Here is a 71,381-nt window from a genome sequence, read left to right on the forward strand (position 1 = left end):
GTTCATAATTATTTTGAAACCTGAAGTTTCTATAAACATGCCTTGTTTGAAAACCTGAAGTTTTCATTACAACCATCACCCATGAAAACTCGAAGGTTTTTCAAGCGAATTTTAACCAATACATGTCTATTAGAACCTGAATGTTCTACTCCTATGTGAATGGATTGATTCTTTTTCTCCATTGCACTAATCACATCTTGTCCTTTATTTTGTTATAGGAACATGTCAAATTTAAACAACTCGACTTCACCGCTTTAGAGGTCTCTAGAAGGAACTACCTCAAGTGGGTCCAAGATGTGAAGATCCACCTCACTGCAAAGAATTTGTGTCGCACCATTAAAGATGAGACGGACAACCCTGATGGCGAAGCTGAGAAAGCCACCGCTATGATCTTCATCTGAAGACATATTCATCTAAGGTTCACTAAGTTCTCAGATTTTATCTCTGTTTTACTTCTCGTTAAAAAATAAAATCAGCTATTGATGAAAAATCATTAAGCTCGACCTACTGGGGCGACTGTTGTGCCTGAAGCACACTATAACACGAACTAACGCCCGAAATGCCAAAAAAGGCGTGGTAAGGGCGGCGAGAAGCCACCCTGTCAAGGTCAACAGAGCCAAGGCCCATCCAAGGGAGGAAACAAAGCCTTGAAGCTCCCTAACCTTGCTCCCAAGGCTAAAAAACCTGAAACCATGGATGTGAACATGTGTTATCGTTGTTGTTCAAATGACCATTGGTCCTATGTTTGCTGAGCTCCTCAGAAGGTTGTAGCTGAATATCATTCTCGTCGTAGGAAGTTTGAATCAAACTTTATGCAAGTGGACGAACTGGAGAGTTCGAAGATGTAGATTTCTGACTTTCAAGAGGCCGTTACCCCTATGGAAGATTAGAATCTTCGACATAAACTATTTTTAGTTGAAATAGGACATTGGGGCCAAATTCCACAGTAGTGGCAGAACCTCCTCCTTGTTTTTTTTGTTAATTTTGAACAATTCTCCTTTATGTTTGGATTATTTGTTGGTGATTTGTTTTTGGATATTAAGTTTTGAATTAATTTCCGTCCTTGAATGCTCAAAATTATTTTGAATGGATATTTGTTTTTCAGAACTTTTATGCATGTGACTTATTCAAATTAATTTTTCATTCTAGGTATGCCTAGTGGGGAAGTTAGTTGTCTGACAAATAGTGAAACCATGCACACCGTTTTGCATGAACGCATATTTTTCACTAACTTCATACCTAAGAATGCACCTCTGACAATCCTCTCAAGCCCATCCAACCTAATCAAAGGATACGGTAAGGCACATATAATGTTGTCCAATGATACAATCTTGACCATTGATGAGGCTCTTTATTCTCCACATTCCGAAAGAACATTGTTGAGCTTTAAGGGCATTAGAGATAACAATTACCATGCTGAAACCCACGTAGAAAATGGAGTTAAATTTCTGCGCATAACTTCCTACGAATATGGCCAAAAGCGTTTTCTAGAGAAGATGGAGCGTATCCCGAGTGATCTGTATAATACGACCATACACCCCATAGAAAGCCACTATGTGGCCGGCCCTACCTCTGGGACCACGCACAAAATTACACTTTGGCATGAACGTTTGGGACATCCTAGACGAATAGCGATGCGTCGTATCCTCAAATCATCACACAAGTATCCACTAAGTTTAGGTTCAATTCAAGGAATTGCATGTCAAACATGTTCTATAGGAAAGCTTATTACTAAGCCTTCTTATGACAAGATTCATTTGAATCCTCCCATTTTTCTGCAACAGATTCAGGGGGACATTTGTGGACCAATTCACCTGTTATGTGGACCATTTAGATATTTTATGGTTTTGGTTGACGCTTCCACACGTTGGTCACACGTGTGCTTGTTGTCCACAAGGAATGCTGCATTCTCCAAACTGTTGGCTCAGGTTATCAAGCTCTAGGCTCACCACCCTGATTATCAAATCAAATATATTCTATTGGATAGTGCTGGAGAATTCACATCTAAAACTTTTGATAACTATTGCATGTCAATTAGGGTTGAAGTTGAACATCCAGTACCCCATGTTCACACCTAGAACGGCCTGCCAGATGCATTCATTAAACGTTTACAAATGATTGCTCGATCGTTAGTCATATGTACCAAGCTCTCAATCACTGTTTGGGGTCATGTAATATTGCACGTAGCCATGTTGGTCCGCTTGAGGCTTGTTGTGACCCAACCATATAGTGCCCTTCAGTTGGTTACCAGATATGACCCTAACATATCGCATCTGCACATTTTTGGTTATGCAGTCTATGTGCTGATTTCATCGCCCTTACGTACAAAAATGGGGCCTTAGCCAATGATGGGAATCTATGTCAGATATGATTCTCCTTCGATTATTCATTACTTTGAACCTATGACAGGCAATTTGTTTACCATTCATTTCGCGGACTCGCACTTCTATGAGACAGTCTTCCCGTCGTTAGGGGGATATAAGAACGTCAACGTTCCTGATGAACAACGCGAATTATTGTGGATGACCCCCACTTTGTCTCATTTAGATCCTTATACTGCTCAGTCTGAAACTGAATTGCAGCACATATTAGATCTTCAAAGCATGCCATATGCTTTCACCGATCTAGCATGAGTGACAATATCACATATTCCAGCTACAAATGTGCCTACAAAGATGGATGTATCAAATGTACGACAGACTTCCCTCTTGGAGGCCCAAGACGCTAACTTTGGTGATCCACGTATATTAGCGGTTAGCCAATCATTTGCCCTTACACAAAAGAATGGCATACCTCTTGGTTTAAAGGATTCACACCTTCGTAAGAGGAAACCCACGGCTCAGGCCCCTGAAGAGTCTACCGTGAATCTGATTGTCGCGTACTCGTTCTATCCAACTCATGAGGAAATTCTAGATTACGGAAACGTCCTTGAAGATATGAATCCACCTCCCGAGAATTATGAGATTTCGGTTTATTACGCTAGCTTAGATAATGTGTAGAGTAGAAATGAGATGATCGTCAACGATGCATTAGCATATGTAGTAGCTACTATGATCATGTTGAGCGATAACATTGAATCCCATTCCGTTGATGACTATCAACGTAAAACCGATTGGTCAAACTAGAAACAAGGAATCCAAGTTGAACTTGATTCGCTTGCGAAACGTAAGGTGTTTGGACCTGTAGCTCATACTCATCTACTTGTGAAGCCCGTTAGCTACAAGTGGGTTTTCGTTCGAAATCATAGTGAGAAGAATGAAATTGTGCATTACAAAGCTCGCCTTGTTGCACAAGGCTTCTCACAACGCTCTGGGATTGATTATGTCGAAACTTATTCAGCCGTTATGGATGTGATTACTTTTTGCCTACTTTTCGCTACTTGATTAGTTTGGTAGTTTCCGAAAAACTAAGTAAATAGCTGATGAACATAGTAACTGCATATCTCTATGGGGATCTTGATACATAAATCTATATGAAAGTTCCCAAATAACTTGCAATTATTGGATCAAGTATTTCCAAACCCCAAAACAAGCTCTCAATTCGGCTGAGGCGTTCACTTTACGGTTTGAAGCAATCCGAAAGAATGTGGTATAACCGTCTGAGTGAGTATTTGACTAGTCAGGGATATATGAACAACGAACTATACCCTTGTGTGTTCATTAAGAAGTCACATTCCGGTTTTGTGATAGTTCAATATATGTCGATAACATGAACCTTAGCGAAACTCCTGAAGAGCTCCCAAGAGCTAATGTGCATCTGAAGTTGGAATTTGAGATGAAAGATCTAGGAAAAACTCTATGCTATCTCGGTCTCAAGATAGAGCACCGTTCAGATGGAATCTTAGTACATCAAACGAACTACACCTAGAAATGTTGCATCGCTTTAACGAAGCCTTCGAGTACTCATATGGTCGTTAGATCGCTAGATGCAAAACGAGATCCATTCCGTTCAAATGAGGATGATGAAGAGATTTTGGAGCCTGAAGTTCCTTATCTAAATGCGATAGGTGCTTTATTGTACTTAGCTTAATGCACTAGACCCGATATCTCCTTCGCTGTTAACCTTTTAGCAAGATACAGTAATGCACCAACACGCAGACACTGGACTGATGTTAAAGACATCTTCCATTACCTTAAGGGTACTACTAATTTAGGCTTGTTTGATCCCTACGGATCCTTAAGTAAAGCCGCACCCCCTGTTTCTCTAGTCGATTCTCGCCTTATTGGTTATGTTGACACAAGATACTTATCTGATCCGCACAAGGTGCATTCTCAAACAAGTTATGTCTTTACCGTTGGAGGCACCGCAATCTCTTAGAGGTTAACTAAACAGACCTTAGTTACCATTTCATCTAACCATGCTAAAATTCTTGCCTTACATGAAGCAACTCAGGAATGCTTTTGGTTGAACGCAGTTGTGGGCCATATTCGAAGCTCCTGTGATCTTTACCCCTTTGATAATGTTCTGATGATGATTTATGAAGACAACGCAGCATGCATCGAACAGCTCAAGATCAAAGGAGACAACACCAAGCACATTGCGCCGAAGTTCTTCTTCTCACATCAACAACAAGAGCTTCAGAGGATAAAAGTCATGTAAATCCATTCACAAGGAAATTTGGCTGACCTCTTCACCAAATCATTACTGAAGGCGACGTTTTAGAAGCTTGTTCAAGGAATTGGTATGCGTAAAAGTTCTGAGTTGTAACATTGCTAGTTCTCTTTGGAATTGTGTCAAACTCAGAGAGAGTATCTTGAAGAATACTTGTAGACATTTCTTTTGACTTTGCATTACTCACACATTTTTCCTTAGACTGGATTTTGTCCCTACTTGGGTTTTTGCAATAGCCTTAGGTTTTTTTTAGTGAGACTTACTTACTTATGCAAGTTCCTACCTTATTGAGAATAGCATTGTTCCCATAACCAGTGCCAACAAGTCAACTTCCTCAACTTTTGCATGATTCTAAATCTACCTTGAGTATTTACACACTTAAGGGGGAGTGTTGTAAACATTCCTAGTTTAAGTGTGATTGTGTAAATCCTATATAAGATTTTATTCTTGTTATTATTTCCTATATACATATGTATTCCTTAGGGATGAAGGATTTCTTCTCCCTCTTATTACTATAAATAAAGGTACTACGTAGGAGGGAATAACACACATACATTCCCCTATGATTTTACAAACACATGTCTCCTCTAATTTCCCTTGCCACCGGCCCTCTCCCCTTAGTCAAATAAAATAGGCTACAACAACCTTATGGCTTCGGTTTTTTTTTTTTTTTTTTTTATCACAAAGTCAACTTTCATTAATATAAAAACTAATAGAAGGCCCAAAAAAGACTAGGTAAACAACTACAGGAAAAGTAAAAAGCCCAAGCAAAATAAGAGTAACAACTCAAGATACGACGGGAGGTCCACATAAGCTTAGGCCTGAAGGCAACAAAAAACAGACAATAAAAACCTCTAATCTCTAGTAGCAAATACCATGTCACTATTGCCATCACATCCTCGGAGGAAGCCAAACTCCAAACCGAGAAAGTAGACATTAGATCTAATTCTCCTTCATGAGCCCCTGCAAATATACACAAACAAAGTATCATACGGGTAGAGGGTGATGTTAAAGGGCTATGTAAAATATCCAACACTAGGCCTCGATGGGGATACGACATATGTATGCAGTTTGGGGGGTGGGGAATAAATGAGGAAAGTATATTTATATTTGGTATCCCATTCTTGATTGAAACCCGCCGTTCCGAGCACATAGAGGGATGAGAATGTAGTATCATGGCTAAGGAGGAGGGAAGACAGAAAGTTAAAAGATAGAAAGCAGTAAAAGTTGGCAAAAGATGCCGAATAAGGGGCATGAAGTCCAGATCTAAGACAAGCTCAAGGGATAGTTGAGACCCAACTCATGGAAAACTGAGATAAACTTAGAAAGAATTGGGAATAAAACAAAAGAAAGAGACTAGAAAAAGGAAAGGAAGAGATAGATGTAGGGGGGGGGGATGGAGTAGAGGAAGAAATGGAGAAGCAAAAGAAGAAAAAGGCAAAGGAAGGAAGGAGAGAATAAGGGGAGGACGAGGGAAGAATGAGACTAGAAAAAGGAGGAAGTAGCAGGTTGTCACCTACCCTGAGCAAGAGCAAAGGGTGGCAACTAAAAGTTGAAGTTGGATGAGCGGTTTAGATCTAGATTTCTAGAGAGAGAAACTATTAGAGAGGGAGAAAATGCGTTTTTTGCTCTTATGGCTTTGTTTGTTTAACGGGAGAGTTGGCATTCATTTCTTTCTTCAAAATGTCTTCAATATGGTAAATAGTCATACTCAAGACAATTTTCTCTAACAAACGAGGCTTATATGTACTACCTCAAAAACAATATCACTGAACATCAAGGCTAGGTCAAAAACTTTGCCTCTAGTTAAAATGATCCTTTTATGAGATTGTTGTAAGAATAACTTTACAAGGATAAAGATTCAATCAATTGAATCACAATTCTCCAAAGCCAAGATAAGAAAATTGTAAATTTATAAGCATGAAACTGACCTGCAGAACTTGCTCTAGATGATGATACCATTGCAACAAGATGAACTTGAAACCTTCTACCCTTTAACAAGACACAATAGCTCTCTCAATCAATAGGACTTGAAATCTTAATGAACGTCTTCTTGTAAGGGCAGTGGCTCAAGATTTATATAGTACTCCCTTAACCATTCCCTATCAGAATAGGTTTAGGATTCAGACTTAACTACTAATACCGAAACACCAGTCCCAAACTAATTCTGGTACTGAGTTCCAATCCCACAAGGTTTATGCAGAACCTCAATGTACTTTTCCTGCAGAAATACTAATACATAATAGCTTATAGATTAGGACTTTTCATATCAATCTTAAACACCGTAGTTAGTTCCATATTCATGCTCATAATCTTACAATTGCTAGACCCCTCAACAGGTTAAAGTATATAACTCAAGGATAGGATCGATCCGTATAACCAAAAATGTGGAGAAACATCTAATTCAATTAGATGTTTTACATTAATGGATTGGACAAATTAGGGGTTTGGTAATTTACCTCTTCAGTCTCTAATGAGGATTCCTCAAATAAGATTATTAATTTATTAGACAGTTGGGTTGTTGAAATAGGTTATTTGAAAACTGTTCAAGTTGCAAAACTTTATGTTATGCGCAATTTCCATTCCTTTACATCATTGGAGATTTCAAATCAAATTTGCAACTAATACTACCATCAGGTGGTATATATTCTTTTTTTACTTGTAATGAAAATGTATTAAATTCGATTCACACAATTGACTTGCGGTAGCACATTGTAGAAGAGAGAATCATTAACAAAGGGGGAAGGGGGGAAGGAGGGAGGGGAGAGGGGGGTGGGATTGTGGTGATGGTGGTAGTAATGTTACTTATTAGTAGTGCTTTAAAAAAAAAGTACTAGTGAAATTTAACCGTGTAAATGGAAAAGTGTACTTTGGTGCCAAGAATTGTACCCATTGTGTTCTTTTTTATTCATTTATATTTTCTGAATATGAAAATTACTAATGCAGCTGAAATGGAATTTGTACTTTTCCAGAGGCACAACAATTGTAAAAAATAATATCAATCTAGGATAGTCCAATTTTTGTCTGTTCAATGCTGCTTCCACTCTATAACACACACATATATATCTAGCAACTTCATAGCTTGTATCCCACTCGTTTCAAAGATAGTGTCCTCGTATTGACCGTTTTATAATCAAGTATCGACTACATACTTACGTCTAGAGTCTAAATTTTTTGCCTTTTTTTTAATTCACAATATAAGGGTGCAACAAGTCAATATATAGTTACAAACCAATCAATACAATGACACCACTTATATCGCCCCACGAGCAGTGGAGCAGAATCCACTTAGGAAGGCTGTACAAAAATACATGAGAACTCCTAATTTTATTTTATTTTTAAAATACAACGATATTATTACATTATGAGTTGAACATAAATTGGTTCGAATTCGCTAATAACAATATTTGAACATACAATCTTTCACTTGCAAGGTAAAAAATAATATCACCCGACTTTAATACTAAACGGCTATTAGTATTCCTATTAAAGGCTATAGATGCATTATATAAAGATTGGGGTTTATAACCATAAGGGGACGAGCAAATGAGAACCAAAAAAGGCAAAGACTGAGCAAATGGTATGTTGTCTAATTCCAATCCTATGCCAACTTGGAGCATCTTCACACATACTTACACCCATCCATGTCCCAGTGACTAACTTTTGAGGACAAATTGCAAGTGCAAATTCAACTGGTGTCTCACCTATTATTGCTAATATCCACAACTCTTTTGGCCCACAAGTGCTTTTTGGGCAGTCAAGTTCTTTTTATAGATCATTCCTCATTATTCATATTCTTGAAAAAATGGCTTTTTTGAAAATAATGAGGTAAGACAAGCAGAAAAAGAAACGGCAATATTCTCAGTTGATCTTTCAGTGCACTGATAGGAGCATATTTATGCGATTTTGTTATCTTATTTCTTTGCATTTATTTAGTTAATTTCCATTTATTTTGGTAATTTAAGTTATTTTCGTATTATTGTAGGTCCAATTGGCAAAGGTGACAAAAAAGGGCAAAATGGAGCAATTTGGAGCAGTTTTGGACTTGGATTGGATAGCATGCGTGGGGAGCACTTGGTATGGACGTTTTTGGTGGTCAAATGAGGCTAGGAATGTGCTACAATCTGGAAGAATTAGGATTGAGGCTTGGAAGACAAGGAATTAGAAATTAAAAGGAAACCTTATTCAATCTTATCTTATCCAACCTTATCCTTAACAAACGTTATGTAATTCTATCCTATCCTTATTGTATCTTACCTTATCTCCAGCTGCAAGGGGGATTCCTTATCACATTCAACCACTTCTAATCTGATTTAAGGAGTCCTAAAACACTGCAAACAACTCAATCCTCTTCCACCACAAAGTAGGTCGTGCCCTAGCCCTATAAATACAAGTTATTGCCCCAGCTTTCAGGGGGAAAAAAAAAAGACAAAAAAATAGAGAGAAATAGAGGTGTGCCGCAGCCTTGGGAGGAGAGGAGGAGCCAAATCTGCCATCTAGGAAAGGGGGTGCCAAATCTGCCATTGCTGGAGCTTTTCTGGGTTTTTTCTGTCCTTAATTTTAGTTTCAATGTTTAAATTAGATTGTTTTTATTTAGTTATGACGAACATGTGTAACTAAATTCCTTTTTAGCTAGAGGTGAATTCGAAGTCATGAACATATGTTTTATATGAATTGATTACATCTAGTTATTGTTTCATAAAACATGAATGCGATTTACTTATCTATTTTATTAAGAACTTGTTCTTGTGTGTTAATTAAGGGTGCACACTTAGTTTGCATGCAGGGATTTGATGCGAGAATATAAGGAAATTTCACCTAATCGTTATGAACTTATAGTTACAAGTAGTAAAAGTCACTATTCATGATTGTGTTAAGTAAATTACTGGCAGGAGGATCATACTTTTCATAATTACGAATGTCTTGTCAATGCTTATGATTTTCATAGAACTTAATGATCTTTTATATGTATCTCTATCATGATGGTATAGGGAACTTGATAAGAATAATTTGATTGTGTCGCTGAGTCCAATTCAATGAAATTAGAAAAATCTGAGAGTTAATTAATGTTGTTCACGATTAATTTGGGGCATTGTCATTCATGGTTTATAGGAATAATAACTGGAAATCGATTTGTATGCATATGTTTTATGTATGGAGAAAAATCCTCTAACTAGCCTTTCACCCAATTTTTGTCCAAATTCACTTTGTTTCTGCAATTTAGTTGTTTCAGTGCAAAATTCGTCCAAAAACCCCCTTTAGTTCTTATTTGTGTTAGTATCATCTAGTTTACATTTTTTAAATCCAGTTTGTGTTGATTAGCATCCCTTCTAATCCCTAGAATCTTGCTCATACTACGATTGTATAATTTATATTCTTGAAAAAATGGCTTTTTTGAAAATAATGAGGTATGACAAGCAGAAAAAGAAACGGCAATATTCTCAGTTGATATTTTGAGTGCACTATAAAGGCTTCTTTTTAGGGCAATTGTCTTTGTAGGATACTTGGAATCAAGTCATGAGATTTGTAAATGCAACGTGGAAAGTACACAAACTATTCCACGATGCACCTGGCTTTCGGCCTTTTAGCTTTTGTTGCCTGTCTTAGATGATAGAGATTATTCTCAATGGTGCTACTGAGTATTAGATATTTCGAACGTTTTAATCTTAGTTTTTGAGTTTTTAATAAAAGATGATTAGAAGGTTGGAGTATCCGATACTCCTGAATACCAGATAAAATCTCTTGCATTGGATCTACAATATTTTGCACTTTCTTCTTGCTACGATTTATTTTCTAAAGAACATGTTGGAGAGAGAGAGAATCGAACTTTGAACCTCACATGCAAGAGTAAGTCCTATAAACCAATTGAGGTTAAGCCTTAATGCTTCTACTTGCTGCTTTTAATTCAAAGGTCAAATGATTTTTATTTTTTTTTAGTCGTTTTGAGTTTGTTTCTTACTTTCTGTGGCAGCAGAGCAACAAGTATCCAATTAGGATGACTGGGCTCACTATAGGAATCTCCATCATCTAAATTAAGGGTTGCTTTAATATTGTGATGATATAATGTGCAATTTTTTTTTTTTTAAACAAACGAGATTATCTACATTAAAAGAGAAAGCAGTGGGCTTAGCCTCACAATGGGCTGGTAATGATGAAGTTCAAATTCACCTTTGGCGATAATCGAACCTAAGACCTTTTACTTATAAGTAAAGAGAAATACTAGTAGATTTTACTACTAAGTGACTATATAATGTGCAATTTGATACCCATCAAAATCAGAATTCATGATTAAATGTGCTCATGTCCCTTAAAAGACAACATAGCTCTTGAATTTGAAGACATCCGATTTGGATTGGCGGGGGCTGAGACGGACCCAAAGCCCGTGGTGGGCATGGAAAAACTATCGAGGTTCGAGATGTCCGTGGTAAATGTCCGTGGTAAAAAATCGTCCGTGACATTATTTTTGGGTCAAACATAAGATTCATTGATAGAAGGAAACGTTACAAGTGATCAACTTAAATAAAAACTGCTAGTTACCATAGGAAAGAAAGTCCTAAGCAAAGCACATGATCATCGCGACTTATCCTATCTTTGAGCAATCTAGCAAGATGATCTACAATTATTTTTAACTTGTGTTTAAATGTCTCGATCATGCACTTATGATACCTCATGATTCATGTCCTTTCTATCAAACCATATCCTAATCTTAAGGCCTACGCTGGTGTAAGAAATTGGACCAAATTGCATGCTCCATCCCATTAAGTAGGGTGTTTTCTACTCTACAATCTAATTTTTCTTAGGCCATGATTCAATAATGGTCATCGTAATTAACCACCACAGGTTGCTACACGTCTTATATTTGATTCTTGGTGCTAGTGAATCTTATGTTGGTGGTCAGGGAGAGGTTGAAATGCCTATGTGAGTCTTCTTAGCCCTCAGAAGGGTGAACTACCATGACGAAACCACCAATTGATCCCTTTTCAAAAATAAATAAAAGGTCATTGTAATTGAAAAACAATTAATCAATAAGTGTGGCTGCTAAGAGTACTGGTATTGGCACTGTAATGAATTTCTTGTGTACTCAACAATTTCTATATTTAGAAATAAAAATACGAGCTCTATTACGTATCATTCAATGATGCAAGTGTACCCATTGTGAAGGTTCGTTAAATCCTCAAAATGTAAGATTTAATCGTTGATTTTTCAAACCACTTAGTGGTGCGTACATACCATGAAAGAAAAATTGTAAAATTATATTTATGAGTAGTATATAACATAGGGAAGTGTTATTGGCACTCTAAAATTCTCATTCTACACTCCTCACAGGTGTATTTTTCTTTCGAAATACAAAAAATTTGGAGTGTAAAATGAGAAATTTGGAGTGCTAATAACAGTCTTGATCTAAACGAGAGATTTGAAAACAATATTCATCTAGTGGGAGTGATGAGGGTTCTTAGAGCAAAGGCGGGCCTAGGCCTGTCCTGATATTTTACTATTATTACACATTATCTGCTAAGTTTGACAATAAGGAACTTGTGATGCATTGGTCTGTGCAGTTTGATAGTTCCACCGTTCCATGGGTTCGAAATTTGTTGTCGACAACTTCTTGCTTTGTTTTTATAAAACTATACTTTATAGTAAGTCTTTTGTTCCACCATATAAAAAGCTAATTCTTTTTTTAGTCTCTTCGTATAAGACAAGTTCTATACAAGTTAAAGTAAAAGTTAATTAATTATATTGAAATTAATGTCTCATGATAATAGTTTTAAATTATGACCTTATATTTTCTTCGAATCTTGCTTTTTTATTAAAGTTTGAAAAAAGTTTTGTCCATATGATATAATCATCAATACTTTTCATAAAATTTTTGAAGCTCCATCACTATTGTTTCATAAATTTTCCATGCTAATAAAAAAAATGGAAACCTTAAAATTTTCTCCAATTAATTATTTGCTATATTTGGTCTAATTTCTTTTATATGTCTAAAAAGACCCTCCTGGGAAGGGTTTCTGGCTCCGCCACTGGTGGGGGAAGAAGTTGTGGCCAGGAAAAATTTTGGAAAGGAAACTCATGGTTCATCAGAGACTACACTTTCTCTATAAAGTTGTGGCCTTCTTATCATTCACTTGATGACATGGAAGCTGATATAGCCATATACTGGATCTAAGCACATGGAATGCCAAGAAATTTTTGTACAATGAAGAATGCTTGGAGCCTGATTGGTGATGTTTTGGAGGTCGAGGATTCTACAAAAAGGGGATTTCGCGGGTTCCTACGATTTAGGGTTCATTTTGATGCACAAAAGCCTCTGCTCACTAGCTTCTCCACTCCATATCCAAGATTGGGTTCCTATACTATTCGGTTAAGGTATGAAGGCCTGAGAATTTTGATAGGATTTTTAGTACCTACATAAAGAAGGTTAAAATCACACAAAATACTTGCAAGAATACAAGGTTGTTGTAGTATATATGCTCATGCAAGGTCATTCTCCACAAGGATTATTTAAATAACTTATGTAAAATCAATTCCTAATTAATTACTTGAAAATGGAAATTGACACACCCCAACCGAAATCAGGGCGTGCTGCCCATAACATGAGGGTGACGTAGCCATGTGCACAGTGCGGAAGCAAAGGATAATAATAAAAGTACAAATAAATAAAAACCAAACTACACACAAAGTAGTTAACACACAAGTGCAAGTGTACGTGTGAAAAAAAAAAAAAAAAAAAACAATATTCACAAAATATGACCTAATTGAGGCCTATTAGCTTTTGCAATGTACTTTCAGAATTGCCTCTAAGGTGTTGGTGAACCGGCTCAATTTGATCATCCCGCAAATTATATCGCAAACACAAAATGCTCACGAAGATGAAGAAAAAATGGCTTCTTGTTTTTGAAATTGGATATAAGTAAAGTCTATAATAGAATTAAGGGGACTATCTTCATCAAGTCCTCACGATGATGGGGTTCTCATGCAAGTGGATTGAATTGATGATGGGTTGTGCCTCCACGGCATCATATTTGATCCTCATCAATGGTACTTTGTGTTCTTAGATTAAGTCATCCAAAGGCCTGAGGCAGGGTGATCCCCGATCTTCATATTCATTCCTCCTATATGCCGAGAGGGTGTTGGCATTGATTGTAGAAAAGGAAAGAGGGAGACTGATAAAGGGTATCTCGATCTACCATGGGACTTATTTAGTAAACCATTTGCTCTTCGTTGATGACAGCCTTATTTTTTGTCAAGCAGAGTCTGAATGTATACAAAGTAATGAAGTCTTCCCCTTTTATGAATGTGCATTTGGACAAAAATTGAATTTAACCAAAAGCGAGGTGTGTTTTAGTCGGAATATCAAGAAACAAGAGCAAGATAAGCTAGCTTCAATGCTGGGCACCATTCTGGTTGATCGTCATGAAAATTATTTGGGCATGCCAACTTTGGTTGGGAAGAATAGAAGTCGTTGCTTTGGATATATGAAAGAATGGTTTTGGAAAATACTTAAAAGTTGGAAGGGTAAGATCCTTAATGCAGCAGGGAATGAAGTCCTTGTGAAAATTATGGCTCTCTTCATCCCAAATTATACAATGAGTTGTTTCTTACTCCCAAAGCATTTTTGTGATGACTTGAACAACCTCATTGCTTCCTTTTGGTGGAATGGGAATGAAGGGGGAAAAAAACTCCATTAGTGCTCTTGGGACAAAGCTTTGCATCCTTAAGAATGAGGGGGGTACTTAGGTTTTGTAACTTATATACCTTCAATTTGGGCATGTTCGCCAAGCAAGGATGGAGACCCATTACGGAACCTCATACCTTTGTGGCTGAAATTTTGAAGGCGAAATACTATCCTAATGGATCTTTCTTAGAAGCACAACTCAAATCAAGTGCTTCATGTTGTTGGAAGAGCATATGTGCTACTCGAAATATTATTTGCCTTGGCTCAAGATGGCAGGTAGGTGGTGGTAATTCAATTAGAATATAGGATGATCCATGGATTCCAATTCCCTCCTTTTCTTCGACCTTTCTCATCTAAGCATGTGGGTTGTAATTTGGAAACAGTCAATGAACTTATCAATCCTACTAGAGGGTTTGGAATCATAACATGCTTTGATCATTCTTCTCTAATGAAGAAATGGACTATAAGCCTTTGTGCTTCACTGGATCGTCTAATATGGCATTTCGAAAAAAATTGGAAAATTCACGGTTAGGAGTGCATACTATGTGGCTCAGTCGTGGGTTCAACTATCGAACAACAAGGCATCATCTTTATTCAATGCCATATCGAGAATTTGGTCTAAGATTTGGGACACCAACGTTCCCCCAAAGGTTAAGGTGTGCATTTGGAGACTATATAACAATTACATCCCACTCAAGTAAATCTTGTCAAATGCTACATTGCTACTGATTTATCTTTGTGTGATGTGTGATTACCATGGTGAAACTACCATTCATATTGTGAAGGATTGCCCATATGCAAAATGTGCATGGATGACTTCTCACTTGAGGGTTGTGCTGAGGGACCTTAATCATTTTTCCTTCGTGGCTTGGATTGAGGTTATCACTAAAAAGATCTCTCATGTCGACTTCGACCCATTCCTAAGGATTTGTTGGGCTTTGTGAGGAGCAAGAAATGAAAAATTATGGCTTGATAGCTCTAATTCACCAGGCACATGCGCTGCTAGGGCTATTCATCTATGGTATGAGTTTGTCTCTACTAATGTTGTGCAGTCTGGGGGTAGATCTCAGTTGCTAACACCTCCCAAATTGTTATCCCCACCTACTAGATATATCAAGATGAATATTGATGGCTCATGGAACAATGATCGGAGGGTGGTTGGATTTGGAATTATGGTTCAAGGCGATACTGGTAACTTTGTAACGGTGAAGTGCAATTGTTTTTGAGGATGTCTTCCCCCTCCCCCCCTTCAAGTAGAAGCTATAGCAGCCAGAGAAGGCTTGATTTGGGCGGTTAATAAAGGTTTTCAAAAAAGTCAATTTGTTAGTGATTTGCTTCATATTGTGGAAACGTCGAGAGATTCCTCTATTAATTTGTCTTTAGTTGGACAAATCGTGGTAGATATCAAGGCATTACTTCTAACAATCTCTAAGGCTACTTTTACCCATACCCACTAACAAGCTAATGCTATCACCCATAGACTTACAAGATTTGGTCTTTCGTGTAATCAAGTGTGTGAATGGTCTGATATCCTTAAATGGCTTTTGTAAGGATCTTTTGTAATGGCTTTTGAATATTGAATCTACCATTGTCCTTAAAAAATAAAAATAAAAATAAAAAAAACAAAAAGTGAAGAATAAACTTATCTTCAAATAGGAAAAGGAACACTGAAGATTGGAATTACAAAGAAGTTAATAAATTGTAATTCAAAATTTGTTAAATTTATTAATGTTTACTCGTAGTTATTGTATATATAGAATATCAAATTTAAAGTTTTAAAAGTTGATTATACTTCTTTTAACCCTCAAAGATTATCCTTTATGACATTTTGACTATACCTTTGCTTTTAGATGAATGGTACTTGGGAATGCTTTTCTATAAAGCACTTTTGTTTATAAGCATTTTTATTAAAAGTCTTTCTATTAGAAGTATGTAGGAAATCTCAATAAAAATTCATGTGCTTCTTAAAAAAGCACTTGAAGTACTTTGAAAAATAAGCTTCTAGAAAGCACTTCTAGGTACTTTTCTAACTCAAAACTGGACCTGGCATTTGTGTCGTGTTTTTTGTGTTCATGTTGTTTTCGTGATATACCCAATATCTTAACGGGTCGTGTCGTGTAACACCCGTTAAAGTAAACGGGTAATATGACTCGACCTATAACCGACCCATTAATATTATCAGGTAAAATGAGCTGACCCATTACTTGTTAAAGAAAATATATTTTAAATGAATAAATAATGAAAATGAAAAAAAAAAAAAAAAAAAAAAAAAAAAAAAAAGACATCCGTCTTTCAAGTATTACATATTCCAAAATAAGAGCCTAATGAAAAAACATTAGTACATTACTACAAAATACCAAATGTTCAAAGGGAGTTGCGTTTCAAGGTTGAGGAACCTTACATGTTTATATATGCTTTCACATTTTTTAGACTTCTACATTAATGATTATGAATTTTATTTATTTTGAACTTCCTTAAAAATTACTATTCATGAGGGGTTTGTATGGTTTTAAAAATTCAAACGATGATGTACCAAGACTCAAAGCTAGAGGATGTGATCACGAGCATTTTGCATATTTTTTCACATTTTTCGCACTTGTAAATTAATTATTATAATTTTATATTGTGTTTGGTATTTTTTTTTTTAATTACTTGCTATTTTCATTTTAAAGTGTTTTATAATTTTTTTTAATCTCACTCTTTGCCTATATTATATTATAAAAATAAAGAAATAAAACTTCAATTTTTTTAATTTATATGGAATAATAATACAATAATACATATTTAATATACAATATAAACATATACACTATGGCTATTTTATTTTATAGTAAGTTTTTTAGTAGTTTAGAAAATTAAAATCACCAAAATAACTTTTTCTTAACATGTCGAATCTGGTTACCCTCGTGTCTCCTTCATGTAAACCTATTCTTATCGTGTGTCCTGATAACGATTCGATCAATTATCGTATTGACCTGAAACTTGTTATTTTTGTGTCGTTTACGAGTCATGATAACGGGTCGTGTACATTTTTGCCTATCTGAAATTGCTTTGCACACTTTTTTGTAGTCTTCATACATTCATATTTAATCTTGTTTATTGTTTTCGTTTGATTTTATTCAATTCAAAAATTGAAAATAAAGAGAGGAGTCAAAAAGTCAAAAAGGGTCTGTAAAACTCAAGTCATTGATTCTTACATACACCCATGTCCATCAAATAATCAGCAAAATAAACATGACAGTACAAAGGGAATGCAAAAGCAATTGTCTAGGCCCAAGCCTAATATGGAAGCCCAATTTATATCCGCATGGCAATTTCTAAGGTGCGGACTACTATATGCGGTCTTTGCGTACGGATCAATATAATCCATTAGATTTAATCTCAATGATTGTAAACAAATCAATCAAAGAAAGCTTACAGTGAAACCGAGTTTCTCTTCTGTGCATTTACCTGCCCACTTTGTCCACAAATGTCTTTGCCTCTCCTCTCTCTGCTTCCCTCTCTTTCCTTTTTCGCTTTATCCCGATCCCTCTCCAACTCCAAAACTTGACATCATACTCCATAAATCTGATTGACAAGTTCTAAACATCTTGGTTTTCGTTTACGTCTACGTTTCAATTTTTCATCATCAAAAACCCATTTTAGGGGTTTCTTTTTTTAAAACATGATCTTACAGTGGATTGAAAAAGATGAACGGTTTGAATCATTGACATCATGTTTCAATTTTTAAGGTTAATACAAATGTTGCTCGATGTTCCATAGTGGCTAGAGAGTTTATAAACATCGAACAATAATTGCACGAACCATAAAAATCGAAACCTAATGTCAAAGATTGAAACCATTCATCTTTTTCAATCCACTACAAGATCATCTTTTTTAAAAGAAGCTCCAAAAAACAGTTTCCAGTAATGAAAAATTAAAAGGTAAATGTAAACGACAATTAGACGGTTAAAATTTGTTGTCACGCCCCAAACCCGACGTACGTCGAGAATTGACACATGACGTCACCAAAAATCCATATCTACCATACCCCACCTCCGGGATATGGGCAAGCACAACTCAATAATCGAATCACATAGTTATTTTTCGTATGCTTTATGGCTGCATCTAACCTCCCCGTTAGACTGCCTACGTACCCTAAACAGGGATCAAGCCATTCGTAGTTCGTCATGCACAATAATTGACATATAACACAATCCGTTTAAGTCGAAAGGCATAACGTTTCTCAATCAATCAATAGAACTTGACAAGCATGAAATTTCTTGACTCAGGGTTACATAACAACCCACCTGAAAATCATGATTTCCCTTCCATCTATATATAAATCATTATGTCGCATCATAATACCGCAATTCACAACATATATCATTTCAAAGAACCAACGAAGCACAATACCATTCTCTAGCCACATTTATCAACAAGTCTAATCATAACAATAACCATGATATCCAACATAACAATCCCACATGACAATTAACATTTCCACTTCATCCATCACGTAATTCATCACGTTTTCCACATAAAATCGCATTTCATAGTGTGTAACATAGTTAAGAATTAACAAAGTACACATTATTCTCTAGAAATATTAATCAACTAAAATACTCATGATAACCACACTCATATCCCACGTCATTCCATAATCACATCAATCAATAATGTCAACCATCACATCATCAATAACACATACAACATGTTGAAATGCAAGGCTAGAGCAACACCATTCGATTGAAGACTACTTATTTGAAAGAGCGGATTTTGGACCACCCAACGGACCAAGGCACCAAAGGGGATTCCGGACCATCACTCAACGGAATCCAAACAGAACTAAATTCCAGACCACCAACCGAATTGAATAGAAGTCCAAGAAGCACAACAACGGCTCGAAGGAACAAAACATGATTCAAGTTACCTAATTCATGAAAACTCAACGAACGAAGCAATATCGAGCACAATTCCACATCACAATGGGTTATTGGTCAATTACTAGACCTCACATCTCCCAAGCAATTCAATATGCATTACATTCACATGTCACAACCATTTCCAATACCCAAGTCAATCACATTTAACTTCATCATACCAATCACTATGCTTCCAACAGTATATCTCAATCCATAGCTTGTAACATATCAAGGAATCACGAAGCACAATATTAATATTTAATTACGTTAATCAATCAGTGAGATAACAGATCATTTCACGAATTTAATTAAAGAACTCTACATAATTCCCTACTTGGGTTATGAATAAGAACATGGTGATTCTAATTTGTATTCACAAGATCCATTGTGGTTAATTCCCATTCACTTGAATCTAGGATTCTAAGATAACCTTATGAGAATGAGCAAGAGCAAGGATTCTGGACCACCACTCAACGGAATCGCAGAGTAGAGGGATTCCGGACCATCACTCAACAGAATCCAAATCAGGATATGATTTCGGACCATCACTCAACGGAATCGCGAAGTAGAAGGGATTCCGGACCATCACTCAACAGAATCCAAACAAGGATACGATTCCGGACCATCACTCAACGGAATCGCAGAGTAGAATGTGTAACACCAATCGATAAAACAAGACATGGATCAAGTTACTCAAGGTACAAAGACTCAACAAAACGAGAATGAATAATGACACGAGGGTTGAAACATGTTTCGAAGCAACGAACCCCATAACAATGGATTAATGGTCCACTACTAGCCCTCGCATTTCATCACATCAATCCAATCATACAATACAAACCATATTTCCAATGCACAAGTCAAATCATACTTACTAAAAATAGATCAATGGCCAGAAATAAAATAACACTTCAATAGAATTCACATTAATTAACATGGGTCTATGGCGTATGCATATATAATTCACATTTCAATATGCAATTCGAATCACTTTTCCACAAATATTACCCCTCCATGAATCAAACCACATTTAATAAAAATAGATCGATGGCCAATTATAAAAGAATCACATTTTAATAGCTTAGTTTGGTTAGTAATGTGTGGTGCTTGTATTTATACTCTTGATTGTACTTTTGTGTTCCGATTAGGCTCTTCAAAGGAACAAAATTAATATTATCTAAGGAAAGTACACTGATTATGGAATCTACCACTCAAATAATATCACTCAATTAGTAGTAAAGAAGATTAGAAAGGAATCTGGAAAAGATAATAGGTGTGGCAAAAAAAAGTACTCCGCTTCTCCATAAAATCTGCAGAAAACAGCATTATTAGACCAAGTTTAGGCTCCCTTTGGAACATTTCAAACTAAACCAAATCATGTGATATTATATGGGTTTTGAAGCTTGTGTTCTGTACTTTAAAAGCATACAAAGTTTGTAGAAAACGGAGCTCTAAATTGGAAGTTATGCCAAAAGGAAAAACGGAGTCTTGAAACTGGAAACCCAATTTTCTGCTGCTGTTTGGCAGCCCACGATCCAAATTTAAACAAGGTTTTGATCAACCAAAACTCAACGAAATTGAGTGAAAACAATTGGGTTATGATCATGAGCATATGTACTTTCAACACACTAAAAATTTTCTCCAAAGGAGCACATAAAGGCCTAGAAATTAAGAGCCAAAGAAGGCTACTCGAAACTTGAGTTTTCTTTGCAAAGAAATCAATTTTCTGCAACTTACGTAACAACCCACTTCCAATTCATATAACAAATCCTAAAATACTTCCAGGTAGTCCAGAAGTCATGTATACAACATCCAAAACTAACATGACTCAAAATTAACAAGAAATTGACCTTTTGAACCAAACCCTTGGTCAAGAAATTTGATCTACACACCCAATCCGAATTACCCAACTCTAATTCATTTTGGACTAGTTCATTGAATGATAGAAACCGTAAATAGAATTAAGAACTCCAATATATCATGGCAATTACAATTCAACTTAAGAAAGTTAAATTCGAAAAATCAAGATAATGAAGTAACAAGGAATTTACCCTTCAAATCTCTGAATCCTTCCTTCACCATCACATTCTCTAACTCCTCTCTCTCTCCGAGTTTGGCCTGAAGAACGAAGGATTTTCTTCCACGGCTATGGAAGAGCCACCTCCTCCCTATTTCTTTTCCTTTCGTTGCAAAGCCAGGAAGAACGTGAAGAACATTCTCCCCCCCTCCTCTCCTTCGCAACTCCCTTTTTCCTTCCTCCTCTCCCTCCCCCCCCCCCCCCCAGCCATCTGGTCCCTTCTCTTTTTTTTTTTTTTTTTTTTTTTCCTTCTCTCTTTGGTCCGCCCTAACCCTTACATGATTGGGCCTCTCCCTCACAAAGTGGGAAATTATTTAATTAAAAACTATAGTCTAGCAAACGATTTCAAATGTCCGTAACTATACCGTTAAAACTCGGATTTGCAAACGGTTTTTGCCTAGACATTCGTTGCTTCGAGATCTATTTGAAAACATTACTTGTGACCTCGAAAGGTCTACGGATTTTAAATAATTACTTCCAAACTTCAAACAATTTTAATTAGTTTAATTAAAATCTAAATTCAAACAATTTAAAATAAATGGTCGAGAAATAATATTAAATCTCAATAATACAAATAAGTAGATTATAATAGTGAAATCCAGGAACGGAATTTCACATTTGTCATTAAGGTTCATGGATTATAGTATCGAGTTTTGAAGTTGACTCATTCACAAAATGTGACAGCCTGTCCCGGACTTTTCATACCATAGGGGTGAAATGACGGTTTTGCCCCTAGTATGGTTGTTTCGTTGTGTGGTTGTTTTTGGGTTTTGATTGGTTGATTTTGGACCACACACACACCCACACTCATTTATCTCTCTCTCTCTCTACCCTGTCCCGAGACCCTCTCTCTCTCCCTTTCCTATCTCCTTCGTACGGACAACACCCAAAACCCTTGGAATCTTTACGGATCGAGGAAACAAACTACATATTCGTGCTCGTGAGGTCCTTAGAAGTTAACCATACCCATTTCAGGTAAGGGAACCCTTGTTTTCACGTCGAACCCGAGAGGTGTAAATCGGTGTACTGTTCATGCACAGGTTAATTCTTGTGTTTTTGGGAATTTCAAGCTTGTAGGAAGCTTGGTGAGGTCCATAGGAGGCTCGGGGTGGTTGTTTGAAGGTTTTGGACGTCGGGATTGTGAGTTGCAGGTTTGGCCGGAGTTCGTGGTGTTTTCCCTCGAGATTCCGTTGGTTTTAGTGCTTAAAGTGGTAAGGATTTGTTCCTCTTGTTGTAAGCTTCATTTTGGTACCAATTTTGTGAAATTTGGATGAAAAAAAGAAGGAGATATCAAGTTTTGAAATTTTCCCGGTTTTCCAGCGCCGGTGACGGTGCCGGAGGTTGGCCGGAGAAGATGACGGAATATTCCTAACGGCGTTAACGGAATCAGTTAGATTTAACGGAATATTCCTGACGGCATTAACTGACGCCGTCAGTGTGCCAAGCACGTGCCTGCGCGTGGGCGGCGCGTGCGGTGTCAGAAAATTATTTTAAAAATATGGGGATGTTCATGAGGTTGAGTAGATCACGTTGGTGTATTCATACACCCCATTTGAGCATTGTATGAGAAGTTATTTCGTAATGTTGGTTATGTGCTTTAAAATTTACGTTTTTATAGTTGTTTCGCATATAGGTGAGACCTATCCCGAGGACGAGTGCGATCACTCGAGGCAAGGGGGTTACGACCCTTCTACATACCAGTGAGTGGGCTTTTGGTTTTCCGTATATACCTATATACTTGAGTTTTTCCCAGAAAGTGAAATGAAATGTTTATATGTTTTATATGCCATGCATTATGTTTGCCCGTTTAATTATGCATTATTAGTTGCATGTATATATGTTTGGTGCTGTGGATGCACAGGTAAGTACCATGTAAGTTATAGTTTATGTTTATGTTCAGTAGTGATTTGAGATGCATAGAGAGCTCATAACTTGCACCCCTGGTGTTAGTGCTCCCGCCCAGAGTTGGGTACAGTCCTTCACGTGATGTTCACCTCCCGCACCACACGCTCATCTTGGATCCAAGTTAGGTGCATAGTCATGTCGTACCGACCACTTTAGGTGGTTCTGACTCATAGGTGACCCGCGATTATTCACCCAGTCTTCACGTGATCGTAGCACTTGAGCGTACTTATTTACACCCAGTCCTGTCATACAGACCACTTTAGGTGGTTCCGACTCGTGTACAGGTGTAGTTAGTGAGTTGGAGATTTGAGCTCTAGATTCAGCCGTACAAGTCACGTTAGGTGACTCCGGTTGACATATTACATGGCATTGTTTGGCATTACCTGAGTACTTGCATCTTATTTAGAAGCAGTTGGCATGGCATATTTCTGAGCATGATTTATATATATGTATATATTATATTTTGTGGGAAGTATACAGGTTTTGCGGTGAGGGGTTAGAACTTCGTTTATGAAATGATTTTTGAAAAGTTTTGTTTTTGCCCACTCACGCTTTCTGTTTTGCGCCCCTCCAGGTTCTAGTTTGGCTAGCGCTTTTGGTGGCTCCCCAAAGGATTTTCTCGGCTTATCTGACAGATTATCACCAGTGTAGGACCACCTTCGGGTGTGTTTATTTAGTGTTGTTTCTCCCGGACTGCACTAGGTCTTCCGTGCTCTGAACTTTGTTTTTCACACTTACGCTTGCACATGTATGTTATTTACTTCGTGTATAGCTAGGTTTGTTTTTATTCGTACTTTTATTATTATTTCTTAGCTTCCGCACTGTGCACATGGTTGCGTCACTTCCACGTGATGGCCAGCATGCCCTGATCTCGGTCGGGGTGTGTCACAAAAGTTGTAGGCCATGTCATCAAGTGTTTCTATATTATATTTTTTCTTTCTATATTTTACACTTGTAAATTAATTATGAATAATTTTTTTAAGTCATTGAAAAAACACTATTCAAGAGGGTTTGAAGGGTTTCAAAAGTGCAAATGACAATCTAACCATCGCTAAAGGGTAGAATGTGTGGTCCTAAAGGTTTGCAGATTTTTTCCATTTTTACATTAATTATTATGAATTTTTATTAAATAATTACTCCCCTAAAATACTACTCAAAAGGTTTTGGAGGGTTGTAAAATCCAAACAACGATGAAACAATCGTCAAAGCATAGAGGATGCAATCACGTGTGTTTGCATATTTATTCACATTTTTCACTTGTAAATTAATTATAATGAAAATTTTATCATGCTTTGGTATTATGTAGGAAAATCAAATTATATTAAAAAAGCTCATAATAATTAATTAATAAATGTGAAAAAGAAATATGCAAATGCTCATGAAACTTATACAATATTATGTAACATCATAACACCAAGTACTGAACGATGTTACAATTTATCATCCAAAATTGGTATTTTATTATGATGACTTGTGAGACTTGTGACATGTTATGATCATCCAGATTAAACTTATCTATGAAGTCAGTCATTTAGTACGATTTAAAAATGCTAACTTGGTCTATTGTTTAAATTAGCGCGTACATCTTTACCTTTCACAAACTTTCATAACAAATAATATTTAGCCTTAAATTTCATAACGATCCACTACAAAACCAAGCTGTATAGCCTCAATTCATCACTGCTAATACAACTAACACATTCCAAATCTCACAACATTGGGATCAAAATGTCACCGTTCATCATTGTTAAATATCACTGCTACAAGTTCGTTCTTGTTGAATGCAGCCATCCAACTACTATGATCCTTCAGCGCCCAATGTTGGATTTTTGAAAGCCGAGAAACCCCTTGTTCCGAACAAAACTTTTGCTCCCTTCTGAAACGGAGCCATTTCAAAGAAACGACTTTCAGTGGAGGTGCAAGAGCATGGATACAGTATTTCTCTGCAAATATCTATTACAAAAACATGTCCTCAATATTCACCAGACAGTTGTTGCAGTGAATATTGTCTGTGTGCAGATCGAAGTCGAACCAAGAAGAAGAGAAAAAAAAAACATTATACCGAATGGACAAGATGGAAAATGAAACAAAAAATGTAAAGAAATTGAAAGACTAATAAAATAAGATTGTGACCAAAGTCTCATCACAGCAAACATACAGGATGCAATATTCGTCCACTTACCCTTCCTGTGAACAATATTGACACAATACCAGACAGGCCAAGACCACCTGCAAGCATGTAACTAGACAGAAGAAAGTTCTACATCAATTTGCACATACACCACAATTAACTACCAATTTATGCTCATACACCAAAATTGACTACAAAAATGACTGAATTCGACTTCCTCAGGCCAACTCCCTTCCTCTTCCCCTAATGCACCGCCAGCTCCCTTCCACTTCCTCAGGCTTTCCCAGAAATTTTCCCAAGTTTTACCCCTGAACTTTACCGGTATTGAGAAACACTCAAACACCCGGTTCCACCGATACACTCAGCTCATCTCCTCCGTCCGCTTTAGGTCCGCACCTTAGAAACGCCCATATCCACATAGGTACCGCCTAGGCGCTAGGCCACAATCCACTACTTGACTAGCGCCTGTTGTCTTTTAGAACATTTTGTGCACCAGATCAAGCGCTAAATTCTTCATGTAACAGGTTAATCATCACTTCTTATCTATAACTCACATCACGCATGTTACGTCATGTGAGAGATAATCAAGTGCAAATTATTACATGTATTCGATTATTTATCACTTCATCTTTGATTTATGTCTTACACCTCGTGAATCACGCTTGAGATGAATAAGATGAGATATATATAAAACTGGATGATATATTAGTCAATAGTAAGACCTAGGTAGATCCCCAGAGTATTTTATAACCCCCATTTTACCTTCTAGAGTCTCATGATTAGCAACATAAGATGGCTACAAAACAAAATGAAAATATTATGTTGTTTAACTGCGTCTGTAAAACATATTACTTGAGTAAACGCATCATAACGTATGGAGATGGAGACTGAACTTTGTCAAGAGAGAGCGACTGCGCAAGTAGAAGTAGCAGCCTCACTCATTGATAATTTGATATCATGCAGAGTCGATATATAAAACCTGCAGTTGGCAGTCGGAGAATCACTGCAGACAGTCCTTTCTGGCACTCCACGAACGAAAGATGATCGTGCACTTGTTCTGTAAAAACATAAAGTGAGAAATGTTGCTGGCACTCCACAAACGAATGATGATCGTGCACTTGTTCTGTTCAAACATAAACAGAGAAATGTTAATCACTGTAAAAATTGATGATCTTTATGAACCAGAGCAATCAAGGAACATTAATCCGAAAGTCGAGGCAAGATTATTATCAGAGCTAAGAATCAATTTTCCACTTAAGACAGACTTGTGCAAACATTCATTCAAATTGGAAATAACAGAAGCAGATTAGCACAACTAGACGCTTGTACTCAGATGTATAAAGCAAATCATATACAAGTTTTTTGATCCAGTAGAATTGTATCGCTTCCAAGATGTCCGTCTGAAAAATCATTAATACTAAAACCAAAATCCAACATAAATGTAAATAACGCTGTAGCACAAAAATCCGGTTAAACGTCAAAACACAATCTTAGAATCTCAACCTCAATGCAGCCAACTTCTGCAAACCAGCAACAACCATAATGTACTTACATATCAATGCAACAAATTGTGATTCAGCTTTAAGGTTCAGCAAGATGCGATAAGTCAACTAGTTCCACAACAAGACAGAAAGAGATAAGTAAACTAGATTGATAAATGACCGATAAGTAAGCAAATCATACATGTGTATAATCCGTGGAAAGTAAATATTGTAGCATAAAAACCCGAAGGCACAATTTTGGCAGGAATATATATCTGCATGAGGTGGTGAAATATATCTACACGAGGTGGCCGCACACAAGAGCTGTAAAATTTCTTATCTATACATAATCAAGCACGCCTTCTGCTCAGGCGCCATGAGTTGGGCTCATGATATCTGTCATACGGTGGTTCAGTACGTTCTTGATGTTTGCCGTTGCTCATCTTAGTAGGATTTGCCGCCTTAAAGAATCTTGGAACCTGCTCCATCAGCCACTTGGGTTCTATGGCACTGACCTCACGCATGTACTCCTTCGTGGTCATCACGAGCTCATTGTAGATGACCCAAGCTGGTTGTCTCTGGAAAAGAACGCTGCTCGGGTGGATATAAACTTGCTGATTATCGACTAAGGTTCTATAACCCTCCTTTGGATCCTTTCTTGCTACTCTGAAGAAGCATCCAGCAATTATTGCCTTTCTGACCATTACGACATTTCTTCCTGCACTTACAACCTCTAATTCATACTTGTCCATGACAGTAAGAAGCTGTTTCCTGATATCCCTTGCCCTGCTCAATGACCGAAACTGTAAAAAGTTCTCAGAACACCAGGGTTTAGAAAAATCCTTGGCTTTCCAAGCCTCGTAAACAGTGAGTAAAGTCAGATGGTCTCCCTCAGGCTGGAAAAACTTGGCCTTCTTTTGATCTGCTTGGCTTTGTTTTTCTCTAGGCCTGTAGAAGATATTTCCCGCCTGAAGCATGGCAATGATTGTCACAATCTCATCACTGCATCCAAGGTTCGCACTGGCAAGCAGCATTTTCGACAAAGGTGGATCCAGAGGCAACAATGCCATTCTACTACCCAATTTGGTCAGTAACCCCTCCTCATCCAAAGCTCCTAGACTTTGCAGCTGTTTCATGGCAGACTCGAGCGCTTGGGATGACGGTGGATCCATAAAATCAAAAGATTTGAGATCGTGTATCCCCATTGCTTTCATCATAAGTGTAGTATGCACAAGATTTGTTCTTAGGATTTCTGGAACTGTGGTAGGAGACATCTCATTGTGAAAAGCGCTCTCAGTGTAAAGGCGGTAACATTCCCCTGGTCCTGTCCGCCCAGCGCGCCCAGCTCGTTGTTTGGCTGATGCTTGAGAAATTGGAGTTACAACCAGTAAATCAATCCCAAGCTTTGGGTTAAATACATTTTGCTTTGCAAATCCCGGATCAATTACGTAGTATATCCCATCAATGGTCAAAGAGGCTTCAGCAATATTGGTAGCAACAACCACTTTTCTCTTCCCTGAAGGAGCAGGCTTGAATATCTTCGATTGCTCTGCACTCGGTTGGGCACCATAAGCTGGTAGAATAATCAATTCTGGAGCTTCTCTACCGAGTACTTTCATCCTTTCATACAAAGACTGACAAGCAAATTGAATCTCCTCCTCACCCGTCAGGAACACAAGTATGTCACCTTCGGGTTTAGTCAAGTGAAGTTGCAGAACAGTCAATATAGCTGCATCCAAGTAATCACTTTCTGGCTGTTTCGAGTACATTAATTCTACCGGATAAGTTCTACCAGGAATCGTAAATATCTGACAATGAAAGAAATAATCTGAAAACTTCACTGCATCCAATGTGGCAGAGGTAACAATCAAGCGAAGATCAGGTCGCCTTTCAACAAGTTGCTTCAGCAATCCGAAAAGAACGTCAGTGGAGACTGTTCTTTCATGAGCTTCATCAAGGATGATCACGGAGTACTGAGACAGGTTTTTATCACTCAAAATTTCCCTTAAAAGTATCCCCTCGGTCATGTACTTGATCACAGTATCCGGTCCAGTGCAATCATCAAATCGTACAGAGTACCCAACTTCCTCCCCTAATCGACAACCAAATTCCTCAGCAACTCTCTTGGCCACAGACGTGGCTGCAACTCTTCGCGGTTGAGTGCAACCGATTTTTCCCCTTGTGGTGTAACCTGCTTCAGCAAGATATTGAGTTATCTGCGTTGTTTTACCCGAACCAGTCTCACCAATGACAACAAGAACCCGATTTGCTTTCACAGCCTGAATCAGTTCTTTCTTCAACCTGTAAACTGGTAAGCTCTGGCGCTGTTCGCAAAGAGAAAGGCTTGAACTCTGCCCAAGATCCAGGGCTCCTTCGTAAGCACGCTTGTTCCGCTCGTGTCTGTCATAACCGGAAAAGCGAGCAGCAGTAGCACCCAGAAGCTCTTGTGCAAAATGCCTCTCACCCCTTCCCGGCATAGGGTCTTCCCAAGCGCGATTCAAATCCTTTGGAGCTGCATTGAGCCTCATGTTCTCTTCCACTCTTGTTATTTCTCTACTCTCCTTTTGCAGCGCTGATCGAAGAGCTGCTGCACGACTCAATGACCCGTTGGGATTCGGCACAATCCTAACCGGTGACATATCAATCGAGTATCCACTCTGCCCTTCCAAAAGTAGTAATTGCTCCTCATCAAACTCGGTCTCATGCTCTTCTTCCCCAAAACCCTCTTCTCGAAATTGCAATTCGTGTCCATCACGCATTGCAGCACCCGAAACGCCGGAGGCAATCAGCTGCTTCATCTCCCATCTCTCCTGCTCATCCTCTTCCGAATCCGAATACCTCCTTCTACATCGGTACCCGATCCTAACATCGTCATCGTCATCCCTCTGCCTCTTGCTCCTCTGAATCCCTTCAAGTCCTTCCTCAATGGCGGCAGGGTTCTTGTTCTTGTGAGAGTGAGAGGGGTTCCCCTTTGGAGGAAGAATAGCGTGGATGATCTTCAACAAGGAACGGCTGAGATATTCTGGCATGTCCGCACCCTTTTCTTTTAAGGTTGCCTGGAAGTCGTCGACAACGTCGGAGTTGCGACCTGTCTCGGCTATGAACTCGGCCAAGACTCTGTCGGATATGCCGAGGTTGGCTTCGAGTTCAGAACAAATGTTGGAGACCAGCGAAAGGTATTGGAGCTTGTTGAACGCTGACCCTTCTTCCATGGAAACAGGCATAAGAGGTCGGTTGACCTGGAGCGCCCAGCTTTTATTTTTCCCCTATCAAACTCAAATCAAACACGAACATCCAACGTAATTACATAAAATTGTGTATTTTTTCTCAAAAAGACAAAAACAAAAAAAAAACTGTGTTAACAAAAAAATAAATAAAAAATTGATGTGCTTGTCGATTCTCATTTTATGTTATTTTTTTATTTTTTGTCAAATGATATTTCATTATTAGAGTAAACTCCCCATAGATCCCTTGAAGTAAATTAGCTTTGATTTCCCTTCTAAATTTTTTAATTGGATAATTAAGAACTCAAACTAATTTCTTTTAACCGACTTTCCCTACTGTAAATTTTTTATTCATTTCATCCAAATTTCTGTTAAATAGAAGCATGTGCACATATGAGGGTAGTTCAATCGCTTTGTTCTTTAAAATAATTGAAAACTCTAGATTTCTAAAATGTCGACCTATGCAAAATCTATGTTATTTTATAGCTTTTATATTTGAAGGTCTAGCCAGCTGACCATTTTTTCCTCAAAAGAGTCATTTAACATTAATTTAGATAAAATCTATAAAAAACTAATGGTAAGGAAAAATCGACCAAAAAAATAGTTTGTCCTTGATTTTGCAATTAAAAAGTTTTGAGGGGAAATAAGCAGTTTACCCTCATTATTAGGATGTGGTAGAAAATGAGGATGTGAGAGATGTAGGGTTAAAGACTAGACCGTATCGCCCAAATTTTTACTACGAATTCGTTATCCTTGACAGACTTTACCTATGAAATAAAGTTTTTCTTTATTTTTAATGAAAAATAACAAATAAAGGTGTAGTGAATAGTACCAGAAAAAGGTAAAAATGTGATTTTTCGTTAAAAATAAACAATACCGAAAGTGTTTCGTTAAAACTCCCATGAAATAATGATAGCAAATGAAGGAACCAAACCAACAGATGATGGTAAGAGTAAAAAAAAACATATGGGGCAAATGTGATCGATGAAACTATTGTACGTGACGAGACGAGAGCAACTTTTTGCTTTTAAGTCGTAACAAATACTCATTCAAAAGAAACTAACAAATACTCATTTAAGTCGTAATAAATATTAGTCGCATTTACTAATGAATGGTCGGACAGTTATAGATCTACCCAAAAACACTTAAGATATGACAGTAAAAATCAAACCAAAAAGGTACACCAGGGCATTGATAAGACCACCGCTTCGAGTCCGATGAATGCCACAAAAATCGATTGATGCGTCCCAATAATCTCAGGCGCCTAAATGGCTGAACAATGTCAAAAGAACCAACAGTTAGAGATCCAAATGTGCTTACACAAAACGCACAAACAATACACAAGAAGGTTTTATAAATTTATTCGAGGAAAGTTATTTCAAAAGTAGTTAGTACCTTTAGCAGAAGGCTCATCCTGTGGTTTCATAGCCGGGAAGAGTAGAACTTCCTGTCCAACCACAAACAATTCGCGGTGAGAAACTGCTCACACGTAACAAATACAAGATGAGAGAGAGAGAGAGAGAGAGAGAGAGAGACACACACACACACACACAAACCTTAATATTCTGTGAATCAGTTAGCCACATACAGAGCCGGTCAACGCCCAAACCCCAACCACCAGTTGGAGGTAACCCATACTCAAGAGCTCTGCAAAATGTTTCGTCCAGAGCCATTGCTTCATCATCACCTGATTGTCGGTCCTGAACTCAAATCCATATATCATTAGAAAACTTTCCAAACAGTTTTCAGTAAGATACCATAACTAAACAATTAAGTGATACCTTGAGTTGATCAGCAAATCGTTGGCGTTGTACCACAGGATCATTCAATTCTGTGTATGCATTGGCAAGCTGGAAAGCAAATGAAAATCGTTAACAAGTTTAATGACAAAGAAAAAGGTAGTCAATGAAGAAATCATTCAAATCTTCAAGTTGGTAAGCATACTTCATGCTTGTTGACAAACAATTCAAAACGTTCAGTCAGCCCAGGTTTCGATCGATGCCACTTTGCTAAAGGACTCATTATCTCAGGATGGTTAATGATGAACGCGGGATTTACACACGTCTCTTCCAAAAAGTGCCCCACAAGCTGCAAAAATAGAAAATGAACCAAAAAGTAAAAACTGATGATCAAGTCATTTTCCATACCCATCACACATTAAGATTCCAAGCAAATGACTAGGTTTTTTCTTAACTGACAAATGGAAAGAAAATATATAGACATCTATAAGACCTTTTGATAATTCGCCAAGCAATAACTGACAAATGCAAACAAACCCCAGAGCAGAACAGATGCAATGACGCAAAGAGTCATGGGAGTTTTTATGAACAAAAAAATGTCATATCAGAAAATATTATAACTGAAAATTGTCATCAACACCAGAGATTTGAGAAAAGCATAACATTGCATTGATTACAATGCCAGTCCCTGCCATCACATAAAACCAGAGGTAGTATCCTGATTCATGTACTTGATTTTAAAGAATATATAGGAGGAAGAAGAAAATGAGTTACCTTGTCCAACAAACGAGTTGTTGTTTCAGGAGGGGAACATTTGATATCAAATTTCTTGCACGCATCCTTAAGATATTGGTTAGCTTCTGCACTGGAGAGATTCTCTGGATTTATGTTGAGACCTGCAATCTTATTTAATTCCTCAACCATGTCGATCCTTCTGCAGCAGTAACAGTTAAAACCACCAGATAAGTTTTTTAAAACATGTTTAAGCTGTAACATGCATGACCAAAATACAGTTTACAGACCTGAAAGGAGGAGTAAAGTCAATCTCAATTGGATCCTTGTCGAGCCCATTCGAATGATACTTGATTTTATATCCACCAGTTAGTTCCTTGACCATGCCTATTTTAGACTTAATATATTAGCAAACAAATCCAAGTACTCTTAACAAGGAAAGGGATAAGGTAATCTATCTTCAAGACATGCATCATTTGAGCCATACCACTCAACATTTCCTCAGTCAGCGTCATCAAGTCACTGTAGTCTGCATAAGCCATATAGAATTCACAGGTAGTGAACTCAGGATTATGAGTCAAATCAATGCCCTCATTTCTAAATTGTTTTCCAATCTCATAAACACGATCCAGGCCACCAACAACTAGCTGCTTGAGATAGAGTTCAGGTGCAATGCGCATGAAAAGCTTCATGTCAAGTTCATTGTGATAAGTCACAAAAGGACGGGCAGCTGCTCCACCAGCAATCATATTCATCATAGGAGTTTCGACCTGAGGGTGGGAGAATGTAGAAGCAAATGACAGATAGGAAAGACGCCAAAACGTAAGAGACTACCAACAAACAAACATGAAGATGCCGTGAATACAAAAGGCAACCTGAAGAAAGACAAACCTCTAAGAAGTCCAGATTGTCCAGGAACCTTCTAATATACTGAATGACCTTAAATCTGGTCTTGAATATTTGTCGAACCTCATTAGTCAATATTAGATCCAAATAACGTTGACGATAGCGAGTTTCCTACCAAGAAAGACAATTAACATGTAAAACAATAGAAAATGAACCACATAAAATCTTGAGAATATAAAGGGAATAACGTAGTATGACTATTTACATTTAAAAAAAAATAGTAATAACCAACTCAAAAATTGATCAAACAAAACAGAAACAAGGAAAAAGGGTGGAACAAGACAATAGAGTAGACAACCAAAAACCTAATAGAGAAACGGGGGTACAAAGTTGATCTGGTAATTAACTCCAACACTTCAAAAAACTAAGTATGTCTACATGATTAAACTTTCAAAACAAAGGTCAATACCTAAAGGACCAGAAATATATTTTCCTGAGTTTATAAAAAGAAATACATCAAGTTGCTGTAGCATAAGATTTATAAACAGAAATCAATAATGCAAAAACAAGAATGCGTGTTTTAGATAGATATAAATCATTAGTAATTCCAACCCAAAACTTTAATCTTAGTGTGTTCAAAGCTTAGCAAAAAATAATTGTAAACGTATTTTTTTCAATCGATACCTGGTCTTTTAAAATGTATGCTTCAGGATTCCTGGGACTTCCTGGGACCCATCGATCAGTTTTCTGCAGAAGTGTACGTAGTCGTGTCATGAAAAGAGCCCAGGCAGCATAAACAAAGTCAAGACACAATAATTGCTCACCTTTACATTAGCACTATCAGAAGCAGGACCAGGTTTCTGCCTTGGCATCATATGAAGACAATGTGATAACACTATAAATGATCTTGGGAAAATGCTCAACTCCCCCCTCTTAGTCTTTCCTGTGAGATAAAAAAAGATAAACAAAACAGAAGACTGTATAATTCAGAACAACTAAAAGGATCATAATCCGAAACAATGCAAAATCCAGCAGATCATGCATCATTAGATGCCTAAGGACATGTTACATCAAAAGGCCCCATTGAATTAGGGAGAAACCACAAAAGCTAAAACGCAGATGTTCTAAGTTGATAATGGCAGAAAGGTCAGAACGATGTCATGCACATGACCGGCCTATACTGACAAAATGAATTTTCGGGACCCTAAAATTAAAGCCTCAGTCAACTAGACTGGAGAGCAGGAAAGCCAAACTTTTTATAACATTAAGAGAGTGAGATAACTTGAAAGTTGTTTTGCATGAAATTTTCATTAGATCCACAACCAGTCAGACAAATAGAAAATCCACAATGTGTGCAAGCACAAGAATCTTGTAACTCTGGCTTATGAGTATGAGATTAAAGAAAATCTGCAATATAATATGGCAAAAATGCAAAGACTAGGAACCCAGCAACCTTGTAATTTTTTTCGCTTTCATTGTAGCTTTTGAACCTTCTCCCTTATCATTTTTTTAACCAACAAACGTTTTCAAAACACACAAACATGGAAATGGCTAATCGAATTGATCAATAATCTACAAAACATAAAGCAACTAAATCCTTCCACTGATTGACCACACAGTGCATACCAATTCAGCAGTTTGTTTTTCTTTTAACAAAAACCAAAAAAAAAAAAAAATCTTAACTATTATAATCGATGGGGAGAGGATTTGAACTCGGCTCAAGGGCTCGCATTAAATATATATAATCATATCATTCAAAAATAAATAACCATAACTAACATGTAAAGGGTAAATAAACAGCTAATACAAACCTGGAAACCCAGTAATACCGACAATATCACCACGCTTAACACTAGAATGGAACTTGGAAAATTCAGATTCATCCAGCTCTGATTTTCTGCATGAAAAACAAAGTCCTTGTAAAATTGACAAACTAAATAAACCCAAGAAAGGGGATGTACTAATATAACTCAACCACATCTAATGAGAAGCAAAAAGCTTGCATCTACCTAAGCAGGGATAAATCCAGAATTTCCATGGGAATCGCCATCCAGCAATCCTTTAAGACAATAATCAGATTTCTAATTTATGCAAGACTAATTTCACTATATCATGTGATCACAGAATTTCAATTTCATAGAATTGGGAAATTAGCTGGAAGACGACTAGAAGAGAAAGGATGGATAGAATCAGTGGCTATTATTTGCACACAAAAATAAGTATTTGACATAAAATGCAATGGCAGAAAAAGTGGCTTATTACATTGTCCTAGCTACTACATTTTGATGTATTATATTCATTTAACACATGAAAAGAAACACAGAATTAGAGATGAAGATAGTAAGCCACACAAGTTCTTTATTGACCAAACTACCAAATGTCCAACAACACTTGATAGAGTATAATCAACAAACCATCACTTTTTTGTAGCCAAGTTAAATTTTCCACATAGTAATGACAAAGCTGAAACAAGTTTACCATTTCTTTCATTTCTTACAGAACTACAAAACAAGATACTGGGGAAAAAAAGAGAGAAGAATAAGAAGATAGTAAATATTCAATGTGGTCGTAACTAAAAGAGTGTAATTGGACAACAACACAAACATAAAACTGTCTTAAAATTGACATTCATCCTTCTGCATTGAAATTCTTTATTTTTCATTAAGTTTAATCTCGCATAATATTGTCTTAAAAAGAACATTCATCCTGTTGCTAATTAATCAATTAGTTATTGAACAGCATCAGATAGTTTGTAGTTTTTAGTCCTTCTGAGTTCTAACAAAGAGAATTAAAAAACACACTGGCCTCCAACTAAGTGAGCATATTTCCCAATAGGGAATTAAACCACACTTCAACAAAAAGAGGAAAAGAACTGTTAGAAATGCACAAAGAATAGGAGCTAGAACAGTTTTATACCTTAAATCAGCCATGACTTGGACCTTCTCACCATCAGGTCCTCCACCATGTAAGTCATAAAAGAAAAGTTTTGAGCTAGACGATCTTTTACTCATGATTCGCCCTTGCATAGGAGTAAATTATTCAAATCAGCCAAACTAAAATGAAAGTGACAGATGATACCATATAAATATTAGCCCGTAAATTTATATACCAGCCAATGAAACACTGATATCCTCAAGATGCTCCCCATCGCTTAAGCCTGCATACTTCTCTACACATTCACGCACGGTGATTGAACAAGAGAATTTGTGAGGATATGGATTTTTATCTGCCTTCTGGGTAGCAAGATACTTCAGTCGGTTTTCATAGTATTGCTGCAAAAGAACAAATAGTCATGATGCTCAGGTCATAGTTAGGTAAGATTTGAATTCACACCATAGATTTAGATGGAAAAACTATATTACAACACAAATTAGAAAGTACCGTTGGATCCATTTCGTCATCTTCAGTTGCTACATCTTTCTTAACTTGCGAGCTCGCCACGGCAGCAGCCTGCAAGATAATATCAAATTTATTTCATATAAAGATTCCCTAATCAAATACGGTAAGCACTTTCCTAGACAATAAGCAATTACACACTATCATTCAAGTGTATCCAGATTTCAAGTGACAATTTAGTACCAATTCACACTAAACATATTGCTTTTATGGATCAACAAAACACCAAATATATTTGGGTTAAGGAGAAACCAAAACTTATATAGGCAACAAACGTATCAGATTGATTAGCATAGCATTAATACAAATTCGTGAAAAAAGTGAAACAAACATTATGATGTATCATGACTTTGCGGTATCAACTCATTTCCAGGGTCAAAATTTGATTTTATAAAACAAATTAATAACCAAAACATACTGAATAAACGCAAAAAACACTACTTGCGTAAAACTAGATAAAATACTTAGTCAAATTCGGATAAGAAAACTGATTACGATGTTCACGCCCATTATCTATCAACATACGTGATGGAACCCGCCATCACTCGATAACCAAAGAAAGAAATAACAGCATTGTAAGACAATAGGTACCTGCTTGGTCTTCTCCTCCTCTTTCCGGCGCCTTTCTTCTTCCCTTTGCTTGTTCTTCAACTCCTTCTTCCGTGCACTGTAAGCACCCCACACAAAATTCAACACAATCAAAACCAAAAAATAAAAATTAACAGCTTTCGCAGCTAAAACACAAAAACCATTTGGACTAAAAACAAAATAAGAAATAAACATAGCCGGAATTGGACATCTTTAATCGGTTCACACACAATCTTTTATTTTCCCAGGAACCAAACAGGGGTTAATCGGGACGTACTTTTTGCTCATAGCTCCTTCCGATTCCAATGTCAAATCTGCGACCGCTTTCGCCATTTTTTCGGGTGTGCCTGCCATTGTAGCGATTCAGTACTAGAGCGGAGACCGTTGAGTGAGAGGAGGCTTTTCTGGGGTTTTCGTGTTGCAATGGATGGGAGCTAGCTAGGGTTTGCAAATGGGTATTAAAACATTTGAATCCGTTATATGGGCCGGTCGGGTCTGTGATGGGTCAGTGTCAATACTTTCTTTTATATTGGGTCAATGATGCACTGATTTTTCCTTCCCTCTTTCCGAACTTGCCGTCCAAGTTTCACTTTTGAATATTTTGTTTTTTACATTATCTTCAAAGGGAATGTCAAAATTGTCACATAAGCATACAACAGTCAAAAATAGCAATAAACTCTCTTCAAACGAGCCTTCAGTTTTTTAAGTGACGCTGAGTCATTTAAAGGCAAAGCCTTTTGCAATCAAATTTGACAGCATATGTCAAATTTATTAAATGATATTTTAATAAATTAATATAATAAATGTTGTTATATTTTTGAAATATTTGATTGGTTGTTTTAATCAATGGACTCCACAAAAAGATAAAAAATTTATTAAGTGACATTATTATTTGACATATCGGGTGGAGCAAAATATTGTACAAAATGTCAAATTACCACATAAGTTATCAACTATCATTTTGATATTTAAAATTTGACATCTTCTTTGGAGATACTCTTAGGTGAACCCTTTGATCAAGGTTGGAAAAGATGTTGTACACTAGTCAGGTAGCAAGTTGGACTTGTATTGAGAATTTGAAAAAGTTAAAAGTTAAAACTTAAGCTATCATGACATTGCCATCATCACAATCTAATACAGCAAAAATAAGAAAAACCCAAAACTAGAAAACCAAATTCGAAAGTTTACTAATTCATATATGGGTTCTTTTTTAATAAGGAAAACTAATGAAAAGGGTTTAAAAACTTCGAGTTTTAATGAAAATGACAAAAAGGTATTGTAAGTGAATAGTAGCAGGATTGATTTTTTAGAGTAAAAATGTGGTTTTTCGTTAAAATGAATAATACCGGGAGCTTTTTTTAAAGCTCCCTTTTCAATAAGTTACCCAAAACACCCTTTAACTTAATTAAAAAAATTAAAAACAATGGAACCGTGTAACAACTAGTCTCTAATTTTACGATTTTATTAATTGTAAAGTAGTGAATGGATGAAAATACCCTTAGAGGCGAGATTGTTGACTTTCATTGACCCTCATTTCGCGATGCGTATGAGCTATTATTTTACCCTAGCCTCGAAGTACTTGACGGTACGAACGCGTAGATACAGACGGAATCAAATTTGGAGTTACGATAAAGATCTTACGGAACTTTGAATCCGAAAAATATTTTTGAGAAAATTACTATTTTATATTTTATATTTTTATATTAGGATAAATGACAAAAAAACTACCTCAACTATTGGTCTGACGACACTTTCATACCTCATTTTTTTTTTAAATGACAATGTTTACCTCATCTTATGAATTTGTGCCAATGTCAGACCTTCATCAGTTTTTCTATTACTTTTTATGTTAAATGCTAACGTGGCTAGAGACAGGACTCACTCACTAATCCAATTGGATTAAAAATAATAAAATATATTTTTAATAATTAAATTTCAAAAATTAAAAATAAAAAAACTAAACAAATAGAAAATGCCTAGGGATGCGGGCATTCCTTTCTTCCACCCGCACCAACCCTTCTCTCTCTCTCTTCTCTTTATCTTCTCTCGCATCTCTCTCCCATTCTAACTCCCTCTTCTCTCTGCAACCACCGGCGCCGACCAACCCTTCTCTCTCTCTTCTCTTTATCTTCTCCTGCATCTCTCTCCCACTCTAAATCCCTTTTTTCTCTGCAACCAACGGCACTAAGGAGGAGAGCAGCAGAGAGAGGGAAGAGAAGAAGGGTCTGAATGCGAAGAGAGCGGAGGTGGAAAGGAGAGGAGTGTAACAACCCGTCCCCAATTAGTATGATTTTTATAATTTTAAAAAGTGAATTTATGAAAATGCCCTTCAAGGCAAAATGTTGACTTTTGTTGACTACCATGTCATGTCACGTAAGGTTCATTTTCTTGGCATATACTTGTAGTACTCATTGCTACGGACGCGTGGGGCATAAACGGATTGTGATTTGGAGTTATAACGAATGAGATATTAACGTTTAAAGTCAGGGCATTTTAGTAAATTAATTATTTCTAGAAAGCTCCAGATTTTTGGAGCTTAATCTGGAGAGCCACGTGTGTGGCCCTGATTAAAAGAAAGAAAAGATGGGCGGTGGAGATGGAGTATAAAGGAGAGAAATGAGGAAGGAACCGGACTAATCAGGAAAGGAGAGATGATAAGGTGACCAATCAGAGAAGAGAGAAAGGAGGGAATGGAGGGAGGAGAAGAAGGAGGGGAACCAAATCGGTTCCCCTTGACCCGACAACCTTACTTGACCCGGTTGGTTTTTCCGGCGTAATTCATCAAATTTCCGATGAATTGAGAGAATCTACGCTCACTAATCATCATTACGTTACTCCCTCTTCGATTTTCCACCTAAATTCGAGAGGAATTGGCCTTGTTTCCCAATGAACTTGCATCGAGGGTGTCTCGAGTCATGGCGACGGAACCCTTCGTTTTTGTATGCCCCTCCGTCGACCACTACAATCCTCCAGCTTCTCTTGAGCCCGGTAACAAGACCCAAATAAGATTTGGGACGTCGAAGCACCAGAAAGGAAGAATCGAGGTTCACCCATTTTAGGAATTCAGTGGGTTTTCGTGAAATTAGGGCATTTCCCGGCCAAATTGGCCTTAGTCAAAGGTATGGAAGTTGTTCTAATCACTAAGATCTTCATTTCAGTGAAGTTTGAGAGTTTTTAGAAATAGTTGAATTTTTCGGCGAGTTGGGGCAGCCAACTGCCACCTGTGGCGGTGCGTGCGGCGGCGCGTGGGCTGAAACGTCCCCTGACCTTCCGAGGCTAAATTTGAATACACTAATTCCATTGGTGAAGTCTGATTAAGGAATTTCCGTCATTTGAATGTAGTTTCATTAAGGTATGCGCTTGATTATTATAGGAATCGATGATCCGACCATTGGATCGTCACCAAACTTTGATACACTATAATATGTAATATTTGAAGATGTTAGAAACTTACGGATCGGAAATCCGATGTGCGGATCTTCTCGAATAGGATATGTAAGTTATATGTTAGATTGATAAGAATTCTAAGGCATGATTTGATAATTGTTCTAGGCGCCAATCGTTCGTGACGCCTTGATGTTTGTGCTAGGGAGTTGTAACGCGGACTCCAGGTGAGTGGGCTTTTGGTTTTCTATATATACGTATATATGTTTTTCATTTTCCCATAAATGGTTATAAATGGAATTACGTTTTTAAGTGCCATGTCATGCTTGCATTTCATTTTATTATATGCATTGGTATGTATATGCATACTATTGTATGACGCTGCAGAGGCCAGGTAAGTTTCAGGTGAGTACTGTATGATGTTAATGGTTGCTGATGCGTGGTTTATACGCACACAAATTAAACCCTCTTTTTGACAATTGTAGTATAAGTATAAGTGGGGATCGTTCTGGACCGGGGATTAGGAGGGATTGTTAATCTCTTGGAAACTGACTTAAAAACGTAAAAACAATATAAAACACTAAACTAGACTCAAAGAATGCGAAACTAAACGTTAAAACACTAAAACAAACCAAAAGACTCAAAACAACACAAACACACTCAAATCTGCCTAAAAACCACTTTCTGGGCAGATTTGAGCACAAACACAAATTTGGACGAAATTAAGTTCTAACTTGACTCAAGACTCTTATAAACACAAACTAAGACACTTTCTAACTAAATTAGACAATAAAGTAAAGGGGAATTTTAAGTTGACGAAAATTGAAATAACGAAACAAGTTTAATAAACTAGATAGAATGTAAATATGAATGCGATGAAAATGAATGGATGAATGCTAGCTAGAAGGTTCTTCTCCACACATGTTACACTTGCATAATAAAAAGATTTCCAATTGCATTTCAACAAATTATGAAACTCATCACCCCGGGTCAATTAGGTCCGCTTAAATTAACCGTCAAGTTTTCCTTAAGTTAATGAATTGGATGGGTTAGCGCAACGCAATTCACTACATTCTCCAAAAGTCCTTTACGTGAACAGCACAATAAAGATACAATCAAAGATCATTAAGCATTATGAAAACTATAAGTGTTGACGAGGCATTCGTTACTATGATGAGCATGAAACTCGTGCCAAGAATTCATTTAACGCGATTGTTTGTAAGCAACCTCCACTACTTGTGAATATAAGTTCATAACGATTAGGTGAAACTCACTTATATTCTAGCGTCATATTCATGCATGAAAATTAAGCGTGCACTCTCAATAAACATACATAAATAAGTTATCAATCAAACGGTTAAACAAATTGAATCCACAACTTATGAAATGCAATTAGAAGTAATCAAATCAAAATGCAAGCATAAACATTTATTTCGAATCCCCCCCTAGCCAAGGGGGGTTTAGTACCTCATACGTACAAAATAAAGAGAATCAAAGAAACACCTAAACATTCTAACAACTCAAACTTGAATTGTATGAACGTTTAGGCACTCTTCTCTTCCATTCCTCATTCGTACAAAACAAAGAGTATTGAATTTAAACATTGAAATCAAAGAAGCACCTAAACATTCCAACAACTCAAACTTGAATTGTATGAACGTTTAGGCACTCTTCTCTTCCTCTTCGTTGTAGCACAAGGTCTAAGGATAGTTTGATGGTGTGAATGGTTTGGGGAGTGGTGGAAATGGAAGAGGAGTGGTGTTTGGATTTGTAGGGAAGGGCACGACACAAAGATGGTTTGATGGTCTACATTTCTGCAATGGATGAAGTGTATATGAGAATGAATGAATGAGTCCCTAATGAGGTGTGTTTGCACGGTTTTTATAGAGAAGAAATGTCACTGCCATCATTAAGAATGGAGCTGGAATTGCACAAGTCAGATGGCAGTGCATAAGTGAGCTGGAATGAGTGGGTTTCTGAGGTGGTGGATGCACGGCATTAGGGAAAAATGCATGCATTTGGCTATTTTAATTGAACATGCATGTGTGTTGGCTGCAAAGCTGAAATGGACAACCTGGAAAAGAGTATGAAAGTGCACGGCATAGATATTAATGGTGCTGAAAATGCATGTGAATGCATGCTGGAATTGCATAAGGAAGCTGGAAAGGTAATGGGATTGCACGGCATTGAGTGTGGGATGAGTGATTTGTGGTGCAATGATGAAGAATGCATGAGGAATGGATGCAATGATGAAGGAATAATCTGGAAATGCAAGGTGGAAAGCTGGAAAGCATGTGAAGATGCTGGAATTGTTGATGTGCACGGCAAAGGTAAGGGAGAATGTGTTGGAAATGCATGTGATGCATGGCAAGGTTGGAGAAAAGGTGTGTGAATGGGGTGATTGAATGATTAAAGGGACATGTGGGGTGTAATGCATGTGGCTTGTTTGCTTTCTTGGTGAGAGGATGCACGGCACAAGGGATAGAAAAGGGTTGAGTGGTGTGTGTAATTGCATGTGTTGAATTGGAATGTGGTTGAATTAAATTAAAGAATAAAGGGTGCATGAGTGAATGATTGAATGTGCATGTGGGTGAATGTGAAGGGAATGCATGTGTTGATGACTAGGTTAGTGGGTGGAAATCTGAAAATGGCATAAGGGAATGGGAGCTCACGGCAATGATGGAAGTGTTTAGTGATGGGTGTATGTGTTGGTGGTTTTGCATGGCTTTGATGGATTGTTTGATTGGGCTAGAGGTTTTCCATGGCTCAAAGGATTTGTTTGATTGGGCTAGGCCCTTTGTTTTATGTCCCAAAGAGCATACAAGGCTTCAATTTCGTCCATCCTCTTTGCTCCATGATTAAGCTATCCAATCCATGCCCAAAAATGCTCCAAATGGCCTCAAAATGCACTTTCTTGCTCCCTAGGCCCTTAGAACCTGAAAACACACAAAAGAAGCATAAAGGACTAAAATAACGAGAGAAACATAACGTAAATGCACGAGAACAAGCCATTTAAGTCGCATGAATATGCTCCTATTAGTTGCATTGGTTATGGTTATACGTAGAGGCATGTAGAGTTCATTATCCTGCACCTCGATGTTAATGCTCCCGCCCGTGGCCAAGGCACAATCCTTCACGTGATGTTCACCCCCCACACCGCACGCTTACCTTAGATCCAAGTTTGGTGCACAGCCCTGTCGTTCAGACCACAATAAGTGGTTCCGACTCGTGGGTGACCCGCGATTATTACTTGAGCGTACTTATTTACACCCATCCCTGTCGTACATACCACAATATGTGGTTCCAACTCTTGTGCAAGCATATTTAATGAGCTATAGGTTCAGCTGTATAGGTCACGTTAGGTGACTCCAGCTAGCATATCATTTTACATTGATTTATTTCACCTGACTTACTTATTTCATTACTGAGATACTTAACATAGCATATACTCGGTTTTCACTACTCTTGAGCATGATTTCTATATAAGTATGTATTATTATTTTCTGGGAAATTATACTGGTTTTACGAAGAGGGATTATACGAGTTTTACGGATCGAAAATCCGATGTACGGATCTTCCCGAATAGGATTTATAAGTTATATGTTATATTGATAAGAATTCTAAGACATGATTTGATAATTGTTCTAGGCACCGATCGTTCGTGACGCCTTGATGTTTGTGCTAGGGAGTTGTAGCGTGGACTCCAGGTGAGTGGGCTTTTGGTTTTCTATATATACGTATATATGTTTTTTATTTTCCCAGAAATGGTTTTAAATGGAATTACATTTTTAAGTGTCATGTCATGCTTGCATTTCATTTTATTATATGCATTGGTATGTATATGAAGACTATTATATGATGCTGCGGAGGCTAGGTAAGTTTCAGGTAAGTACTGTATGATGTTAGTGGTTGCATTGGTTATGGCTTTACGTAAAGGCATGTAGAGCTCATTATCCTGCACCTCGGTGTTAGTGCTCCCACTCGTGGCCAAGGCACAATCCTTCACGTGATGTTCACCCCCCCCCCCGCACCGCACGCTTACCTTGGATCCAAGTTTGGTGCACATCCCTGTTGTACAGACCACAATAGGTGGTTCTGACTCGTGGGTGACCCGCGATTATTCGCACCTTCACGTGATCGTAGCACTTGAGCGTACTTATTTACACTCAACCTTGTCGTACAGACCACACTAGGTGGTTCTGACTCGTGTGCAGGCATATTTAATGAGCTATAGGTTCAGCCGTACATGTCACGTTAGGTGACTCCGGCTGGCATATTATTTTACATTGATTTATTTCACCTGACTTACTTATTTCATTGCTGAGATACTTGACATGGCATATACTCGATTTTCACTACTCTTGAGCATGATTTCTATATACGTATGTATTATTATTTTCTGAGAAATTATATGGGTTTTACGGTGAGGGGTTATAATGTTTTCAAAATGTTTTTATTAAAAACTTTATCTTCAGGCCCACTTAACCTTGTTTTTGCGCCCCTCCAGGTTTTAGCTGTTGAAAGTTCGTATCGACGAGAATTTGTGGCAAATCTCAGTATAGGTGGCTACCTCTGAGGGTATGATCCTTACCCACACTACTGTACTTTACTTGTGCTACGACGTTGCGTGTGAAATGGGCTCATTCCCGCTCACAGCACACTCTTGTCTTTAGGCACTTTTAGATTTAAATTTATTCACATTTTCCTCATCATTATACTTTATGGCTTCGTCACCTTCTAGGTGTCCGCTAGCATAGCTCGATTCGGAGTCCCAGTGGACCTTCTGGGTCGGGTTGTGTCAAGGAGGGTCTTGACGGTCGAGAGGAGGAGAAAGGTCGGAGGAGGGACTGGGTGGAGAAAAGGTAGGAGGGTGATGGGTGTGTGGAAGGGGAAGAAAATCTGGGTGTGGGTTTGGTATTTTTGTTTTTTATTTTTTTTTTGGTGTGGGTTCTAGGTGTGGGCTTGAATTTTTTTTGTTTGTTCAGTGGGGTGGTGAAGATGGACGAAGAAAGGCGGTGATGGGGTGGTGAAGGAAGGTTTGGTATGGAGGGACTAGAGGAGGGATAGGTTGAGTTGGGAGGTGGTGGTGAAGGAAGGACGAGTGCGAGTAGGGAGAGGGACGGAGGAGGGAGACCGCATCCCAGAGAGAGGGTGGGGGAAGAAGGTTGGGGGCACGGGGAAGGGTTTGGTGGATGTCAAAGAGAAAAAGAAAAAGGGTTGGTGCGGGTGGAAGGGAAGGTCGAATCTCGTAGGCCCTTTTTTTTTTTTTTTTTTAGTTTTCTTTTTAATTTTTTTTTAATTTTTGAATATTTAATTATTAAAAATAATGTATTTTATTATTTTTTAAATCCAGTTGGATTAGTGAGTGGGTCATGTCTTTGGCCATGTCATCATTTAACAGAAAAACTGACGAAAGTCTGACATTGGTACAAATTCGTAAGATGATGTATGACATTGTCATTTTTAAAAATGAGGTATGAAAGTGTCGTCAGACTAATAATTGATGTAATTTTTTGTAATATACCTTTTATATTATTATTTTAATATTTATGATTTGATATTTTAAATATTTTAATAATTTATTTTTGGCTGTAGGGCCCACACATCTCAAAACTCTCCACTTTTTCCCTACCATGTGTCTTTCATCCCTTTTCCCTCAATCTCTCTCGTCCCTTTAATCTCTCTCAACTCTTTGTTACCCTCTCACTCACCCTCCCTCTTTAAGAACCACAACATACCACCACCGCCACACCATCACCACTCTGGCAAGCACAATCACAAACCCCACCTGACCACCTACGTCATGAACTTTGAACCCTGGACTGGACACCCTCTCTCCCCTTTCTCTGCACAGTGGCGCTGCCATTGTTCACAAAAATTCCTCTGGCGAATGTAAGTCTCAAAAACCCCCAAGATCTTCGTAGATAGAGTTTATGAGTACGATTAAGATGTTTTTTAGATGTTCTAGTGTTGTTTGGACGCAGAAATACCTTAGGGAAGCTTCCCCAGTTTTCTGGTGAAGGACCCGTGTGTTTGCAGGCTATTGCCGGCCAACTTCGGCCACAACTCAGCCTCTTTTTGGTATGAATCTCTTCTCTTCACTTGAAGCTTCATTTCCATAGGTAGAACGTCAATTTTGGTTAAGAATCGAGCTCGAACGGAGCTCAGGAAGTTTCTCGACCAAACTTGGCCCAGTCTGGCCTTCTTCTTCATTGGGTTCGCTCGACCCATGAGCCCAAACGGGTCAACCCGACTTGGGAGGGAAAAAAAGGGCCTAAGCCCAAACCTGGCCCAAGCCCAACCCAATTCCGAAGTGGGCTCATAATACTGTTGGAATATTCCCTAGAATATTCCTAAAATATTCCTAGAATTTTCAAAATTTTCTCGGAAACCTTCCTAGGTTAATTTCGATGCCACAAGTCCGTTTTTGAAATCCATTTAGTGAAATTTTGAAGTTTTAATGTAGTTGACTGGCTTGGCGTCTCGGTTAATTTTTTGAGTTTACCATTGACTTTCCCGTTGACTTTTTACAAAATTTGCCCCGAACCCCCCTTAGGGTAATTCGACTCCTGATTCTAAATCCGCCCTCTATTTTTCCAAATTCAATCATTTTAGTACGATTTTACTAATTGTTCCCTTTATGTGCTCAGGTGCATTTGTTAGTGGCGATCCCATCCTCCTTAGTTCGAACAGTTCGTCGGCGACGGAGTATCTGTGAGTGGACCCCTTCTTAAATTGCATGATTTTTTTATTCAATGCTAGGCTTGCATTCACGAAAAGCATGATTTCATGATTTTTACATTATATGCATTATTTATGATTTATCGAATTTACGTTTTATGAAACATTATCAATTATGAGATCTATGCTTACAAAATATTACGAATTTACAAATATGTTTTATTATGAATTTGTGAATATGGTTTATAATAATAATTTGAGCTAGAACGCTCCTATGGATTTATGATATGATGCTTGGAGCTTTTGAGCTCTGATGATTTGATATAAGAAATGTGATTTATGTTTTATGTGCTTGCTTAGTGGGTAATCATACAACACATACACACAACCTAAGTATGTATACGTCTATTGCCATAGGACACAGTTGATGAGTAGTGAGATATTTATGACATACTCCCAGCTTCACTAGCGAAACTAGTGTCAGCTAGCTTCACTAACTACGGCTAGTGTCGGTGTGTTATGTTATGTTTCTTCTATGGCGTAACCCAGAGTCGTACAACTTTACCTTTGGGTGATAGGACTTACTGATAGGAGCATATTCATGCGACTTAATTAGCTTGTTCTCGTGCATTTATGTTGTGTTTACTTAGCTATTTTAGTGTTTAAGGCTACTTTTGTGTATTTTCAGATTATAAGGCCAAAGTGTGCAAGAAGATGCAAATTGGAGTCTTTTGGAGCGAAAGAGGAATGAATGAGTTGAAGATTTGAAGAAACGACGAATTCCTACTCCAACGATGAATTCTTACCAAAACGAGGAATCCTACTCAAACAAGGTTTCCTACTTGAAGTAGGAAAGTTAACCCTAAGTTTCCCGTTTCGGTAACCTTTCCTAATCTAAACGTCCGTATTTTTTAGCCACTTTGTAGGCCTTGTATACACTTTAGTACACAAGACCAAGGCCCTAGCCCAATTTCTAAACCCTAGCCGCACCTTTATATTTTTGATTTAATTTCCTAAGTTTGCAAGCCTTTGATTTAGTTTTAATAAGCTAGGGTTTTAATTTTTCTAAACCATGTATAAACTTAACCTTGCCACACCCTAGTTTGGTTCCCATTCGTTCTATTATTTTTACACACAAAACCTTGTAGCCACCATCCCATTATTCACTCCCAAAAGCCGAACTCCCATGCAGAAAACAAAAACCTAATTCCCTTAAAAAAAGCCGTGGCCCCCCCCCCCCCCATTTAATTATTCACCCTAATTCACATTCATTCCGCAACCACATTCTCTCCAATTATCTTCATTGCCACATCCATTCATTTAATTCTCAATCAGCCATTCACCCTATAATTCTCCGAAAAACCGTCACCCCCACATTGACCTAATTCCCCAATCAGCCGTAGCCACCATAACCCTAAGTTCCCACATTTGCCGTGCAAGCCTTCACACACAAAAAAATCCTGCCGCAGCCAATATATAATTTTTTTGATTCTTTTCTGCCGTGGCTTCCCCCTTGAATTCCAGCCTTCCCCCATTTTTACGCAGCACCATATCCCATTTTTCTGAACAGCCGCACCTTCCTCCACCTTCCCAGCCACCTTCCACACCTTCACACACCATCTACCAACCTTGCCGCACCACCCAACCTCCCTAAATCCATCCCTAACCCAGAAAACCATCCAGAAATTCCCTAAACACTCTCTGCCGCAGCAAGGAGAAGAGGAAAGAGGAGCTTCGACGCGCAGAAATTCAAGTGGATTCGTTGTGCGTTCTAGGTGTAATCAATCCTTTGTGCTTTATGTTTAAATTCAATTGTATTTCTCTTTTTGTGAACATGAGAGGCTAAACCCCCTAGTTAGCTAGGGGGTGATTCGAAACCATGATTATATATGTGAAATAAGTTGATTACTTCCAATTATCGTTGCATAAGTTTTGAATACAATTTGCTTAACCGTTTGATTTAGAACTTATTCTTGTATGTTGATTGAGAGTGCACGCTTAATTTTCATGCATGAATATGACGCTAGGATATAAGTTTGTTTCACCTAATCGTTATGAATTTATATTCACAAGTAGTGAAGGTTGCTAGTCACGATCATGTTAAGTAGATTCCTGGCAAACGTATCATGCTTTTCATAGTTACAAATGCCTTGTCGATGCTTATGATTTCCAAAGAACGTAATGATTCTAACTTATATCTTTATCATGCTGTTCATATAGAGAATTTGTTAGGAATAATTTGTTTGCGATGCATATTCATCCAATTCAATGATTCTAGGGAAATCTGAAGGTTAATTTAAGCGGACCTAATTAACTTGGAGTGTCGAGGTTCACAACTTATTGGATTGATAATTGGAAATTGATTTACGTTGCATATATTTCATGAGTGGAGAAGAACCCCTTAGCTATCCCATCATCCATTGATTCATCACAATTTTGTCTTAAAATCTGATTTCTTTACAATCTGCCCATTTAGTTTAAATTCGTCCAACCACAATCCCCCTATATTTTGTTGAGTCGTAGTCATTCGTATTTGTTTTATTTTGTGTTTTTAAGCATTTGGAGTCATAACACTTTCAAATTCGTCCCAATTAAGTTCTAGTTTCTGTTTGAGTCAACTCAAATTAGATTAGCACCCCTAGTTAATCCCCGGTTAGAACGATCCCTACTTACTTCATTACTACAATTGTCACAAATAGGGTTTAATTTGTGTGTCAACATAATTTTCACATCAAATTTTGGCGCCGTTGCCGGGGATTAGCAAAGTTGCTAATCCCTTGTCTTGAGTCTTGTTTAAGTTGTTTAGTTTCTGTTTTGTTTTAATTTTTGCACCGTGTGTGTGTGTTTTGTTTTTGTGCCGTGTGTGGCACCTTATTTCCTTACTTGTGCCGAGTCTATTAGATTGATTGCTAACCTTGTTTGCTCTTGTGTGCAGGTACTAGTTTATGACCCGTGGCTCACAACCTGTTCGTGAGCATATCTCCGACTTTGACGGTGATTTCGAGAGGACTTTGAGAAGGAAAAAGAAATCGCAACCGTCTAATCCTCCTAGTCCCGAACCTGAATTAGAAGAGCAAGAAGTTGAAGTTGAGGTTGAAGAGGAGGCCACGGATTGGGTTGAAGAGGAAGTACCAACCATGGCAGTGGACAATCGAACCATCAAGGAGCTTTCTGCCTCGGGTTTGGCCAATGCAGCACCTCTTTGCATCCAATACCCTAGGGCAGCCCCTGAGAAGACTGATGAATTTGAGTTGAAGTCCAGCTTGCTCCACCATATTCCGAAATACCATGGGTTGGCCATGGAGGATCCGAACAAGCATCTAAAGGAATTCGAGGTAGTGTGCTCAAGTATGACACCGGTGAACGTGGACAGCAACATATTGAAGATGAAGGCTTTTCCTTTTTCTTTGGTGGAGAAGGCCAAAGATTGGTTGTATGAGTTGGCTCCCGGAACTTTCACATCATGGGAGAGTATGAAGCGAGCCTTCCTAGAAAAGTTCTTTCCGACATCACGAGTCATTCTTCTTCGCAAGAAGATTAGTGGAATTCAGCAAAGCCAAGGTGAATCTTTCCCAACTTATTATGAACGTTTTAAAACTCTTGTTGCTTCATGTCCACAGCACCAGATGAAGGAGGAGCTACTTCTTCAATATTTTTACGAAGGTCTTTTACCACTGGAACGGCAAATGTTGGATGCATCCGCGGGAGGAGCTCTAGTGGACAAGACACCTAGGGATGCCAAAACTCTCATTGCTAATCGAGCACTCAATGCACAACAATATGAAGGTGTTGGGCAGAGAGACACCCCACGGCCACAGCATGTAAATGAGGTAAGTTCTATTTCTGAGTTACAATCCCAGATGGCTAACCTTACGTCTATGTTATCGCAGTTTGTTGAAGGCCCTAAGATGCAAGGAACTACAATCTGTGGTGTATGCTCCATTCAAGGACACCAATCTGATCAATGCCCTCAATTAATTGAGAACGGAGGGTGGGAATCTGCCAATGTCGTGGGCTATGGGAATCAGAACCAACCAAGAGGTGATCCTTTCTCCAACACATACAATCAGGGATGGCGTGACCACCCCAATTTCAGATGGAGAGATGCACCACAATATGGCCAACAAAGTGGATTCCGACAACCCCCGGGTTTCTTTCCAAGGCCAATGGCACCACAACCACCTCCTCAAGCACAATCATCCCAAACCAACTCAGGTACGTCTATGAATGACGATAAAACATATCAGTTACTAACCACAATGGCGCAGGGAATGCAGAACCAAGCAAAGGAGGTTAATGAGCTGAAGAAGCAAATGGGCCAAATGGCCGAATTTTTGGGACAAATTCGTGAAAGTGGTAAGTTACCAAGCACTACGGTAGTCAATCCCAAGGGTGGTTTCGAATCTACGAAAGCTATCACACTAAGAAATGGAAAAGAAGTGGGAAACAAGGAAGATGAGAAGTTACAAATCGAAGAAGAGGAGAAAAATGACCCCACGGCAAGGGTGGTACCACCCATGCCACAGCCATCTACGACCCCCCATCCATCCACCTCAGGTAAGGTTGTCCCAAATGTTGTGATTTCGAACACTAATCTGCCCGATGTTCCTTTCCCTCGCAGATTTGCGCAATCGAAGAAGGAAGAAAGCGAAAAGGACATTTTGGATACCTTTCGAAAAGTCCAAGTAAACATTCCTTTACTTGATGCTATTAAGCAAGTACCCAGGTATGCAAAATTTCTAAAAGAATTATGCACAACTAGGAAAAGAATTTCAAACAAGGAAGTTGTAAAAGTAAGTGAGAATGCATCAGCGGTTTTGCAACGAAAGTTGCCTCCAAAATGTAAGGACCCAGGGAGCTTTACTATCCCATGCACAATTGGAAACACTAGATTTGAGCAATGCATGTTAGATTTAGGTGCTTCTATTAATGTTATGCCATATTCCATTTATGCATCTATGAACCTGGGTGAGTTAAAACAAGATGGCGTTATAATTCAATTGGCTGATCGTTCTAACGCTTATCCCAAGGGAGTCCTTGAGGATGTTTTAGTGCAGGTCAATCATCTTATCTTTCCTGCAGATTTTTATGTCTTAGAAATGGAGGATTCGAGCCATGCTCCATCATTGCCAATCTTGCTAGGCCGTCCATTCATGAAAACAGGGAGAACAAAGATAGATGTGTATACGGGAACATTAACCATGGAATTTGACGGGGACATTATTCGTTTTAATCTTTCTGAAACTATTAAATATCCAATTGACGACCATTCTTGTTTTGCTATTGACATTGTTGATTCTTTGGCACAGGTACATTTGAATCGAAGGAACGAAGATGCACTTGAAGTAGCCTTAGTGCACGGCATAGGAGCAAGAAATGAGGGTGGGGGAAGCCTGGCAAGCCACGGCATGGAATCTGACCATATTGTCGTGCCCCCTTGTAGTGAAGTGCTTGAAATGGTCGCGGCCCTTGAGTCATTGCCCTCACACTCTGGTAAGTCTTCACTCTTACTTTTAGATTCGGTTTTGACTAACAAGTTACTTCCATCAATTGTGCAGCCACCTACACTTGAGTTAAAGCCATTACCTAGTCACTTGAAGTATGTTTTCTTGGGAGAAGATCAGACACTACCTGTCATCATTTCTAGCTCACTCACGGGCCAAGAAGAAGACAAGTTGATAAAGGTGTTAAAGGAGCACAAACCTGCCATTGGATGGACCTTGGCGGATATCAAAGGCATTAGTCCCACCACATGCATGCATCGCATCCTTTTGGAGGAGGGAGCCAAGCCATCTCGTGAAGCTCAACGTCGCCTTAATCCACCCATGTTGGAAGTAGTAAAAAAGGAGATTATAAAATTGCTTGATTGTGGTGTTATATATCCTATTTCTGATAGTCATTGGGTGTCACCCGTGCAGGTTGTTCCAAAGAAGTCCGGAGTCACGGTGGTGAAGAATGAAGAACAAGAGCTTGTACCCACTCGTGTTGTGACAGGTTGGCATGTATGTATTGATTACAGGAAGTTAAATGCCATGACAAGGAAGGATCACTTTCCATTGCCATTCCTGGACCAAATGCTAGAAAGGTTAGCCGGTTATAAATTTTATTGCTTTCTTGATGGATATTCCGGATATAACCAAATTGTGATAGCTCCGGAGGACCAGGAAAAGACAACTTTCACATGCCCCTTTGGCACCTTTGCATATCGACGTATGCTATTTGGGTTGTGCAATGCCCCTGCGACATTTCAACGATGCATGGTGAGTATATTCTCTGATTATGTGGAGAAGATTATTGAGATATTCATGGATGATTTTAGCGTGTTTGGTAATTCATTCGATCATTGCTTGAATAATCTGACCTTAATTTTGAAACGTTGTGTTGAAACGAATCTTGTGCTTAATTGGAAAAAAATGTCATTTCATGATTAAGCAAGGTATTGTTCTAGGACATATTATTTCTGAAAAAGGCATTGAAGTGGATAAATCTAAGGTAGACCTTGTTCGTCACTTACCCTCTCCAACTTCGGTTAGGGAGGTTCGTTCGTTTCTTGGTCATGCAGGTTTTTATAGGCGTTTCATAAAGGATTTCTCCAAGATTGCGCAGCCACTATGCCGATTGCTTCAAAAGGAGGTGGTTTTCGAGTTCAACGAGGCGTGTGAGAAAGCATTCAACCACCTCAATGAGGCTCTCACTTCGGCCCCCATTATCACACCTCCAGATTGGAGCCTTCCATTCGAGTTGATGTGCGATGCTTCGGACTATGCGATTGGTGCTGTTTTGGGGCAGCGAAAGAACAAACAACCTCATGTTATTTATTATGCATCTAGGACACTAAATGATGCCCAATTGAATTACTCAACCACTGAAAAAGAATTACTTGATGTGGTATTTGCATTAGATAAGTTTCGGTCATACTTACTTGGTACTAAAGTTATTATTTTTACTGATCATGCAGCTCTCAAGTATTTGCTCACGAAGAAGGAGGCCAAGCCTAGACTAATTCGATGGCTGTTGCTTTTACAAGAGTTTGACATTGAGATTCGGGATAAGAAAGGCGTGGAGAATGTGGTGGCTGATCACCTAAGTCGAATGGTACATGAGGAAGCATCGCCAATTCCTGAAACCTTTCTCGATGAGCAATTAATGTCTATCCAAGTAAGTGAGCCTTGGTATGCAGATTTGGTGAACTTTTTGGTGTCTAAACATACCCCTAGCACACTTAATAGGAATCAACGTGATAAGCTGATAAAGGATGCTAGGTTTTATGTCTGGGATGACCCATACCTTTGGAAATTTTGTCCTGATCAAATTGTACGACGTTGTGTGAATGAATCTGAGTCTTAATCTATTTTAACATTCTGTCATTCATATGCATGTGGGGGACATTTTGGCACCCAACGCACTGCACTTAAAGTCTTAGAATGCGGGTTTTATTGGCCAACCATTTTTAGGGATGCTAGGACATTTTGCCTTACATGTGATCGTTGTCAACGAATGGGTAATATAAGTGTTAAGGATCAAATGCCACAAAACCCTATACTTTTTGTTGAAATATTTGATGTGTGGGGAATTGATTTTATGGGTCCTTTTCCTTCCTCCCATGGTTTTCTCTATATCTTGTTGGCGGTGGATTATGTTTCCAAATGGGTGGAAGCAAAAGCCACCCGTACTAACGATTCCAAAGTGGTTGCAGATTTTGTGAAGTCTAACATTTTTGCTAGGTTTGGAATGCCTCGAGTCCTTATAAGTGATGGAGGTTCACATTTTTGTAATCGCACTATCGAGGCACTGCTCAAGAAGTACAAAGTTACACATAGGGTTTCGACACCCTATCATCCTCAAACAAGCGGGCAAGCCGAGGTGTCGAATCGCGAGATAAAACAGATTCTCGAGAAGACGGTTGGCCCAACAAGAAAAGATTGGAGCTTGAGGTTAGAGGATGCATTGTGGGCTTATAGGACCGCCTACAAAACACCCATTGGTATGTCCCCCTTTCGGCTTGTGTATGGCAAACCATGTCACTTACCTGTGGAGTTGGAGCACAAGGCTCATTGGGCCGTGAGGAAGTTCAACATGGATCTAGATGAGGCGGGAATTCATCGTAAGCTTCAATTGAATGAACTTGAGGAAATACGGAATGAAGCTTACGAGAATGCTCGACTTTACAAGGAAAAGACAAAGGCCTTTCATGACAAGATGATTCGCACCAAGTCCTTCTCTGTTGGACAGAAAGTGTTGTTATTTAATTCTCGTCTTCGTCTATTTCTGGGTAAGTTACGTTCACGTTGGATTGGACCCTTTGTTATTACTAATGTTTTTCCTCATGGTGCAGTCCAAGTTTGTAGTTTCAAAACAGGTCAAGAGTTCAAGGTGAATGGGCATCGATTGAAGCCTTACTACGAGAGCTTTGTAGAACATGATGTGGAGGAGACCACCCACTATGCCGTGGGTTCCCATAAAGGATGATCAATGTGGCATCGTCCGGCTGCAAGACGTAAAAGAAAGCGCTACTTGGGAGGCAACCCATGCAATCAACAAATGACGAACTTGGGAATCGCTCCACACTCAGATTTGCGTCCTTAAACCCTTTCCTTTGTTGCTTACTTTATGTTATGTGTAATGTGATCAATTGTGTCTAAAACATTGAGGACAATGTTTAGTTTAAGTGTGGGGGGGGGGGGGTAACATTCTGTTTTGAGATATTTTTGCATGAAATTCGTAGGGTTTTACCACCTAACATGTCTAAACTTGTTTCCCACTGTTTTTAAGTGTTTTTTAAGCTATTTTAGAGTGTTTTAGAGTATGTTGACTTAAAAATCCGAAAATACCATAAAAATTTGAAAAATTGTTTTGAAAAACCCAAAATGAGTTGTTTTTGTGTGTTTGTTTGTGTCGTAGGTCACCTTCCAACGCAATGATGAGGATTTGGTTTTTAATTGCATGATGGTTAAAGAAAGTTACAAACATGGATGGACGTTTGATATACTCTTGGTTTATGCTTGTTTGTAGTTATAGTTTACGAATTCACATGTAATCACAAATGATCAAAATCAGTTTTTGTAACATACTTGAAGGAAGGAACTTAAACAAACGCTACATCCCGGTGAGACTTGAGCCTAAACGTTATTTGGAGAGTTAAAATCTGTGCATTATTGTTTTCTAAAGTCGTTGCATGATCTCATTATTCATTGCTTGGTTACTACTTAGAAGGCATTTTATCACTTAGTTCCAAATGCTAGAACTCATGCCCATTTCATTCAAAGCATGTCATTGATTTGCATAACACATATTCAAGATGAAGTTGTGTCGTAACCACCATCAAAGCCAAACTGCCATGTGCCCTTCACTCATTTTGTGTTTAAGTTTAACCCCATTGAGCCGTGTTAGCCCATGTTCTTTGTTAACCCATATCATCCTCATCTAGCCTAGATTAGGACCATCCGTACCCTTGTTCTTGAAGCATAGTAAGCATGAATGAATTCCTTTTGATTATGTGTTGCAGAAAATAAGTGTGGGGGAAGGATTATTGATATGAGTTTATGTGCCATAGGCATGGTAAAAAAAAAAAAAAAAAAAAAAAAAAAAAAAAAAAAAAGAAGAAAGAAAGAAAAGAAAAGAAAAAAGTGAAAAAAGAGTTGAAAATAGTTGAAAAGTATTGGTTATTGAAGTAAGGGCCCAAAACAATGAATTAGGCCCTAAGAGTTGTTTGAATCTCCCCTATTTGTCTAACAGTTGATTTCTGCATTCTAAGGGAATTCTAGGTCTTAAATTCATTACTTTGCTTGCTATTGCTTAAAGAACTTTTGTCTATACCTATCTTTCCTTGTTAGCCAACACCCCAAGCCCTGTTACAACCCTTGACTTCTATCTTGAGTGTTGTGCATTTCAATTGTGGAGTTTGAATTTGGTATGAGCATATGGTGTCACTGGTTCTCGCATCTAAGTAGTAGCATTCCATTCATGAGATCATATCTAAACACGTTTAATTACTCCAGAAATTGCTTTCTTTGTTATAACGTATGTGAGTATTAGTCTTTCATGTTTACATCAATCTTCTCACATATAACTAGTGTAGGGTGTGTAGTCAGAAAATCTGAGTGAAAATTGAGTGCATAACTAGTGAGGAATTGAGGGAGTTCTCTAAGGCATGTTACTACATTCAAAATGTGTTTTAATTGATTAAATGCGAACTCGTGAATGGTGACTATGATTAAGTATGTGCTTGGGGGGAAGGAAGACTAAAAGCTATGTGAGTAATGATCTTTGACATGTCATGTTTCAATGGAAATCCCTGAGGCAAATGTTGGAAGGTTTAGGTTATGTTTTGTTTGTTTTGTTTCGTCTTGTTTTCTTTAGTTGTTTTGTTTTGCTCGAGGACTAGCAAAAGTTAAGTGTGGGGGAATTTGATAGGAGCATATTCATGCGACTTAATTAGCTTGTTCTTGTGCATTTATGTTGTGTTTACTTAGCTATTTTAGTGTTTAAGGCTACTTTTGTGTATTTTCAGATTATAAGGCCAAAGTGTGCAAGAAGATGCAAATTGGAGTCTTTTGGAGCGAAAGAGGAATGAATGAGTTGAAGATTTGAAGAAACGACGAATTCCTACTCCAACGATGAATTCTTACCAAAACGAGGAATCCTACTCAAACAAGGTTTCCTACTTGAAGTAGGAAAGTTAATCCTAAGTTTCCCGTTTCGGTAACCTTTCCTAATCTAAACGTCCGTATTTTCTAGCCACTTTGTAGGCCTTGTATACACTTTAGTACACAAGACCAAGGCCCTAGCCCAATTTCTAAACCCTAGCCGCACCTTTATATTTTTGATTTAATTTCCTAAGTTTGCAAGCCTTTGATTTAGTTTTAATAAGCTAGGGTTTTAATTTTTCTAAACCATGTATAAACTTAACCTTGCCGCACCCTAGTTTGGTTCCCATTCGTTCTATTATTTTTACACACAAAACCTTGCAGCCACCATCCCATTATTCACTCCCAAAAGCCGAACTCCCATGCAGAAAACAAAAACCTAATTCCCTTAAAAAAGCCGTGGCCCCCCCCCCCCCATTTAATTATTCACCCTAATTCACATTCATTCCGCAGCCACATTCTCTCCAATTATCTTCATTGCCACATTCATTCATTTAATTCTCAATCAGCCATTCACCTTATAATTCTCCCCAAAACCGTCACCCCCACATTGACCTAATTCCCCAATCAGCCGTAGCCACCATAACCCTAAGTTCCCAATTCATATAGAGAATTTGTTAGGAATAATTTGTTTGCGATGCATATTCATCCAATTCAATGATTCTAGGGAAATCTGAAGGTTAATTTAAGCGGACCTAATTAACTTGGAGTGTCGAGGTTCACAACTTATTGGATTGATAATTGGAAATTGATTTACGTTGCATATGTTTCATGAGTGGAGAAGAACCCCTTAGCTATCCCATCATCCATTGATTCATCACAATTTTGTCTTAAAATCTGATTTCTTTACAATCTGCCCATTTAGTTTAAATTCGTCCAACCACAATCCCCCCATATTTTGTTGAGTCGTAGTCATTCGTATTTGTTTTATTTTGTGTTTTTAAGCATTTGGAGTCATAACACTTTCAAATTCGTCCCAATTAAGTTCTAGTTTCTGTTTGAGTCAACTCAAATTAGATTAGCACCCCTAGTTAATCCCCGGTTAGAACGATCCCTACTTACTTCATTACTACAATTGTCACAAATAGGGTTTAATTTGTGTGTCAACATAATTTTCACATCACTTACCATATTTCTTTACTAGTGTAACCTAGTGTCGTACAGCTTCACCCTCAGGTGATGATTATGCCTTCAGGCGACTACGATACCCGTAGTTGAGTACTTTATTATTTTGGATTTACGAAGGTTTTATGGATTTGCCTTCAGGCGACTATGTTATCATTATTGATCACTGTTTCATACATACATGTTTTAGATGTTTTCATGCCACGTTAGGGTTTTCAGAAAAACGTAGTACGTGGTATTATATATATATATGTGTGTGTGTGTGTGTGTGTGTGTGTGTGTGTTTTCAAAACAGGGGTTAGTATGTTCAAAAGAAAAACGGTTTTACTTTGTATTATTATTATAAACTTTCGTCCACTCACCCTTTTGTTTTGCGCCCCCTTCAAGACTTATAATCGAGGCATATGATCTCGGTTTTGAGGCACACCCACATCAGTAGCTTCGAGTTCCCCTCTTGGTGTAGGATCCACTTTCTTTGTAATCTCATTATTTTATAATATTTCTTTCATACTATTCTTGATTAGTTGTATGCTCTGAACACGTTCCTGCATCCGCATTTCATTATATTTAAAATTACTTATTTTATTTACGTTTGTTCTTTCTTTATAACTTGCATGCATGTTAAAATGGCTTCATCACCCTCGGGTGTAGGCACGTGCCATCCTGGTAATTAAGGGATATTGGGATTCGAGTGTGTCAAACCGCCTTGCCCTCCTAGGCAACTTCCTAACCCCTACCCAATTTTTCTCCACGTATTGGCTTAAATCACATCGATCCTTCACCGCCCAGGCTGATTGGGGCGTTTGTTTGCCCTCACTAAACTTCTTTGGATTAGACTGGTTAGCTAGGATTGCTACCCGATGTTTGATGCGAACAAGGATTACCATTAATGAGACTAAGTCGGACTCGCACCGACTAAGTCTTTCACTAGGTAGTCTTAGCAAGGACCCCCATTATGTATGGGCTTACTAGTCCCGTCCCCAAACTTGCTCCATTTGCCCGCTGCATTGTCTACATGTTGCGTTGCCTGCAAGCATTCTTCTACAACACCCTTTAATCACTGCCCAGATCTAAAACAAAGCTCCACCCACTGCCGAAACCTCAAAATCCAATCACCAAAATTTAAAAATAAAATAACGTGAAAAAATAACAACAACAAAATTCAAAATCCACCCATTGCCAAAAAATTCTAAGATGGCTTTGCAGGCAAAGAAGCCAACGCATGTATCAAAGGGAAGAGAGAGATCTGAAAATTTTTGGGAAAAAAATGACAAGGAAGGTGGAGATGCTTAACGGTAGCAAGAGGGTGAAGAGGATGAGTTTGTTTTGAAGGATTTGCACTGAGCTTTACACCTCTATTTTTGTAGAAAAAAGAGGGAAGAAAGAAGAAATGGGATGGAGCCAGGGGTAGAAGAAAAGAAAAGATGCTTCGAGAGGGGTAGTCTCTCAGGAGTAACACCAACTCCAATGGTGGACTAAAAGCCAAATTATCCCCCAAAATTTCCCCCAAAACGCACTCCAACCCAAGGGGAAATTTTGAGCTAAATGTTAAATGCTAAACCAATGCCAAATTCCCCCCGAAATTTAGCCCAGAAATCGGGGTGGACTCTACCCAATATTTATCGGAATTTAAATTTTTTTAGATTAAAATGTTCATAAAATTAATTTACGATAGTCTACATATTTATTTTAAAAAAAAAAAAATTAATTTAACAAAAAAAATAGCCTAAATTCATTCTTTAATAATCCCGGGCTAAAATTTTAGGGTAGAATGGTTGGAGTAGAAAAGCTGTTTTTGGGCTAAAAGCTAAATTTTTCGGGCTAAAAAATTTGACTTTTAGCCCAACCATTGGAGATGGTCTAAGAAAGTAAAAGGTGAATAAATAATAATTATGCATTAAATAATATAAAATAATATATATATATATACACACATATTAAAAATATAAAATATTATTATGTATGCATTAATTAATACAATATTATAGTTCGTTAATTATCCTGCTTTTTAGTCCGATATTGCACCAAACGCTTCACTAAGTTAGTCCAGTTTAGTTTAGTCTAAGCCAGTCCAGCTTAGTCCCTGAAGCTAGTCCAGTCCGAGATAGTCCGGTGCAACAAACGCACTACATTCTTGACATTTATCGCCCAGCCCAAAATTGACTATACAAGTTGATTCTATTGTCTAATACTTCTACGCAAATAAAAGATTCACTCCTCCTGTATCCCATTATAACATTTTAAACCAATAACGCGAGTCTTGTAGAAAAGTAGGCCTAGCAAACAGGTTGTGTTTGTCGTGTTCGCGTATTTTCGTGTAACATCTGTTATCTTAAGGGATCGTGTCATGTCACACCCGTTATCTTAACGGATCCTTAACAGGTCGGGTCACTTTGCCCAACGGGTAAAGTGACCCAACCCGTTATGACCCATTAAGAAAAATATTTTTTTTTCTTCTTAAATTTGCACATATTATACATTGCCATATAAATATTACTTCAAAACATTAAAACACATTTGTCGTTTAAGTACTACATCTACACTCGAAAATAAGAGCCTAATAAAAAAAAAATCCATACACTACTAGTCTATTACAAAATATTAAATGTGCAAAGATATGCAAAATGAAAGAGTTTTTGTTTTCAAGGTTGTGAAGCCTTTCTCAAAAGTTTAAACCTTGCCAATGGAACTCAAAACTTGCATGTTATTCCTTTTACAAAATTCTCAATTTTCATCGATCATCATGAGGAAATTGTATTGGAACTTTGGCTTGATCTATTTGACACACCCCGATCGAGATCAGGGCGTGCTGGCGCGGAGGTGACGTAACCATGTGCACAGTGCGGAAGCTAATAAAATAATAATGGAAATAGTAATGCGAATAAATAAAAACTGGTTTTACACAAGGTAATAATAAGTGCAAGCGTAAGTGTGACGCAAAGTTCATAGCATAACGCCTAAAGCAGTCCAAAAGAAAATGATGCGACAACAGTACACCCGAAGGTGGCCCTACGCTGGTGATCGTCTGTCAGAAATGCCGGTAAAGTCCTCAGGGAAACCACCAAACCTGCTAATCAACTAGAACCTGGAGGCGCGCAAAACAAAAGCGTGAGTGGGCAAAACAAAGCTTTTCGAAAACCATTTAACAAATAAGTTCTAACCCCTCGCCGTAAAACCTGTATACTTCCCAGAAAATAGACATATATAGATATATATATATAAATACTAATCATGCTCCAGGATATGCCATGCCAAATCTCAAAATGAAATGCAAGTGCTCAGGTAAAATCATATCAACATCATATAGTCTGGCAGCCGGAGTCACCTAACGTGACCTGTACGGCTGAATCTAGAGATCAAATCTCAATCTCAGTAACTAAACCTGCACACGAGTCGGAACCACCTAATGTGGTCTGTACGACAGGCCTGGGTGTAATATGTATATACGCTCGAGTGCTACGATCACGTGAAGGCTGGGCGAATGATCGCGGGTCACCTACGAGTCGGAACCACCTAATGTGGTCTATACGACAGGACTATGCACCTAACTTGGATCCAAGCTGAGCGTGTGGTGCGGGAGGTGAACATCACGTGAAGGACTGTGCCCTACTGATGTGAGATTTACTTGACACTCAAATTAAACCCTCGTTTGACAATTGTAGTAGAATGGATAAGTGAGGGATCATTCTAGACCGGGGATTAGGAGGGCTTGCTAAAACCTTCTAAATTGACTTAAAAACATAAAAACTAAATTAAAATACTCTTAACAAGACTACTATGACTCAGAATGGCTTTGAAAAACTCAAATTGTCTAAAACAATCAAATTGACTCAAATAGAAGCTAGAACTTGATTTAGACGAATTTGCAATTGTTTATGACTCCAAAAGCTTTAAAGATACACAAATAAAACAAATACGAATGATTAAGACTTAACAAAATAGGGGGGGGAATTGTGGTTGGACGATATTAAATTAAAAAGACAGAATATAATTGAAGGCAAAATGTAAATATGAATGTGATAAAAATATGGATGATGGAATAGCTAAGGGATTCTTCTCCACACATGTTACACTTGCAATACAAGATTGATTTTCGGTTGGTCTTTCGATAAATTATGAAACTCAATGCTCCAAGTTAATTAGGTCCGCTTAAATTAACTTTCAAATTTCCCTAAATTCATTGGATTGAATGGAATACGCATTACAACCAAATTATTCTTAATCAAAGTCCCTAACTATGGAATACGCATGATAGAGACATTCAACAAAGATCATTAAGTTCAATGAAAATTATAAGTGTTGACGAGGCACTCGTTACTATGGAATACGCATGAAACTTATGCCAAGAATTCGTTTAACGCGATTGTTTATAAGCAACCTCCACTACTTGTGAAAATAAGTTCATAACGATTAGGTGAAACTCACTTATATTCTAGCGTCATATTCATGCATGAAAATTAAGCTTGCAATCTTAATGAACATACATAAATAATTTATCAATCAAACAGTTGAACGAATTGAATCCACAACTTATGAAATACCAACCAAAAGTAATCAATTCATATTGCAAATATAAACATAGTTTCGAATCACCCCCTAGCTAAAGGGGGTTTAGTTCCTCATAACTTTGAAATCAAAGAAACCCCTAAACATTCCAACAACTCAAACTTGAATTGTATGAACGTTTAGGCACTCTTCTCTTCCATTCTCATACGTACAAAACAAAGAGAATTAAATTTAAACTTTGAAATCAAAGAAACACCTAAAAATTCCAACAACTCAAACTTGAATTGTATGAACGTTTAGGCACTCTTTTCTTCCTCGTTGTTGTAGCACAAGGTCTAAGTGAGCTTTGGGGATTATGTGAAGTGTTTTGGAGGGATGGGAAGTGGTTGGATAGTGGCTGCAATGAAGGAGAAAAACTGCACAGAAAATGGAAGGGGAATTGCGGCAATGGATGTGTATTTGTGTTGTGTGAAGTGTTGTGAATGGAAATATGAGATATGAATTCAATGGGGAGTGAATGAATGCCAAATGAATGAGAATGCAAGGGTTTTTATAGGAGGAATGGAGATGTATATGGCTGTTTGTTTAAGATGCAAGTGGCTAATTAATGATGGAAAATAGTTAGGAAAGCATGTGAAAGCTGAAAATGCATATGGGGTACACGGCAATGATGCTTGTTGGTGCTGGAATTGCATGTGTGTGAGGTGTGTAGGTGCTGAAAATGCATGTGAATGCATGGCATTTGAAATGATTGTTGTTTGGAATTGAATGTGAAGACATGTGAAAGTGGAAATGCATGTGAAGATGTTGGAAATGGGAATGAAGGGGATACACGGCAATGTTTGGAATGTGGAGAAAAGGGTGCATGTGGTTGTAATGTTTGTTGGTTAAAGATGCATGTGGATGTATTATACAATGGGAAAGTATGTGATTGAATTAAAGGATGCAAAGTGAATGAATCATGAATCATTGTGGATGAAAGGTGGAAGTGCATGTGTTGATGACTAGGTTAGTGGGTGGAAATCTGAAAATGGCAAATAGGAATGGGAGCTCACGGTTTGAATGTGTAAAGTGTGTGTGAATGCATGTGAAGATGCAATAAATAATGCATGTAGGGTTAAAGAGGGAGAATGTGGTGAAATGATGAAGTAGGAAGGTGGAAATGCATGTGAGATGTTTGGAAAGGAATAAAGAATGAATGGTGGAAATGTGAGTGAATGATGTGCATGTGTGAGAATGCATGTGGAATTAAGAGGAGTATGGAAGTGAAATAAATGAATGATATGTTAAGTGATAAGTGAATGATATGTAGTGAGTGATAAGTGAATGGTTTGATAAGTGATAAATGAACTAGTTTAAAGGGCTAGGGTTTAAGTACATAGAATGGGCCTAAAATAGGTTGGTTTGTATGGCATAATGTGTTTGATTGGGCTAGAGGTTTTCCATGGCTCAAAGGATTTGTTTGATTGGGCTAGGCCCTTTGTTTGATGTCCCCAAAGAGCATACAAGGCTTCAATTTCGTCCATCCTCTTTGCTCCATGATTAAGCTATCCAAATCATGCCCAAAAATGCTCCAAATGGCCTCAAAATGCACTTTCTTGCTCCCTAGGCCCTTAGAACCTGAAAACACACAAAAGAAGCATAAAGGACTTAAAATAACGAGAGAAACATAACGTAAATGCACGAGAACAAGCCATTTAAGTCGCATGAATATGCTCCTATCAAATACCCCCACACTTAGCTTTTGCTAGTCCTCGAGCAAAACAGAATAAAAACAAATAAACAAAACGACACTAAACACGTAAAACACAACCTAAACCTTCCAACAACCGTCTTAGGGATTTCCAATGCACATGACATGTTAAAAATCATCATTCTCACAGATTTTAGTCATCTTCACACTTAAGTACATTCTTAATCATAGTCACCATATACTAGTTCACAATTAAGCATTTAAAACCATGTTTTGAATGTAGTAACATGCCTTAGAGAATTTGCTCAATTCCTTACAAGATATGCACTCGATTTTCACTCAGAATTTCTAACTACACACCCTAATCTAGTCATATGTGAGAAGATTGATGTAACATGAAAACGAACACTCACATATAAGTATCACAAAGAACGCAATTTCTGGAGTTAATAAGCATGTTTAGATATGATCTCATGAATGGAATGCTACTACTTAGACGCGAGAACCAGTGACACCATAAGCTCATACCAAGTTCAAACTCCACAAATTGAAATACACAACACTCAAGATAGAAGTCAAGGGTTGTAACGGGGCTTGGGGTATGTGGATAACAAAGAAGGGATATGGAAAACAAAGGTTCTTAAAGAAATAGTGAGCAAAGCATTTGAATCAACTTAGAATTCACTTTTGAATGAAAACTCAACTTTTGAACAAAAAGGGAGAATTTAGACAATTTACGCCCAGAATTGGTGTTTTGGAACCTTTCTTCAATCACTTATTCTGATCTAATATTCTTTTTTTTTTTTTTTTTTTTTTTTTTTTTTTTTTTTTTTGAATCTCAAAACATAAACACTTAAACATTCTCTCCCCCACACTTATTTTCTTTCATAATGTAACTCAAAAGGAATTCAATTAAGTCATGCTCACTATATTTTAAGAACAAGGGTGGGGATTGTCCTAAACTAGGCTAGGTGAGGAAAATGTGGGTAAACAAAGAATAAAGGCTAAACAAGGATCAACGGGGTTAAAACTTACACATATACGAAGTATGGGAAGTAAGGCTATTTGGCTATGGTGGTGGTCACTACACAACTTCTTCTTGAATATGTGTTATGCAAATTAATAACATGCTTTGAATGAAATGGGCATGAGTTCTAGCATTTGGAACTATATGATGAAACGCCTTCTAAGTAGTAACCAAGCAGAGAATAATGAGATCATGCAACGACTTTAGAAAACAAGAAATCACAGATTATACTCTCCAAAGAACGTTATAGGCTCAAGTCTCTCAGGGTTGTAGCGTTTGTTTGAGTTCCTTCCTTCAAGCATGTTACAAAAACGAATTTTTCTTTTATGATTGCATGTGAAGTCATACATTAAAACCATAACTAAACATATACCAAGGGTAAATCAAACTTTCCTCTATGTTTATAACTCTTTTTAACAGTCATGCAATTACAAACCAAATCCTTATCATTGTGTTGGAAGGTATCCTAAAACACAAACACACACACAAAAACAACTTTAAAACAACTCTTTTTGGGTTTTTCAAAACAATTTTTCAAATTTTTATGGGATCTTCGAATTTTTAAGACAAAACACACTAAAACAGTTTTAAAACAGTGAGAAACAACATGTGAAGTGATAGGTGATAAAATCCAACGAATTTGCATTAAATAAACTTAGTTACCCCCCCCCCCCCCACACTTAAATCAAACATTGTCCTCAATGTTTTAAGCATATGGTTCACACAAAACATAAGTAAACACACAAAAAACATTTAAACATACTAAACATGGCAGAATGTAATTAACAAAGAGAAGAGTTTAGGGACGCAAATCTGGTTATGGAGTGTAAATTCCCTCTTCTCCTTGGTGATTGCATTGAGGCTTTGATCTTTGTGATTCCACAGGCTTACTCTTGAACTGGTTTCCGCCCATCGTTGATTTTCCTTTGTGCTACTCTTGAACTGGGCAGCAGGATTCCTTTTAGGGTCTCCCCCGAAGGTCTGAGCTTCCTCCTGTTATCTGTTTCTTTGTTCAATCTTTGCAGGAGTGGTCCCTTCTCTGGAAGTGTATCAACCGTTGAAGATGACTACTCGAGAGCAACGCTAGGTAAGCAATCAGAAATAGATTCCAGGCAGTTGGCTCCAGATCGGTAGACTGACTCCAAGTGCCGGCTGATTGCTTGTTTTACTTTGCCATGCGAGTAAGAACAAGGACAAAGAAAAAGACAGGGAAAGAGCATGATATGAGATACTTTTGCTTTTGACCTTGATGATATGAGATACCTTTGCTTTTGAAGAAGCGGTTGGTTGAATCAGCACATGTATTTGTTGTGCTGTTTCCTCCTGGGTCATCTGTACTCCAGGCATCTGGTATCATCTTTGGGGAAGAAGAAAGAATTGAGTATTTCGAAAGGCTTTGCTGGGAGTGCGCCCTCAGAGGTGAGGGTGAGTTGGGCATTTTCTTCAGGTTTGCCCTGCCATAAAAGACGAAGGTCGACATATATAGAGATAATATCAAGTGGTGGTACTTTTTACCTTTGTCGACAAACGTTTTGATCCCGCAAATCCGGTTTTTTGAAATAATGGCGCCTCTTCGATCTCTGAACACGCCTCTTCGATTTCTGAGCAGGCGCCCCTTCGCTTCCTGAACGACACGTGGTAGTGCAGATGCGGCTCCTTTTGACAAAGCTGCACGCGTCTTCCGAAAAGCTGAGAAAGCGTCGCCGAACTTTGCGCTTGTCGGCTAAAGATGTGTAGTTGCGATGATGGCCTCCACGTGTTGTCTGAAAAGAAGAACTCTTTTGACAAAGTTGAACACGTCTTCTGAAAAGCTGAGAAAGCGTCGCCTAAATTACGCCGGAAATTCCGGCTTTTTGAATCGGTGGACGCGTCGCCTTGGCTTCTTATTGAGGTATCAAACACCGCCACAAACACACTCTGAAGATTTCCCATTCTTGAAAACCGACTCCGGCCCTTTGAAAATTTACTCCATCCACCCATTCTCTTTGAACACTTTTGAAAAAAAAAATGGCAAACTCATCGAACCTTAGCTTAGATTTGAGTCTCAGCAGCGATCCGGTTGCGCCCCGTCAAGGTAACGTATGGCGCCCTTCTTTTTTTTCTTCTAACGGTCCTCTTTCAGGTGAAGACTCTGTGATGCAGGACGCCACAACAGCTACAATAGTAGCTAGGAACCTCCTCACACCAAAAGATAGTAGGCTGCTGTCAGGACGGTCCGATGAGTTGGCCGTTCAAGAGTCCCTCGCACTTAGTGTTCAGTGTGCGAGTTCTGTGTCCAACATGGGCCAACGCCTGCTTGCCCGCTCCCGTCAGGTGGAATCATTGATGGCAGAAGTGGAAAGTCTCAAGCAGGAGATCCAGCAGCTGAAGTATGAGAATAGAAGTTTGCACGTGCTTGCAAACAACTATTCGACGGGCATGAAGAGGAAGCTTGATGAGCTGCAAGAGTCTGAAGGTCGGATTCACAGTGACCGTCAAAGGTTTTCGTCTTTCCTCCAGAGGCACCTTTTTCCTGGCTCATCCAGCGCTTGGCCAAGTATTGAGGCCTGGAATGCTCTATCTTCGACGCCTTCCGCTCCGATGCCTTCCGCTCCGATGCCTTCCGCTTCAAGAGTAAAGCCACGTAGTGGGGCCTCAAGCAAACAACCTTTATGAAGCACCATCTTTCTTTGTTTAGCAGTGCCTATCAATAAATCAAACATTTTCTCAATGTTACAATCATTGACTCACACAATTAATAAACAAACAAACAATAACAACTAAACAACCTAACAAGGCAGAAATGAAATAGCAACAAAGAAAAGAATTTTTTTTTTTTTTTTTTTTTCGGAGTTTTATACCAAGACACTATAAAACACACTAAAACACTCTAAAAACGCTTAAAACAGCAAGAAACAACATTCTAAGTGAAAGGTGAATAAATCCCACGAAATTCATGCAAATACAAATTGTTTACCCCCCTACACTCAAATCAAACTTTGTCCTCAATGTTTTAAGCAGAAAGTCACAACAGAGCAAGCAAATAAACAAATACGAGAAAGAAAGCAAAGTAAAGGCAGTAAAGAAAAAGAAAGGAATAAAAATAAGTCTCTTAAAGGGGTTTCCAAGTTCTTCTCTATTCGGATGCATGGGTTGCCTCCCACGAAGCGCTTTCTTTTACGTCTTGCAGCCGGACGGTACCTCCGTTTAAGCTTGACTAGGTTCCACGGCATGGAAGGGTACCTCCTCCACGACATGCTCCTCAAACATCTCGTAATAGGGCTTCAATCGATGCCCATTCACTTTGAATTCTTGCTGCGTCCTTGAACTTTTGATTTGCACTGCACCATGAGGGAAAACATTAGTAACAACAAACGGGCCAATCCATTTAGAACGCAACTTACCAGGAAACAAACGTAGGCGAGAGTTGAAAAGTAACACTTTCTGCCCAACTATGAAGGTCTTGGTTCGAATCATTTTATCATGGAATGCTTTGGTCTTGGCCTTGTACATCCGGGCATTCTCATAGGCTTCATTCCGAATCTCCTCAAGTTCATTCAATTGGAGCTTCCTATGAACTCCCGCTGCATCTATGTCCATGTTGAAAGTCTTCACGGCCCAATGTGCCTTGTGCTCTAACTCTACGGGCAAATGACATGGCTTACCATAGACGAGCCGAAAAGGTGACATCCCAATGGGTGTTTTGTATGCCGTACGATATGCCCACAGTGCATCATCTAAACGTAAGCTCCAATCCCTCCTTGTTGGTCCAACGGTCTTCTCCAAAATTTGTTTGATTTCTCGGTTAGACACCTCGGCTTGGCCATTTGTTTGAGGATGGTAAGGTGTGGAGACCTTATGGTTGACATGGTACTTTCTTAGCAACGCCTCAATGGTCCGATTGCAAAAGTGAGACCCTCCATCACTTATGATTACTCTCGGCATTCCAAACCTAGCAAAAATGTTAGTTTTCACGAAATCTGCAACCACCTTAGAATCGTTAGTACGGGTGGCTTTTGCTTCCACCCATTTAGAAACATAATCAACGGCTAGCAAGATATAAGTGAAACCATAAGATGGAGGGAAAGGGCCCATGAAATCAATGCCCCAAACATCAAAAATTTCAACATTAAAGACAGGGGTTTGCGGCATTTGGTCCTTGGTACCTATGTTACCCATTCGTTGGCAACGATCACAAGACATACAAAAGGTTCTAGCATCCCTAAATATAGTCGGCCAATAAAAACCACACTCTAAAACCTTGAGGGCAGTGCGTTGTGTGCCAAAATGACCACCACATGCATATGTGTGACAAAAGCTTAGAATTGAGTGAAATTCAGAATCATGCACACATCTACGTACAATTTGATCTGAGCAATACTTCCACAAATAAGGGTCATCCCAAACATAGAAACGTGCATCATTTTTAAGCTTATCACGTTGGTGCTTGTTTAGTTCATTTGGAATTTGTTTAGCCACCAAGTAATTCACTAAATCTGCATACCATGGTTCACTTACCTCAATGGAAAGCAGCTGCTCATCGGGAAAAGTTTCAGGGATAGGTACGGCATGTTCATGCTCCTCGTGGATCATTCGGCTTAAATGGTCAGCCACTACATTCTCGCTTCCTTTCTTATCCCGGATTTCAATATCAAATTCTTGAAGAAGAAGAATCCAACGGATAAGCCTCGGCTTTGCTTCCTTTTTCGTGAGCAAGTACCTCAAAGCTGCATGATCAGAATAAACGATTACTTTAGTACCAATTAAATATGAACGAAATTTATCTAAAGCAAAAACCACAGCTAGAAGTTCTTTTTCCGTCGTGGAGTAGTTCAATTGGGCATCATTGAGAGTCCGAGAGGCATAGTATATGACATGCGGCCGCTTGTCTCTTCTTTGTCCTAGAACAGCTCCTAATGCATAGTCGGATGCATCGCACATGAGCTCGAACGGAAGGCTCCAATCTGGAGGTACAATAATGGGGGCCGAGACTAGCTTCTCCTTGAGTTGGTTAAATGCCGAATTACACT

At 38.2% G+C, this 71,381-nt stretch overlaps 3 protein-coding genes across 5 annotated transcripts; 1 reads left to right on the forward strand and 2 right to left on the reverse strand.

The window, feature by feature from the left end:
• Positions 1-25,974: 25,974 nt before the first annotated feature.
• Positions 25,975-30,104, reverse strand: LOC137731150 (putative pre-mRNA-splicing factor ATP-dependent RNA helicase DEAH5). The gene is made up of 2 exons (XM_068470255.2): positions 26,988-30,104; positions 25,975-26,427 (listed from the first exon to the last, which is right to left on the reverse strand). The coding sequence occupies exon 1, from the start codon at positions 30,007-30,009 to the stop codon at positions 27,136-27,138; it is 2,874 nt and encodes a 957-aa protein (XP_068326356.2). The 5' UTR covers positions 30,010-30,104; the 3' UTR covers positions 25,975-26,427; positions 26,988-27,135.
• A 923-nt stretch (positions 30,105-31,027) lies between these two features.
• LOC137730942 (lysine--tRNA ligase, cytoplasmic) lies at positions 31,028-37,806 on the reverse strand. 3 transcript variants are annotated; one of them, XM_068469959.2, is made up of 17 exons: positions 37,588-37,806; positions 37,314-37,389; positions 36,708-36,776; positions 36,436-36,598; positions 36,243-36,345; positions 35,138-35,223; positions 34,151-34,269; positions 34,011-34,073; positions 33,372-33,497; positions 32,968-33,250; positions 32,771-32,867; positions 32,523-32,682; positions 31,954-32,097; positions 31,791-31,859; positions 31,566-31,709; positions 31,405-31,456; positions 31,028-31,281 (listed from the first exon to the last, which is right to left on the reverse strand). In XM_068469959.2, exons 1-17 carry the CDS (start codon positions 37,662-37,664, stop codon positions 31,274-31,276), a joined length of 1,839 nt encoding a protein of 612 aa, XP_068326060.2. In that variant the 5' UTR covers positions 37,665-37,806; the 3' UTR covers positions 31,028-31,273. The 3 variants fall into 3 exon arrangements, with proteins under 3 accessions (XP_068326060.2, XP_068326061.2, XP_088544277.1); XM_068469960.2 differs by having other exon boundaries at positions 34,157-34,269; positions 37,588-37,775; XM_088688151.1 differs by lacking the exon at positions 31,028-31,281 and having other exon boundaries at positions 31,388-31,456; positions 34,157-34,269; positions 37,588-37,776.
• A 12,403-nt stretch (positions 37,807-50,209) lies between these two features.
• Positions 50,210-60,588, forward strand: LOC148690121 (uncharacterized). Its single transcript, XM_088687186.1, has 5 exons — positions 50,210-53,293; positions 53,799-54,260; positions 54,630-54,715; positions 54,839-55,748; positions 60,514-60,588. Exons 1-5 carry the CDS (start codon positions 50,321-50,323, stop codon positions 60,586-60,588), a joined length of 4,506 nt encoding a protein of 1,501 aa, XP_088543312.1. The 5' UTR covers positions 50,210-50,320.
• The last annotated feature ends 10,793 nt before the right edge of the window (positions 60,589-71,381 follow it).

Source organism: Pyrus communis, chromosome 16 (genome assembly GCF_041283825.1).
Source record: "Pyrus communis isolate YQ-2024b chromosome 16, ASM4128382v1, whole genome shotgun sequence".
In the NCBI taxonomy this organism is placed as follows: Eukaryota; Viridiplantae; Streptophyta; class Magnoliopsida; order Rosales; family Rosaceae; genus Pyrus; species Pyrus communis.

Excerpts from the sequence above, each read along its gene's own strand:
- LOC137730942 (XM_088688151.1), bottom strand. The coding sequence starts at position 37,664 with ATGGCAGGCACACCCGAAAAAATGGCGAAAGCGGTCGCAGATTTGACA. Across the intron at positions 34,270-35,137 it reads CGGTATTACTGGGTTTCCAG|GAAAGACTAAGAGGGGGGAG; the intron begins GTTTGTATTAGC and ends TTTATCTCACAG. Across the intron at positions 32,868-32,967 it reads GACTGAGGAAATGTTGAGTG|GCATGGTCAAGGAACTAACT; the intron begins GTATGGCTCAAA and ends AGTCTAAAATAG.
- LOC148690121 (XM_088687186.1), top strand. The coding sequence starts at position 50,321 with ATGACCCGTGGCTCACAACCTGTTCGTGAGCATATCTCCGACTTTGAC. Across the intron at positions 54,261-54,629 it reads CTGAAAAAGAATTACTTGAT|GATGCTAGGTTTTATGTCTG; the intron begins GTGGTATTTGCA and ends AAGCTGATAAAG. Across the intron at positions 55,749-60,513 it reads AAACAGGTCAAGAGTTCAAG|AAAAAAGAGGGAAGAAAGAA; the intron begins GTGAATGGGCAT and ends CTATTTTTGTAG.
- LOC137731150 (XM_068470255.2), bottom strand. The coding sequence starts at position 30,009 with ATGCCTGTTTCCATGGAAGAAGGGTCAGCGTTCAACAAGCTCCAATAC.